The sequence below is a fragment of the Crinia signifera genome, chromosome 9 (genome assembly GCF_055691185.1).
Source record: "Crinia signifera chromosome 9, ASM5569118v1, whole genome shotgun sequence".
NCBI lineage: Eukaryota > Metazoa > Chordata > Amphibia > Anura > Myobatrachidae > Crinia > Crinia signifera.
The window spans coordinates 28,147,903-28,219,508 of record NC_139225.1 but is presented as its reverse complement, the minus strand read 5'-3'; the positions used below and the strand labels follow the sequence as shown (position 1 = coordinate 28,219,508).

The window sequence follows — 71,606 nt, the reverse complement described above, 5'->3', positions numbered from 1 at the left end:
TATGGCCAGCTTAACAGCGCCATCTAGTTTCCAAAACCGAGAACAGCAAGATAAAACACCGCTGTCACTGTTTAACTTGATCATGAATCTGCATGAGAACCATTGTCCTATAACTATACAGCACAGAAGCTTTAGGCTTACACCCCCCTGCAGCAATCACTTCTCCTGTGACGTCACTGGTCTGCCCCTTTCTGACAGCTGCGGCAGTTGTATGGGGTGGTGCATGGTGACCGCTGTAAATGTGGCGGCAGCAGCAGTAAACGCTGGCATGTGGCTGTGACAGCAGCAAGTTTGGGGGGTGGTCAACCGTAAACTGAACTGAGAGAATGACATGGTAAAGCTGCGTATGTAAGCGGCATCCTGAGCAATGCCATAGATAGAATCCCCGCCAGCTTACTGTGATGCAGGGCTTGTTGCATCCCTGTTATATGACCCAGTGTGGATCTGACATTTTATATTGTCTCCAGGAACCTGGCTCTGGGTGGAGGACTCTTATTACTACTGGCTGAGTCTCGATCGGAGGGGAAGAGCATGTTCGCCGGAGTGCCGACAATGGGGGAGAGCTCCCCGAAGCAGTACATGCAGCTGGGCGGCCGAGTGCTGCTGGTACTTATGTTCATGACCCTGCTTCACTTTGATGCGAGCTTCTTCTCTGTAAGTCCTGTGGGGTTATCCCCTACTTGTGTTACTCATGAGGTTCAAGGTTAACTGTGCCGTGGAGGCCGCTATAGCCGCAAGATTAATGCTACACCAGTTCCTGAAGGAACTTCATCGTGCAAAGAGCCAGGCCAGGAGCACCTCCAGCCTTCCGGGTGTTTGGAATCTGCAAGTCCCAGTTAAACCCTGGCAGCTGTCCACAGTCCAACTGGATAGGGGAAGCGGTTGAGTGGAGTAGATCAGGGGTGGCCAAACCATCCTCGAGATCTACCTGCGGTCCCTGTTTTCCGCATCGTCTAGCTGGTGCACAGCTGTAATCATTACTAACGGTGCCCATATATGGTCAAATTGCTGGGTGCGATGAGATGCGCGCTCCCGTCACACATCTCATCGCACAGCTCAAAAAGTATGTGCTGCACGTATTGTACTAGATCTCTTCTCATTGCATTGCAAACCTATGCAATGTAATGCGAACTAGTCCAAATTGTATACAATAATTGTACCCTGTATAGGTGCCCATACATGGTGTGATGAACTCCATGCTTTTAGTTCTAGATTGCATAGCATCTAGTACAAAAAGCATGGTACTTGTGTAGTTTCACGGCACCCGATATATCGGATGCGATATCGGCTGATATATCGTTACGATCCGAAGCGATTTTTGACCTGTTCATATCCCCACTATCCACTACGCATGGAGTTGATTTTATATAGTGTGGCGAGCGCAGCGAGGCGACGCAGATTACTGCGCTCGCCACACTATATAAAATCATTATGAACAGGTCAAAAATCGCATCGATATATCGGGCGCCGTGAAAATACACAAGTACCAAAAGCATACAATGGGGCAGATGTATTAAGCCTTAACAAGAGATAAATGCAAGGGTGATAAAGAGAGATAACCATCCAGCCAATCACATCCTAACTACCATGTTACATGCTGTGTTTGAAAAAAGTCAGTAAGGAGCTGATTGGCTGGATGTTTATCTCTCTTTATCACCCCTGCATTTATCTCTTGTTAAGGCTTAATACATCTTCCCCCATTGTGCTACATCACCGTACTTTTTGTACTAGATACGATGCAATCTAGTACTAAAAGCAAGGGCTGCACAGACTTTGTGCTGTTCGATGGGATGTGCGTGGGAGCGTGCATCTCATTGCACTGCCCTGTCGCACTGTGTAAGGGCACCTAAACTGTCACATTTTCAAACTTGCTGCATTCCTTCGTACTATAGAGCCACAGGTTGCCTGAAGGTGCCCATACACGGTACAACTATTGTATACAATTTGCACTAGATTGCATGTGTTGACCTATTGCATGTCGTCTCTGTTGTTGACCTATGCTAAAACTCGAGCAGTGCATGCTGGGATATGTAGTTTCCCAACAGCTAGAAATTCAAAGGTTGACCAGTCCTGTTGTAGACCTTTCAATCCACACCCCTGAATAGTAACTATCTTGCTCTAGAGAATTAATAAAGTATCGGCTGGTTGTCACAGAACAGCCAATCCGAGAACAGCGGAGGAGAGTGAGAGAATGGGGAGCGGCCAATCAGAGTTAGCCATTGCTATTTGTAACCGGTTCTGACCTGCCATCCTATTGGCTTGGGCTACGAGAGAAAAGGCGGAGCCCTGGGACACGTTGGCTGAGTGTGCATTTTGGGCTAACGGTGGAGCACTTTGGGGAACTTGATAACAACGTTTTAGCGCTCCGAACATGTGACCGCGCCTAACAGCATCTCTCTCACCCCTCAGATTATGCAGAACATCGTTGGCACGGCCCTCATCGTCCTGGTGGCCATCGGCTTCAAGACAAAGTTGGCGGCTCTGACTCTGGTGGTTTGGCTCTTCGCCATCAATGTCTACTTCAACGCTTTCTGGAGCATCCCAGCCTACAAGCCCATGCACGACTTCCTAAAATATGATTTCTTTCAGACCATGTCTGTCATCGGCGGACTTCTCCTGGTGGTGGCTCTGGGGCCTGGTGGGGTTTCCATGGACGAAAAGAAAAAGGAGTGGTAGTCCTGACCTAGTCTACCACCGCCTGGAATCTTGTAGAAAGTAATGGATGAAAGCAGTGTTCTGCTCCATCATCTCTTCCCAGCCCCCCGACCCCATTCTCCTCATCGTCGTCCTGTGGCCCGCCACTGCCTCGGCGGGAAACCGTTACAGTAGCTCCCGGGACGCACCAGCCCATGGGGACCTTTCCTTGTGGTTCATTCAAGTTACCTGGTGCTGAACACACCAGGAGATACTCTGTACCAGTGTAAAATGCAGTATGTGATTTGCAAGGAGTCCTTTGTGTCTCTGCTTTTCCTTCCTTCTCTTCAGCAACTGTTTGAGAGCTAGACGTCAGCTGCCTTCGGTCATATGTGGATACTTGTCCTCTGGTTCTGAATCGGTTCCTAGTGTGTTTGTTTTGCAGACGATGAGAACAGCTATATAACAATGTTTTACACCTCGGACCATGAGCCTCTGGTGAATTAACTATGTATTTACCAGGACTGGTTTCTCTTAATGCGAACCCCGTCTCATGTTTCTAGAGGGTCTGGCCTATTAGTATGCTCCTTTTCTCAATGAAAGGTGGATACATTCTACATAATACCCCCCACAGAAAAAGGTCAGACACATTTTACACCTGTTTAAACCCCCCCCCAAAACAAATTTAAATTTAATGTTTAGGACTTGAGGGTGTAGAAGGGATTCTGTTCTCTCCATCGATTTATATTCTACAGTAATTTATGGTCCTCCCCTACTCCTGCTCTTACACGTTTCCACTTCTGTTCAGTTTGTTAGCGCCCAGCGTCTGTTTTCTCTGCCTGTGTCGACGCCTGCCTCGTACGGCTGGATTACTGAGCCAATGTCTGAATATATTATTGTGCCCTCTGTTTGATATTTAATGTTCTGGAAGGGGAATTCAGCGCACAGGTGCAGGGTGATACTCTTCTTTGTCCTTGTAGGAAGACATATTTGTTAGCGAAGTGTTACAGGTCTACTGAACAGCTGCTATATACATTGGGGTATATATAGCCTATGCTAGTATATGCTAAAATAACTAGCACCCTGCATCTTCCAAAACCCATGCCTGGTGTTTCGCACTCTGCTGCGGTGCTTCTAGCACGGGTCTGGTCTGCATATCAGAGCTGAAATACAGACCACACTGTGTTTGAAGCACCACCGCAGAGCGTGACGCCCCTGGCAGGAAAGAGGAACGGCACAAGTTTTGTTAGATGTACGGTGCAATAATGACTTCAAGTTATATTTTCAGCTACATGGGGGAACCCGGTTGCCTTCAACTCTTACAGGTTTAACTTGTTCCTTGGGACTGACATAACTGGGGACACTGCTGAGCAATGTAGATTGCTCGGCGCACAGCGCTGTGTCACAGATGTGTGCTGAGTGATCTGTCAGGGTTCTCCGGTGAGAACCCTGGTCCTGATTGGCGATCTGACTAGATTTTTCCACATCGCTAATGCTGTGGCTCCTACACACATGTCTTGGCCCCAATACAGGTCTGGTATGTATTGGATAGATACTCCCCAGTCGCTGTCTAGTGATTATCTACACCAGTGGTTCCCAACCCTGGTCCTCAAGTACCCCCAACAGTGCACGTTTTCCAGGTCCCCCAGCAGCTGCACTCATTATTCAAACACATTTTAAAAGCTCCACAGGTGGAGCTAATTATTTTGCCTGTGATTCGGTGTGGAGACCTGGAAAACATGCACTGTTGGGGGTACTTGAGGGTTGGGAACCACTGATCTACACTGTCATCTTGTCAATGAGTTTAGAAGAGCTTTGCTTTATCAGTGAGATTATAGGAAGGGCAAAACCCTTAAATGGCTAATCAGATGGCCAGCAATGCCTTCAGTTCTAGAATGTCTGGGCTGGACTTGGCTCTAGAGCCAGTGTCACCTCTATTGCCTGAGGTCTTCTAATAAATGGTTCAGTGTAAAACAGCCTTAATACAACTTCTAAATTCTTCATCCCATCTGTCCTTTCAATGTAGGAAACTACTGGTACATTGCACTGTAGTTCATTAGGATAAAGAGAAGAAAGACACGTTTTAGTGTGATCTTGAAGTATTTTTGCTTGTCTGTGGCATATTACTCCTTTCTATGTTGCTCACCGCACCATACCTTATCTAAGCGTATACCTCTTCTGAAGCAGCAGTGCTGGTAACAATACAGAAAGTGCACAGTACTTAATTTTGTCCTAGCGAAACAGAGTGCAATGTTCAGTTCTATTCGTTTTACCATCATTTTAGATGTCGTTGCTTTATATATAATGGAAAATTTGGATGCATCTCATCGGCACAGTTTGCTACGCAAAATCATTAGTTCTATAATGTATTGGTTACTATAGGTTCAACTTTTAACACTGATCCTGCACTGGGATTTAGTACAGATATGGAAAGGGGGGAGTCTGGTGTCCCTTACAGTCCCGCCTTGGGTTACTAGGAATATTTGACACGCACATTTGGTACAGAGACGCTGCCTTTCCAAATGACTGATGCTGCTTCTGCCCTCTCTCCGTCAGCGTCTGAATCAGGAGCTGCAGAGAAGTTTGTAGAGTGGACTCTGATCCCTGGGAAGGGAGCCAGGTGCGGATTATTCAGGGGGAAACATTTAGAATACTTTTTTTTTTTTAATTAATTATTGATCCCAACTTTTGCCGGTGTCCTGTATCACAGTTGTCTTAAAACGTGCCACAAATGTTTGCTGAAATAAAACGGTTTACAATCGGTGGTCTTACTGTAGCTGGCCTGCGTGCGGTAGTTGTGTGCATCAGCGCTTCCGACTGAATCTGCTTATTAACCCAATCCGGAATGTATCCTCTTCCCTGTACTATAACAACACAAGGTCATCCCACCACCCAGGGGTAGGATGTATGAAGCCATGATAAGTAGGGAGAAAAGAGCCAGAGGAGAAGTGGCCCATGGCAACCAATCAGATGCTCTGTATAATTGTTTATTATGCAAATTATAGGTGTTACTTCAGTGCTGATTGGTTGCCATGGGCCACTTCTCCTCTGGCTCACTTATCCTACCTTGTCACTGCTTTATATAATCTACTCCACAGTTCTGTATAAAATGTTTTGAGATGGAGATCTAGTGATATCATCACCAGGTGGTGGTAGGTTTCCACTGCATCGTAGTTCCAGGTTTTTCATTGGTTTTCTCCTTTTCAAAACCTATGGATGTCATTAAAAATGGCATTTCTTCAGGCTCACAAAGATGAGGTCATGGAGGGAATAAAAATGGTATAAAATGGAATAAAAAGTTACTATCTCAGGAAGAAACTTGTAAATGTTGCATTTAAAAAAGATTAAAAAAAAAAGATTTATTTCTATAGCCTTTAATAAGATAAATTCAAAACTCTTATTTCAAAGGGACCCTGGGCCTATATAGTAAAATTAACTGCTGCTTAATGTGATTTTAGCAATACACAAGAAGGAGAGGTTATAGTAAATTGGAGAGGTGGGACATCAATTGTTGCATAAACTTTTTTTTTTTTTTTTTTTAAACACCTAATGCCCTCAGCAGTGTCATATATACGCATAATGCTCCCAGTAATGCCATACATACATATGCCACCAGCAGTGCTAGTTACACAATGCCTACAATACCCGCAGTAATGCCAGATACACAATGCCCACTAGCCAGTGGTGCAAGCCTAAAAAATACTTAATAGTACTGAGTGCATGTGCTGAAAAATGGGTGTGGTCACATGCCAGATGGGGTGTGGCCAATGAAAATGGGGGCTTGATACACATATGCTGCCAATAGTTCCAGATACACATATTCTCCCACGGTGGCAGAATTTCCCACCAGCAGTGCAACTCACCACTGTTGTTGCTGCTGCTACCGCCATCGTCTGCTGCTCCTGTCGGGGAGAGCATGCGCCTCTCCTGCCCTCACCCCAGTCCGTTGTGCCCCTGCTGTCTGTCTCCTCCGCTGCTGATGTGGCCGCTTCCCTTAGGAGGGGAGGGGAGAAGAGAACATTGTGCATCTCTCCTTCCTGTCACTATGTACCTGTGACTGGGCTGGCAGCCAATCAAAGCTTGCAGGCCGGCTCCTGATTGGCTGCTGCCCGTGAGCTCTGATTGGCTCACGGGCGAGGCGCCAATCAGGAGCCGACCCGTGACTCAAACAATAACATAAAACTAATAAATTATTATTAATAAGTAATGACAAATATTAAGTAACCCAGGGGTCAAAGGTTAGAAGTGGATCTCCATCTGTTCAGGTGATACAGGTATGCTGGTATTGGTGGAGTACAGCTTATGTGCAAAAGATGGCTTTAATTCCCAATTGACTAAGGTGCGATAACAATTATCCTTACATGGATTGGCCGGTATTTGTGTATTTTGGCGGCGCCCATCGCATCGCATACCATAAGACATACGATGGTATGCAATGCGATATCGCGTGATACTGTACAATGTCATACAATTTTAAAATTGTATGACATTGTACATGGCATACAATGCGATGCGATTAAACATTGTATAAGCACCCTAATGGGTGCTTACAATGTGAAATGCACCCCCACGCCACCCCCCCCCCCCCCCCCCACTATAAACGTGAACCCGAAGCGTGGTGAGTGCAGCGGTACGCATCCTCCGACCTATTCATACCCCCACTATCCACGTCGGTGTGTGTGTGGGGGGGGGGGGGGGCGCGGGGGTGCATTTCACATTGTAAGCACCCATTAGGGTGCTTATACAATGTTTAATCGCATTGCATTGTATGGCATTGTATGCCATGTACAATGTCATACAATTTTAAAATTGTATGACATTGTACAGTATCACGCGATATCGCATTGCATACCATCGTATGTCTTATGGTATGCGATGCGATGGGCGCCGCCAAAATACACAAATACCGGCCAATCCATGTAAGGATAATTAGGTGGGGGGGCTGCTCTCAGGAGTGTGTATTCGGGCCAGGCTGCTCCTAGGAGTGCGTATGTGAACCGGGGCTGCTCTCAGGAGTGTGTTTGGGGGGCTGCTCTTAGTAGTGTGTATGAGGGGCTGCTCTCAGGAGTGTGTATGGGGTGGGGGCTGCTATCAGGAGTGTGTATGAGGGGCTGCTCTCAGGAGTGTGTATGGGGTGGGGGCTGCTCTCAGGAGTGTGTTTGGGGGGCTGCTCTTAGTAGTGTGTATGAGGGGCTGCTCTCAGGAATGTGTATGGGGTGGGGGCTGCTATCAGGAGTGTGTATGGGGGGCTGCTCTTAGTAGTGTGTATGAGGGGCTGCTCTCAGGAGTGTGTATGGGGTGGGGGCTGCTATCAGGAGTGTGTATGGGGGGCTGCTCTTAGTAGTGTGTATGAGGGGCTGCTCTCAGGAGTGTGTATGGGGTGGGGGCTGCTCTCAGGAGTGTGTATGGGGGGCTGCTCTCAGGAATATGTATGTTGGGTGCTGCTCTTTTAGGAGTGTGTATGGGGGGGCTGCTCTCAGTAGTGTGTATGGGGGGCTGCTCTCAGTAGTGTGTATGGGGGGGGCTGCGCTAAGTAGTGTGTATGGGGGGACTGCTCTCAGGAGTGTGTATGGAGGGAGGCTGGTCTCAGTGGTGTGTATGGGGGGGACTGCTCTCAGTAGTGTGTATGGGGGGCTGCTCTCAGTAGTGTGTATGGGGGGGGGGCTGCTCAGTAGTGTGTATGGGGGGCTGCTCTCAGTAGTGTGTATGGGGGGGCTGCTCTCAGTAGTGTGTAGGGGGGGGGAGGCTGCTCTCAGTAGTGTGTATGGGGGGACTGCTCTCAGGAGTGTGTATGCGGCTGGCTGCTCTCAGTAGTGTGTATGGGGGGCTGCTCTCGGTGGTGTGTATGGGGGGGCTGCTCAACCTCACACCTGCCACAGCACAGAGCATCCATAAGGGGTGGAGGATAGAGGCGCAGACATGCTGCAGCTACTTATTGCACCGACCACACATTTGTTGCGGCGCACAGGTTATGCTCTGCTGCCGCGGCCTGGGCACTCCTTGAGGAAGCTGGAACAGTCTGGAAGGAAGAAGCAGACTGAAGCTCAGCCGCCATAGATGCTAAAAGGAGCAGCCTGACACTGTAAGCTCCTCTTCTCGTTCTCCTACAGTGACCTCGGCGGAGAACACTGTCCGTGACAGATCACTCAGCACACATGACTGGCACATTGCTGTGTGCTGAATGATCATGCTGAGCGTTCTGAGCAATCTAGACCTCCGAATGCTCAGCGCCGCGGGTCACTACATGTGTAGAGCCTATTAAATATGGGATGTGTGAAATAGAAATAGAATATTTTTTCCTCAATGACTTAGGGGGGCATTTATCATTCTATAGCGATCCCGGCGTGATGACAACGCCGGGCATCGCATTGCGGTATCATCTGATACCGCAGGAAGTTATCATTCTGGGGGCGCAGGGACAGGGCTCCGATAGGAGCCCTTCCCTGCGAAGCCCTAACCCGGAAGCCGGGGAGTCAGCGCATGCGCGGTTATGCGCTGACCCCCGCCGACCTTTCTGACCGCACTGCCCTGCTCGGGCAGTGCGAAGTGTAGCCGTAGGCTACAATGGGCTATCGCCACATTAGAATGGCGATAGCCCAGGGGTGCGATGCCGGGCTGCCCGATGTTGATACATCGGGCAGCTTCGCATCCCACATAGAAACCTATGGGGGATGCGGCCTGCGGCGCTGCAGGGGGGATTGCAGCAGGGATCGGAGATACCTGCTGCGGTCCCCTTTAATACATTTCAGGGATACATAGTATTTGCGGCTAAACCCCCGAAAACACCAGTTTTCGGGGGTTTAGCCGCAAATCTTACTTGATAAATGGGCGCCTAACTCACTATAAGCCACAAGATGGCAGCAGTGAGATACTGGACTTTGACCTACACTAAACGTGATTTTGAGCTGAAAGCAGATCAGTTTTTCCGTTTGAGCCGCTTTTAGCACAAAAGACGCCCAGTGTGTGTATGGACCGCCGGTGAGCTTTGATGCGCGCTCCCGTATCACCATTGGCCACCACTCATCTATTGGTATTACCAGCAGATGGGCGATGGGGTGGAGGGTTTTCCATAGCGTCCTGCTATGGAAAGCTGCCCACCCCAGGGAAAATCGCTTAGACGGGTGAAAATCACTCAGTGTGTATGCACTGAGCGATTTTCAGCCCAACAATTGGTCCTTATGTATTAGCAGGGCGCCCATTACGTAGTTGGAGCTGTGATAATACATAATGGGTCATATCCCCACTATACACGTCATTCACCCAGTGTCCACCTGGGCGTGGAGTTAATTTTATAAAGTGTGGCGAGCCACCGAGCCCGAAGCATGGCGAGCGCAGTGAGCCCCGCAAGGGGACGCGTATCCCTGTCCCCTTGCGGGGCTCGCTGCGCTTGTCATGCTTCGGGCTTGCTGCGCTTGCCACACTTTATAAATTTAACTCCACACCACGTGGATAGTGGGGATATGATTGTGTTAGTGGGTGTTGTGTGTGTGTACAGTGTATTATACTTACCCTCAACGATGTCTCCGTGCGGCAGCGTTCACCTCCTCCGGCACTCGGCTCCCTGCACTGGCGTCCTCCATGACAGTCCCCGGCGGCAGCAATATACGCAATTAGTGTAGTGCCGCTGGGGGAGCAGGAAAACATGTGATGCTCCCCCAGTGGCACTATGCTGAATGACGTCCATTGCTGGCGCCCCAGGATGCGTCTCCCCTCCGCCGGCTGTATCTCCCCCCTCCGCCCGGCCGCTGCTGAAGCCCTGCCGCCCGTACTTCATCCCGCAGAGGCCGCAAGTGAAGCCCCGCCGCCCGCAGTAAGTCCGCACATATTAGCAGGGCGCCCGGCTAGGCTACGCTGACAACGTAACCTAAGGTACTTTATCAGCGTAGCCGGGCGCCCTGCTAATACATAAGTACCCAACAATTTTCCCCATCATCACCCTGCATACACACTGGGCAAAATTGCGACCCTGCTGACATAATCCGAAGGCGCGACAGTGGGGGGTGGGGGTGTGTAAGGCGTGTCCGGACACTATGGGGGTGGGGGGACAGTAGCGGCTGGACAACGTCACAAATAGCCACTTTGACCGGGAAAATGGCCAGCCTGCATACTTCGAGGCTAGGCTCTGCAGACAGTGATATGGGAGCAAAAAAGCGGTGTCCACAAAATTTGGTGGGCATATTGTGGGGAGGGACCCAGAGTGTAGGGCAGCCTTGCCACCACGTCATTCTTCTGGAAATTTGCACATGTGCATTAGAGTCCAGCAAGCCGATGACACACCTGAAGTTATCTTAATGTCTGCGATGGTCAACAGAAATCATTGGGCAGTATTCAATGAGGCTGATTCGCCATGTTTTTATGGTGATTTTGTGCTGTTTGGCGAATTTTTGACTAAAACGGTGAATCACCCTATTCAATGACCAGATGGCGAATACATTTCAAGGTTTTTTTCGCCATGATTCACCGAGTAGCAATCACTATCTTTTTATGGTGAAGTGGAAGGTGAACTTTTAAAATAAAGTGTTTTGTTTTTTACAATTGGTGTCAAAAAATCTGGAATTTTATTCTGAGAAGGGGCATGCTATTTTTATTCATGTGCTGTAAGCACATGAATATATATTTAATAAAAAAAAAATATATATATATTTTTTTTTTACACAGACCAGCCAGCAGGGGGCCGGAGCCGAGCCGCTCATTAGATATTCATATATTCACTTCACCCGATCATTACATATGCATGATCGGGTGTAGTGAATATACCCGGTCCCCTGCTGGCACCCCCGGGGGGGCAGCCTGTGCTGCCTGGCTCCCGGGGAGCCCACCTCCCCCCCACAAACATTCTGGGGCAGGCAGGGAGACTTCCATCTCCCTGCCTGCCACCGTCCTCAGGCTCCCTGCGGCGTCCGCCGCAGGAGCTCAAATTCGCCAGTCAGGCAGCGAGCCCCTTCGCCAGTCAGGCAGCGAGCCCCTGACTCGTTGAATACTGGAGCCGGCGAGGCTCCGGAACGCAGCGAGCAGTAGCGAATGTGCAGCGAATCCTAAACAGGATTCGCTGCACGTCGCCGGTATTCACATTGAATACCGCCCATTGTGTGCCAACCATCGATGTTCTCAATTCAGTGGAAATAGTTTTTGCCTTTGATGTCAGGATTCTTATGGTTGGCCCCGTTGCGTGCGTGTTGGTGGCCAGATAGCTGATACGTTCGCACTGCTGTGGTTACCAGAATTGTCAGCGCAGTTGCAGACAATCAATAGCTAAAGGTATGTTTTAATGGCGGCAAGACGCCATTATTTGATGGCCAACCCTAGTGCGTGTTGATATTCAGATTTGGGACAATGAAACGTTGGAAAAAATCCTTGTAATGCAGATTGGAGGCCATGCATAACTGAGTATTGCGGGAGACTGTCAGTCTGTGCGGTGACCATCTGGGAAAGAGCAGTAATGGAACTACAGTATCTGAAAGCTTTCCATTAGAACATTCCGTATATCCTCTCACAATGACGCGCCTCATCTAACCAGCTATGTCATACTATTTCCGTACAAATATAATCTGCACGTATCACACAGCTGTCCTGTCCTGCTCTCAGATTATTTCCTCTGTAACGGTAAGAGTGTGACGGAGCCAGGAAGAAAATAATGTTATTTTATTTGGGACAAAGAGCTGTCAGTCAGATGAGATGTTCTGCGGTGGACAGTTATCACGCAACGGAGGACTTATCGTCAGACTGCGCATGTGGTTCGTTTGCACGGAGCATGCATTTCTGTTGGCGCTGTGAGGATACCACACAGCTGTGTCATGGCCGTTTTCGATGTGCCGTCCGCTGCGGGCTTGTATGTACAAAAAAATATGGCACCTGCATCGCTATTGCCGATTCCATCACATACTGTAGTATACTACCATCAATGGTCATTGGCACTATCACCATTGATGGCAATAGCGTCGATGGCCAACCCTACTTTGGACCCGATGGTCTTTGTTTTTGCATATAGGCTGCAAATGTGAGAGGGGGCAACATAACTGTTGACAACTTGACAATTTACCCTACCACACAAGCTTGTTGCCTAGGGGTCATACTCGACTCTGAACTGTCCTTTGTTCCCCACATTCAATCTGTCACCAAATCATGTTACATGCATCTAAAACATATCCAAAATACGACCCTATCTCACACAAGACACTACCAAATCTCTTAGCCATGCACTCATTATGGGGATTTTCTGATTCACTCGGAAAGGCACAATCACTCTCTAATGGACAAAACCACGTGCACTGCAGGTGGGGCTGGTGTAACATCTGCAGAGAGAGTTCAGATTTGGGTAGGGGGTGTACTTCAAACTGATATCTATATTGTAGTGTAAAAATAAAGCAGCCATTATTTACCCTGCACAGAAACAATAAAACACCCACATCTAACTCTTTCTGCTTATGTTACATCTGCCCCCCTGCAGTGCATATGGTTTTGTCCATTAGAGAGTGATTGTGCCTTTCCGAGTGAATCAGAATAACCCCCTATATCCCGCATTGATTATTGCAATAGTCTCCTAACTGTTATTTCCAAGAACAGACTCTCGCCACTGAAATCCATTTTAAATGCTGCTGCTAGGCTGATCTTCCTTGCAAGACGCTCATCGCTGATCCGCTCTGCCAGTCCCTACATTGGTTACCTGTATCTTACCGTATTCAATATAAAACACTTCTACTCGCGTATAAAGCTATTAACCATACTGCACCAGCTTATATCTCTTTACTTATCACAAAATATCTCCCACCTCGACCACTCCGCTCTGCACAAGATCTGTGTCTTTCTTCTGCACGGATCACTAGCTCCCATTCACTATTACAGGACTTTCATCGGGCTGCTCCCATCCTATGGAATTCCCTTCCACGCACAATAAGACTCTCCACTGACCTCCAAACGTTCAAGCGTTCCCTGAAAACTCACCTCTTCAGGCAAGTCTATCATATTTATATACCACATGCATAACCCTCTGAGGCACTTATGTATTATATCTGGACTTGCACCTTGGTGGGACTGCTATGCTATTACTGGTGCCTGTCCTTGTGTTTCCCTCCTATATCCCTATAGATCAGGCGTGGGGAACCTCAGGCCTGGGGGCCGTATGCGGCCCCCGTAGCCGGTCTGAGTGGCCCCTCAGCATTGCCGGGAGTCACAGTGGCGTAGCTACGTTTTGGGTGCCCCCCGCCCCGCCAAGCACCCCTACCCCCCCGCCCCGCCACCCATGCAAACCCCCCCCCCCCCCCAATCCCCCACAGCCTTACCTATCACGCTGGTCCCGGCGGCTCCGTTCTTCTGCTGAGGACCACCACAAAATGGCCGCCCCCTTACAGCAGACAGTTTCAGAGAACTGTGTGCTATATGGGGGCGGCCATTTTGTGGTGGTCCTCAGCAGAAGAACGGAGCCGCCGGGACCAGCGAGATAGGTAAGTCTGCGGGGGATTGGGGGGGTGTAACTATAGCACCGCAGCCCCCGGCGCCCCCACATGCACAGCGCAGGGGGGGTGGCTGCGGTGCTATAGTTACGCCGCTGGGGAGTCAAGACCAGGGGAATTCTCAATAGTTCTTGCGAGATTCCACTTAATCAACAGCAGCCGGAGACTGTCAGTCCTATTCAGCGGCAGCCACCAGAGTGTGGGACGGCTGCAGCAGGACAATTTGTAAGAATTTTTATTTACATATGGCATCTAAAGGATTTTTTCCCCATACAAATGGCCCTTGGCACAAAAAAGGTTCCCCACCCCTGCTATAGCTTGTAAGCTTGCAGCAGGGCCCTCCTACCTCCAAGTCTGTCTGTTGTTACCCAGTTTGTTCAATCACTGTCTACTATTGTAAAGCGCAACGGAATCTGCTGCACTATATAAGAAACTGTAAATAAATAATAAATAAATATGGGTGTCTAGGGGTGTAGCAGATGGTAGCAGAGGGTCTGTTCTCAAAGGGTCTGGGGGTGGTCAGGTGGGGTGCTACACTCAGGGGCTTGGGGGTGTGCAGGTTGATGGATAAACTCTGGAGGGCACAGCAGGTGGGGGCTATACTCAGGGAATCTAGGGGTCCTATAGTAGTGGCAGGGGGGGCAAACTGTCATTTGGGTGTGCACAGAGGGCGTACACTCAGGGGTCTGGGGGTCTGCAAGTGGGAGGCTGCTCTCAGGAGTGTGGATGAGGGGGGGGGGGCTGTATTCAGGGGTATGGGGGTACTGCAGATGAGGGTCCTACAAGTGGGGGGCAACTCTCAGGAGTATGTATGTGGGGGGCGGCTGCAGGTGGGGGCTGCTCTCAGGGGTCTAGGGGGGTCCTACAGGTGGAGGATTGTACTAAGGAGTCTGGGGGTCCTCCAGGTGGGGGGGCTGCTCTCAGGAGTGTGTATTCGGGCCGGGCTGCTCCTCACAGGAGTGCGTATGTGGACCGGGGCTGCAGGTGGGGGGCTACTCTCAGGAGTGTGCAGGAGGGGGGGGGGGGGCCTGCTCTCAGGAGTGTGCAGGTGGGGGGCTGCTCTCAGGAGTGTGTTTGGGGGGCTGCTCTTAGTAGTGTGTATGAGGGGCTGCTCTCAGGAGTGTGTATGGGGTGGGGGCTGCTCTTAGTAGTGTGTATGAGGGGCTGCTCTCAGGAGTGTGTATGGGGTGGGGGCTGCTCTTAGTAGTGTGTATGGGGGGATGCTCTTAGTAGTGTGTATGAGGGGCTGCTCTCAGGAGTGTGTATGGGGTGGGGGCTGCTCTTAGTAGTGTGTATGAGGGGCTGCTCTCAGGAGTGTGTATGGGGTGGGGGCTGCTCTTAGTAGTGTGTATGAGGGGCTGCTCTCAGGAGTGTGTATGGGGTGGGGGCTGCTCTTAGTGTGTATGAGGGGCTGCTCTCAGGAGTGTGTATGGGGTGGGGGCTGCTCTTAGTAGTGTGTATGAGGGGCTGCTCTCAGGAGTGTGTATGGGGTGGGGGCTGCTCTTAGTAGTGTGTATGAGGGGCTGCTCTCAGGAGTGTGTATGGGGTGGGGGCTGCTCTTAGTAGTGTGTATGAGGGGCTGCTCTCAGGAGTGTGTATGGGGTGGGGGCTGCTCTCAGGAATATGTATGTTGGGGGCTGCTCTTTTAGGAGTGTGTATGGGGGGGGGCTGCTCTCAGTAGTGTGTATGGGGGGGGGGGCTGCTCTAAGTAGTGTGTATGGGGGGAGGCTGCTCTCAGTAGTGTGTATGGGGGGACTGCTCTCAGTAGTGTGTATGGGGGGGGCTGCTCTCAGTAGTGTGTATGGGGGGGGACTGCTCTCAGGAGTGTGTATGGGGGGAGGCTGCTCTCAGTAGTGTGTATGGAGGGAGGCTGATCTCAGTAGTGTGTATGGGGGGACTGCTCTCAGTAGTGTGTATGGGGGGCTGCTCTCAGTAGTGTGTATGGGGGGGGGCTGCTCTCAGTAGTGTGTATGGGGGGCTGCTCTCAGTAGTGTGTAGGGGGGAGGCTGCTCTCAGTAGTGTGTATGGGGGGGCTGCTCTCAGTAGTGTGTATGGGGGGGGCTGCTCTCAGTAGTGTGTATGGGGGGACTGCTCTCAGTAGTGTGTATGGGGGGACTGCTCTCAGTAGTGTGTATGGGGGGGGGGCTGCTCTCAGTAGTGTGTAGGGGGGGGGAGGCTGCTCTCAGTAGTGGGTTTGGGGGGCAGCTCTCGGTGGTGTGTATGGGGGGGGGGGCTGCTCTAGGGAGTGTGTATGGGGGGGGGCTGCTCTGTATGCGGCGGTGGGGCTGGCTGGGGGTGCAGCGGGCTTGCAGTGGGGGTGTCAGAGTTACTGTACCCCTACTGTCCCCTGGCCGCCCCCATATGCATCCTCCGGGATTCCTCCCCGGGCGGAGTCTGCTGAGTGCGGGGAGGGGGAGACCGATGAGCAGAGAATCAGAGATGATCATTCGCTGAGTATCTGCCGGAGAGATCGCTGCATCCAGTGTCCTGTCCCCGCTGCACCCAGGTCAGTGCTGGCTGCGGCTGTTACATGGGGGGCCGTTGGGCTCTGCAATCAGGGCAGGGTGAGTGTTGGGGGTCTGCACTCAGGGCAGGGTGAGTGTTGGGGGGTCTGCACTCAGGGCAGGGTGAGTGTTGGGGGTCTGCACTCAGGGCAGGGTGAGTGTTGGGGGGTCTGCACTCAGGGCAGGGTGAGTGTTGGGGGTCTGCACTCAGGGCAGGGTGAGTGTTGGGGGTCTGCACTCAGGGCAGGATGAGTGTTGGGCTCTGCAATCAGGTCAGGGTGAGTGTTGGGGGTCTGCACTCAGGGCAGGGTGAGTGCTGGGGTCTGCACTCAGGGCAGGGTGAGTGCTGGGGTCTGCACTCAGGGCAGGGTGAGTGCTGGGGTCTGCACTCAGGGCAGGGTGAGTGTTGGGGGTCTGCACTCAGGGCAGGGTGAGTGTTGGGTTCTGCAATCAGGGCAGGGTAAGTGTTGGGTTCTGCAATCAGGGCAGGATGAGTGTTGGGGGTCTGCACTCAGGGCAGGGTGAGTGTTGGGGTCTGCACTCAGGGCAGGGTGAGTGTTGGGGGTCTGCACTCAGGGCAGGGTGAGTTTTGAGTTCTGCAATCAGGGCAGGGTGAGTGCTGGGGTCTGCACTCAGGGCAGGGTGAGTGCTGGGGTCTGCATTCAGGGCAGGGTGAGTGTGGAGGGACATTCTCAGGTGTATAACTGGGTTTGCAGGTTGGGGGTCTGCACCGAGCAGTGTGTGTAGAGGCTGCATTCTGGAATCTGAGGGTCCTTTAAGTGGAAGACTGCACTCAAGAGTGAGCCTAGGGGGTCGGGGCTGCATTCAGGGCACTTAACGTGCACTGGGTTGTGCAGCAGGTGGGGTCTGCACTCAGGTGTCTGGGCGATGCAGCAGGTGGGTCTGCACGCAGGTGTCTGGGGGGTGAAGCAGGTGGGGTCTGCACTCAGGTGTATGGAGGGGGGGGGGGGTGCAGCAGGTGGGTCTGCACCCAAGTGTCAGGGAGATGCAGCAGGTGGGGTCTGCACTCAGGTGTCTGGGTGATGCAGCAGGCGGGGTCTGCGCTCAGGTGTCTGGGTGACGCAGCAGGTGGGGTCTGCACTCAGGTGTCTTGGTGATACAGCAGGTGGGGTCTGCACTCAGGCGTCTGGGCGATGCAGCAGGTGGGGTCTGCACTCAGGTGTATGGGGGGGGGTGCAGCAGGTGGGGTCTGCACTCAGGTGTATCGGGAGGGGTGCAGCAGGTGGGGTCTGCACTAAGGTGTCTGGGCGATGCAGCAGGTGGGGTCTGCACTCAGGTGTATGGGGGGTGCAGCAGGTGGGGTCTGCACTCAGGCGTCTGGGCGATGCAGCAGGTGGGGTCTGCACTCATGTGTATGGGGGGTGCAGCAGGTGGGGTCTGCACTCAGGTGTATGGGGGGTGCAGCAGGTGGGGTCTGCACTCAGGTGTATGGGGGGTGCAGCAGGTGGGGTCTGCACTCAGGTGTATGGGCGATGCAGCAGGTGGGGTCTGCACTCAGGTGTATGGGGGGTGCAGCAGGTGGGGTCTGCACTCAGGTGTCTGGGCTATGCAGCAGGTGGGGTCTGCACTAAGGTGTATGGGCGGTGCAGCAGGTGGGGTCTGCACTCATGTGTTTGGGGGGTGCAGCAGGTGGGGTCTGCACTCAGGTGTATGGGGGGTGCAGCAGGTGGGGTCTGCACTCAGGTGTATGGGGGGTGCAGCAGGTGGGGTCTGCACTCAGGTGTCTGGGCTATGCAGCAGGTGGGGTCTGCACTCAGGTGTATGGGCGATGCAGCAGGTGGGGTCTGCACTCAGGTGTCTGGGCTATGCAGCAGGTGGGGTCTGCACTCAGGTGTATGGGGGGGTGCAGCAGGTGGGGTCTGCACTCAGGTGTATGGGGGGGGGGGTGCAGCAGGTGGGGTCTGCACTCAGGTGCCTGGGCAAGACAACAGGTGGGGGGCTTCAATCATAGCTTTTATGGGGCAATTCTGGGATGCATTGGGGTATTGCCTATTTATAGTATCTATGAGCCTGATTCAGAGGTGCAAACCCCGTAGCGACCATTCCATACGCTGTGTTTTCACGACAATAGGCCAGATGCACTAAGCTTCAAAAGTGATAAAATGGAGAGTGCTAAACAGCCAGCCAATCAGCTCCTACCTGCCATGTCACAGACTGCGTTTGAAACATGTCAGGTAGGAGCTGATTGGCTGTCTGTTTATCACTCTCCATTTTATCACTTTGAAACTAAGTGCATCTGGCCCAATATTCGAATGCCGGATCCACAGTACTGAGCCGCCCACTGGGGAGGCCAATCCCAGGTCATTTTTTCAATACTGGGAATAGGGATTGCAATACTCTCAGTCCCTCGATTGGCCACTGGACGCCATGCCATGCTGGGAACTGCTGTGAATCGGTTCTTAAGCGGGAGGACAAGTGCATGGCTGCGCAGCGTGATCTCTAACCTCATGCATGCACATTTATATACCAAAATCCCAGGGTTTGAGGCTGTAATCCCGGGAGTGAAAACCTGGCATTTTTTCCCACTAAATCCCAGGATTTTCATTTCTACCGTCCACCATCAGCTTCTCTGAACCGCTGATGCAGCAGAAAGATACAAAGATGCACCGTCAGGTGCACATCGGTCGCGCCATCGATGATCTGAGAGACTCTATGACAGAATACTCTTCCTTCCTGTGTTTGATCATGGCAGAAGAAGTCTCATACGTTGGCTGTGCAGTTTGTACAGCGCTACTGTATAGGATGCTGCTTTGATTGAATGCAGCTGATATGAAGATTCACCCTATAAGACAATAACATTAAGTTAAGCGAGCACTAAGAATGTTCCTCTCCGTTGGTGTACATGTGAGCTGTGCAGAGTGTAGTATTTTTAGCAGGCAGCAGAACCCTTTCCTCCACAGGAAGGGTAACAGACATTTTTGCTGAAGGATCTCGCCTCACTGACACACAGGAAGCTTGCAGACTCTCAGCCAGATTGCCATCCTTATTAGTAGATTACAAACCTGAGAACTGGGGTTAGGGGGTAATGGGGGCTAATGGAGTAACCCCCCAGCACCACAGTCATTGTGAGTGGGATACGTGTGAGTGGAGTGACCGGTGTGATCCGTCACCCTGATGCGTTACCAGTAACTATGGGCTTTCCGTAACTTTACCTGCTGGCACTACTTGGCTATAGCAGCCATTTGCCAATCGTGCACCACCTTGGTACCCCCAGCAGCAGTAGGGTATCACTGCCACCAGCAGGCTCTGTCATTGGCACCTAGAACCGGTCACACTTCTGGTGAAGAACTGCCGCAGAACCTCTTTGTTGGCAACACTGGCTAATTCCTTCATTTGCGCTTCAGGACAGCAGGAAGGGGGAGGATTACCTCACAGAGAATGTCTAGGTCAACTGCAAAAGGTCAACATGCACTAGTCCATTAACAAAAGATCGACATGCACTAAGTCAACAAAAGCTTAAGATCGTCAAAGGCAAAACGTTGACACCTAAAAAAGTTCAACATGAGTTGTTCAGGGTTTTTTTTTGTTGTCAATGTCGACACCTAAGCACGTGGAATCCTAATTAGTACCCTATAGCTGCACTCTGCACACTGTACTGTCCACATTTAGGGGAAAGCATGAAAAAGTACAGAACACTGAAAAGAATAGTGAAAAACTCATGTCGACATGGGCAGCAAGGTCAACATGGGTCAAGGTCAACATGGGTCTAGGTTGACAGGACATCTGGTCGACACAAGCATTAGGTCTACAGTCAAAAGGTAGACATGGGGTTTTTCACAGTTTTTTGACCCAATGTCAACACAGTCGACATGGACACAGTTTGAAGTGCACCACATACCCTTGCATCACTCGGTTCGCTTGCAATGCTTCGGGCACGGTGCCTCGCTCCGCTCGGCACACTATTATATTCTCCCGCTACGCCCTAGTGGATGGTAGGGCATAAAATACCGCCTGTCGGCAGATGTCGGCTCAAAAAACAGTGAAAAACCCCATGTCAAACTTTTGACTGTCAACCTTTCAAGTCTCTGAGAGGCGTTTATCCAAAACACTGATTCCCTCTTTCTTTAATAGTCATGTCACTGTGTATGTCTCCCCATGTCCTCCCTTAGGGTCTTATTCTAGTTCACTCTTTCTGACAAAATCCTTCTTAGATGGACAAAACCATGTGCACTGCGGTGGGGCAGATGTAACGTGTAGAGAGAATTAGATTTGGGTGAGTTATTTTGTTTCTGCTCAGGGTAAATACTGGCTGCTTTATTTTTAAACTGCAATATAGATCTCACTTTGAAGTAAAACCCCACCCAAATCTAATTCTCTCTGCACAAGTAACATATGCCCCACCTGCAGTGCACATGGTGTTGTCCATCTAAGAAGGATTTTGTCAGAAAGAATGAACTAGAATAAGGCCCTTAGTGCTGTCTTCTCACTACCCAGTATAATATATGTATGATTATTTTTCCATCACGCCCGTACAGAGTGGCTGGCCAGACTCACTCTGCCAGGAATAAACAGCATTTTTGGCCATACGAGTTACACGTTGTTTTAAGTCAAAACACTTTCAGGAGCTAGGAAAATGTTTTAGCACGAGCCGCTGCCAGTGCTACGCGGGATACAGGGAACGGAGCCTTTTCCGCACTTCTGTCCCATAAATCTCCATTACCTTCTCCTTCACTTGTGGATTGGTACATTTCTCAGCGACGGCAACAAAAGTGATCCCACCCGACTGCGAAAAGGTATATTTTATACAATTCATTGCTTTTATTAAAATAATGGGTACTCTTTACCTAGAAGGGCCCCCATCGCGGCCATCGCGGGCATCGCATGCACTAAAAAATCGCATGCGATGCGACCGACGCGATGCCCGCGATTTCCCATAGGGAACAATGTTAAATGTCCCAATTGACCCGATTTTCCTGTTCAATGTCTCAATTGACCCGATTTTTCCATAGGATACAATGTTAAATGGGCCACAGAGGCCAAATAGGCACCCTGAAGTGTGAAATGGCCACACCGATTGTTAACGCCACCCCACGATCAATGTCAACCCGAAGCGTGGTGAGCGCAGCGAGCCCGCAAGGGGCGGCGGTACGCGTCCTACGACCTTTTCATACCCCCACTATCCACGTCGGCGTGGAGTTGAGAATAGAAAGTGTGGCGAGCGCAGCGAGCCCCGCGAGGGGACGCGGACACCTTCACAGGTATACGCGTCCCCTCGCGGGCTTCACAGCTGTCCGCGTCCCCTCGCGGGGCTCGCTGCGCTCGCCACGCTTTCTATTCTCAACTCCACGCCGACGTGGATAGTGGGGGTATGAAAAGGTCGTACGACGCGTACCGCCGCCCCTCGCGGGCTCGCTGCGCTCGCCACGCTTCGGGTTCTCGTTGATCGTGGGGTGGCGTTAACAATTGTGGGGGCCATTTCACACTTTAGGGTGCCTATTTGGCCTCTGTGGCCCATTTAACATTGTTTCCTATGGAAAATCGGGTCAATTGAGACATTGAACAGGAAAATCGGGTCCATTGGGACATTTAACATTGTTCCCTATGGGAAATCGGGGCATCGCGTCGGTCGCATCGCATGCGATTTTTTGGTCGTATCCGATGCGACCGACGCGATTTTTTTTTACTAACGATGCCCACGATCAAAATCGTGGGCGCCCTTCTAGGTAAAGAGTACCAAATAATGCTTTTTGTTCTTAATGAAGATGGGTCACTAGGTCGACTGTATGAAAGGTCAACATACATTAGATTGACCACTGAAGGTCGACAGGGCTTATGAAATGGGTTGACAGGGTAGGAAGGTTGACACAAGCATTAGGTAGACAGTGGGAATGTCGACAGTGAAAAGGTCGATATTAGTTTTTCACATTTGTTTTTGAGCCGACATGTGCCGACGGGTGGTATTTCATACCCTACCATCCACTACGGCGTGGCGGGAGAATAACATAGTGTGCAGCAAGCCATGCAAGGGGACACGGTAAACTCAGGCGGTGCCTATGTCGAAATTTGGGACAAAAACTGTGAAAACTCATGTAGACCCTTTTGAATGTCCACCTTCCCATTGTCAACCTTAGAACCCTGTCAACCTTATTTATTATTAATTAACAGTTTCTTATATAGCACACACATATTCCGCAGCGCTGTACAGAGAATATTTGAACAGTCACACCAGTCCCTGCCCCAGTGGAGCTTACAATCTATGGGCCTTATTCAGATCTGATCTCAGTACAAATTTGTTTGGAAAATGGGCAAAACCAGGTGCTGCAGGTGGGGCAGATGTAACATGTGCAGAGAAAGTTAAATTTGGGTGGGGTGTGCTGAAACTGAAATCTAAATTGCAGTGTAAAAATGATGCAGCCAGTATTTACCCTGCACAGAAACAAAATAACTCACACAAATCTAACTCTCTATACATGTTACATCTGCCCCACCTGCAGTGCACATGATTTTGCCCATTTTCCAAACACATTTGTACTGCGATCAGATCTGAATAAGGCCCTATATTCCTTACCACATGTACACGCGCACACAGGCATTGACCCATACTTAGGGATGGCCGGTGCAGACGCCATCGAAGGTTGTAATCGATGGCAATTCTGCACCCAGCCATTGATAGTGGCAAACTATTTGATGGATAACCATTGATAGTTTTAGCTATCGATGGTCATCCATTATATTTGACTGAATGGCCGTGGGCCAATCAGAACACAGGGACGGGACTTACGGGGGGGGGGGCGGAGGCTATGCTCCGTGTCCCGGCACCTTGAAAAAAAAAAAAATAGGAAACATCGCTCCTCCTTTGCCATCGATGTAGGTAAACCATCTGGTACTCCCACATCGATGGCAAAAGTATTCGACATCGGCCACAAACCATCAATGATTTTAAATTATCGATGATCGATGGCCATCCCTACCCATACTTATCTGTGAACCATCAGGATACAGTTACACAAACATTATAAGTGTATCAGGACACATGGGTGTATCGGGACACATGGGTATCGGGTATCTCATTCTGAGTCACAGTTTTTTTGTTTTGTTTTTTGAACATGTAAATTATTTCTTGTGAGAGGTCGGTTTTAGGCACTTTATCCCCAGAGTCAGGTTTATAGTTAACAAGCAAATGTTCCCAGAGGTTATAATTCCAGCACGGCACGGTAACCATTAACCCTCCTGGTTCTGCTTAACTTCATTTTACCTTTTTTTTTTTTAACGACTTTTTTTTTTATTTCTTACATTATGAAGTTTGTTTGCGTTTTATAAGCTCGTGTGGCATGATCCAGGCAGCGTGAAACTTCCATAGCTCAGTGAAAGCTCCCAGTGTGGTGCAGCTGGATCCAGCGGCCGGCATGAGGCAGAGGAATAACTGGTAAAACCACGGAAGAATTATGATGAGATGTTAATGTAAGATGGATGGCAGGAGATTTTGGGGCCGAATCAGGCCTCTGTATATTAAATAGATATCAGTGGCCTGTTGTACTCAAGGGAGGTAGGGGGGTGGACACCGGCCCAACCATCAAATTATTTCTCTCCCCTTTGGGTGAGTCCCACATAGGGCACTGAATCTGGGGCAAAATGGCCGCCATGCAGGCAATGTTCCCTCTAATTTTACGAAGGCTGCGTGCGGCAAAAGATTTTGGCTGTGCAACTTTGGAAGGAGATTTTTATTTTTGTGCGTCACTTCTATATATAACTGGAAAACAACGTGATATTAAACTATCAAAACATTTAAACATTCAAAACACAGCACACAATGTAGTTATTGGGTGAAACATACATTAATTTAGTCCACAACTGCAAAAAGGGGACCACTGCTGCTTTGTGCGCTCTGTTGTAATGTCTGTGCGCATGCTTGGCGAGTTGTGTGCGCGCGCACACGCGCACAGCTTAGAGGGAACACTGCATGCAGGTGCAGTAGGGAAATTAGTCTCCGGAACATGGTGGGCGCCATGTTTCCAAAGACCTGCCAATACGCCAGAGATCAGATTCTACGCAACCTTGGAGAGGAGGGGGACCACCCAGAATCTGCACACATGCCCTCTCTACTATACGGACATTCCACCTCCACTATGGGCATAGCTGGACCGCAGGTAAAGTACCAGCCAATCAACTTGTAACTGCCGCTTTCATACTGTTTTTGAAAAATGACAGTTATGTGAGCTAGATGGCTGTTAGATTACCTCTCCTCACTCTATCACTCTCCAAGGCTTAGTAAATCTGCTGCAATGAGTGTAAAGCATGTTATTTTAGCACTGGAATCCCGCTGCTTTGTAAAGAAGTCACAGTGTATTCCGTGTAGCTTTGTCAAAGCCGGTGATCCCGGGCCTGACTGAGCGGTGCGAGGACGAGATTTTATGCCAGTTTGCATTTTATTATCACTTCTACAATAAATAATGTATCGGTACAGATGAGAATAACATACACACCGATACATACGGTGACCATGTTTAATCTATGCTGCTTCCGTCTGTACTGGGGGACAGTGACCTTGTGCGTCCTTCATAGTCATATCCTACTGTAACGATCACTGCTTTACCCCTGCAGCCTTTCATGATCCGAGTCACGCTGCGTTAGCCGTGGACCCAATTACATTCAGAAGTTGCTCATGTTAATGTCGTAAATTGTGTATTTGTTTCCAAATTCAAACCAGTGTATAGGGGTGTACACCCGCTTCGATGTTGACAGGTTTTCGATTCGATTTCACTTATAGGGCGGGATGTTGTAACATCCGCGCCCATTATCGCTGGCTACCGCATTTTTAATAACGGCATATGCTATAACATATGCCGTTATTCATGCAAGGGACAGCTCTTGCGGTAAGAGCTGTCCCTTGCGATGCGGTGCCGGCGCTGGACTTCCGGGTCTGTGACCCGGGAGTCCATCTGCGCATGCGCAGACCCCGGCGCCGGCCGTGACGGATCCCTCAAACAGCGCTGCGGTAAGAAGCCCATAGGCTTCTGCAGGGATTCGCCAGCTTTAGCTGGCGATTCCCTCCGCAGCGCTGACACTGCGGAGGCGCCATATAGCATATAGAGATGCGGTAGAAACCCCGAAAACGGGGTTTTTACCGCATTTCTGCTATATAGCATCCCGCCCCTAGAAGCAAAATCTAATCGAAATCAAATGGTTTTTAAGACGCTTTCAAACTGCATTCGACTCGGAGCGCGCTCCCGTTTTCTCTATATCGTAAAGGAAAATAGACTGTACAGGCAAGGAAATAGCGAATTCCATCCAGTAAATCGAATGTGTTCACTGTACCTTGAATGCGGGAGGATTGCCCACCTTGCCGGGAATTCTGGGAGGGTAGGCAACCCTGCATTAGATACAAACATTTCAGTGAGTCCAAACCGTTATATTACAAGTCTTGTGACATCACTGCTAACCACGTAGGTTATATTGTAACAGAGTATATGCTAATGTATTTATACCAGCCCCCTTTTATATGGATATTGCAAGTTGTGAGTCCTGACTCCACTTATCCCCTGCATGTTATTCTGTGAATGCTTATCTGTCCCCCCCCCCGAAGGGTTACGCCCCCTCCTCTGTATTTCATGGGATCTGCGGTAGTCATTGTCTGGTATGTGTGAGAGCATGCAGGAGGAAGTGTGAATGGGGGTCTCCTCGCTGGGAACGGTGACCCTTCTATTTTTGTAAGGCGAGATTTCTTTTTTCCTGCACTCATTCAGACACTGTTGTTTTCGATGTTGGTTTGCCAGTATAGGGAGCGTGTTTCCTGCACCCCTAGAAGCAGGAGCTGTCCTGAGACAGGACATATTTATTTAGTAACAGTTTCTTATATAGCGCACACATATTCCGCAGCGCTTTACAGAGAATATTTGATCTCTGGAAAAAAAAACAGTTTTTTTGGAGTTTTGGCCGTATTTTCGGCTTTAGTACATAATGCTCTAAGGGAAAGATTTACTAAGACTTGGAGTGGGATAAAGTGGAGTTTGATAAAGTACCAGCCAATATGATTCTAACTGTCATGTTACAGGCTGTGTTTTTGTAAAATGGCTGTTATGAGCTGCTTGGTTAGTGCTTTATCTCTCTCCACATTATTACTCTCCATTGTTTAGTATATTTCTCCTAACTGAACTTTTAGTGACCATGCAGTTTGCACAGACCCCTCTCCACTACTACCATGTGGTCCTTTACAACCCTGTTTTTGTACCTCTGCTTTTCTACCGTCATACCTCTTCTCCAGAGAACGAGAAGATGCTGTGGCCTCCTCTACCACCACCACTATGCAGATGGTTTACAAATTTCCCTCCCCCAACTTCTCCCTTTCTCTTTCATACCTTTGGTCCAACAACCCCTCAACCACCCAGATGTCGGGCCACTGCCCAAACTCAACACACATCATCTTCCCCCTGCCAGCATCACACAGGATCCTGAGCCGATTGCTTTGATGTCCTCTATGACCCTTCTTTGCTCCATCTATCCAGTTCCTTGTGCTGTCTTGTCGCCATAACCAATACCCTTCTTCAGTCTTTCGCTATTTCCCACCTTGGCTATTTCAGCTTTCTGCGGTCTGGCCATCTCCTTGGCCTTCATTTCCCATTTACATCCTCTTCCTAAATAATACAGTGAGAACGATCTTCATCTCTTGCATCTCTCAAAACTGACCTCTCTGCTATGTTACCTCCACTGGTTAATCCTCCCAGGCTAAAGCAAGGATTTCCATCACCTGGGGAAAGGCAGTAATTTGGATCAACTCCGTCTCCTCCTCCTACATTCACGTACGGGTATAACATCCAACACTTGGAGCATGCGCCCCAGTAATTGTGGTCCTGCTCCTCTGTCTGGGTGGTCTCTCTCCAGACCAGCAGTCTGGGTGGTCCACCAGTTCCTATTGCTCATTCTCTCCAGAGCAGCAGTCTGGGTGGTCCACCAGTTCCTATTGCTCATTCTCTCCAGAGCAGCAGTCTGGATGGTCCACCAGTTCCTATTGCTCATTCCCTCTAGAGCAGCAGTCTGGGTGGTCCACCAGTTCCTATTGCTCATTCTCTCCAGACCAGCAGTCTGGGTGGTCCACCAGTTCCTATTGCTCATTCTCTCCAGAGCAGCAGTCTGGGTGGTCCACCAGTTCCTATTGCTCATTCTCTCCAGACCAGCAGTCTGGGTGGCCTACCAGTTCCTATTACTCATTCTCTCCAGACCAGCAGTCTTTGTGGTCCACCAGTTCCTATTGCTCATTCCCTCTAGAGCAGCAGTCTGGGTGGTCCACCAGTTCCTATTGCTCATTCCCTCTAGAGCAGCAGTTCCCTTGATTAGACTTTTCATTTATGAGTAACCCCCTCCACTCAATTTAAAATATCCACAGTCCTGACAAGTGGAGTGGACATGAGCGGTATGCATGTCCTTATATTAATGAATAGCGTAGGAGTAGTGTGCGGTCAGGAATCGGGTCCCTATGTGTGAATCTGGCCTCTCTGTCTCTGGGGTTCCCGCTAACACCTGTAGGATTAATAACACTGCTTCCACTACCCGTGTCAGCGCGGGACAGATGATCGCTGATATATGAGGGTAGCGCAAGTAGCTCTTAGTGGATTGCTGGTCGGACAAAAGCATGAGGTGACGCTGATGACACTGCAGATGGAACTGGAAGTGACACAACGTGGTTCATCTCCAAGGCAATGGGAGACTTCTACCATCTTGCCAGATCTGTTCTAGAGTGTAAGCTCTTATGGGCCTGCTGACCTCTCTTGTACCTGTCCTGTTTCTACGTACCGTTTATATGTTGTACGATCCGTCATTTTGCCTGTCCGATGCTGATGGTAACCAATTGTTAGGGAACTACAAATCTCAGCATTCCCTATCAGAACTTTGGCTGCCAGGAAGTCCTAGGATCTGGAAATGTTCTGGTCATTTTAGAAGAACTACAAGTACGCACAGCTGTAGTATACATTGGAATGAGGAGTCAGGATGCAGGCCACCTCCTGTGATCAATGCTCCATACTGCACTGCTTGTCCTGGAGGGGAAAGTCAGGAACTGTCCCCTCAACGACTGCCAGACAGGAAGAACTGGCTAATTAGTGAATGACGGATCCATTGCCAAGGTACACCGCTGACAGTTATGATGGACTTATTTGTGTCTGAGACAATGAATGGGAGTAGCAGGGGCCTCTGCGCTGCCGGCATTTCCTGCATCACATTTGTTGATCAAATCCCTCCCTGCACCCCCCCCCCCCCCCCCCGCAGCGTGCGAATCATGTGATACATGCGCATATAGGACTCTGGGTTTTAAACCTAGAATCAAAAAGGACCATTCTCAATGCAAAACTGTGCTTCGAGATTTTCTTGCTGCAGACAGAGTTAATAAAGGCCGGTGTGCACGCAGTAAGCGGTGGGATGCTGCTTGATTTATCCCACCCCAATGCTTAGTAAATAGTCCCCAAATCACCAGCCAACCAGCCCCCAACTGCCACATTACAGGTTATATTTGAAAAATAACATTTAGGAGCTGGTTGTTTAGAGGATCCACTGTATCTATCACCAACGCTTAGTACATCTGCCCCTGAGCGAAGGCACACATGTGCTGTTAGATGCAGACGGTATCAGAGAGGTAGCGGAAAGGTATGGGCGTTCCTGGGAGGTTGCTAGCAGTGCACATGCAAATGGAGCAGTCAGTGGGCGTGTCATGGGCGTGTTGCCGGCGGTGTCTCAGTGCAAGAGGCTGCAATGTTGACCTTTTTCATGTATTGACCCAGTGATTGTCGCCCTAGGGACCACATCCCGTCACCAGCATCCAGACACTTCCCCCTCATAAGCAAAGATGCTCTGACAAAGGGGGGAGGTAAAAACAAAAAATCTAAACAATGACAGTGCTCAGCGCTGTGCTGGTATTCGGCTAGTTTGGCCTTGTGTCAGGATCGGGGAGCAGTTCGAAAGGACAGAGGGAAGCCGGCCAGGAGCCGCTCCTGTGCCATTGTCATCGCATTTATCTGCCGTGTTGTGCATTTCTCTCTTGCAGCCCAGATTGATTTGCTTCTAGTGAATAAAAGCACTGAGCCATCCAGAAACAGCCGGGCTGATAAATGTGGGCGCCTTTTCACCACCCTGTTTTGTCCAAAAAGCCTTTAAAGAATAAATCTCGGTGTATTACTTTTCTGCTGATAATATTTTTGTCCCGGGAATTGTCTACGTAGGTTTCGCATCATTAGCGGCAGGGCGTGTACACACTCAATATTGTGAACCATATCAACTAGTGTGTTTGGGGCTTTACTTGTACAAAGACGGGAGTTAATGGTCCTCTACTTCTATTTGATGTATTTATAGTCATTCTGGGCATTAAGCACCATGTGGGACTTTTGACTGTTGACAGGGCCGCCAATAGGGGGGTGCTGTGGGTACAGCGGTCCTGGGCCCTGGCCTCTGGAAGGACCTGGGCAGCTAATTTTTCCCACCGCAAACCCCCCTCTTCCCAACTGCCTCTGCTGTGCTGCCTGCTTCTTCAATGCAGGATACCGGCAGGCCAATTAAAATTCTGCACCAGCCAATCAGAGCTTGTGTGCCATTAGCCAATCGGAGCATCTGCTGGTACACGAGCTCTGATTGGCTTACCAGCCGATGCTGCATTTTAATTGGCTGCCGGCGTCCTGCATTGAAGAAGCCTGTGCTTTGGGACCTGCAGCAGGAGTCGGGCGGTAAGTGAAGGAAGGGGGGGGAGATAGGGTGGGGGGAGGGCCCTGGACTGGAAATCAATCCCGGGCCCCAAAATTCCTAGTGGCAGCCCTGACTGTCGACCTTCTCCATGTCAACCTAATGAAGCTGCTGACCTAACCCCATGTCGACCTAGTTGCTGTCTATCCAATGATTCTTACCCGCCCTCTACATAGCCCCAACCAGGGACCAGCGTTAAAACATTGACACAGCGAGGAGAGAGTCCTGCCCCATTGCAACCCATAATTAAGCAGTTGCCCCTGCAGCAGAGGCTGAAGTTACTAGCAGTAAAGGCTCAGCCAGAAGGATGGCTCTGAGATGCAGAGGAAATGACAAGTGCTGTTGTCTGGAAAGCATGAGAGCTTACTATAGAAAGCCATTAGGCCATTAGGCCTGGCTGAGGTAAATGACTGAAAGGCTGAGCCCACAAGAGATGTGTGAGGGAAATTTTCTAAGATGGGTGTTCTATTTCACATGGGATGCAACAATATGGGCAACCAATCAGAATTGACTTATTTATTTAGCACCTCCTAGAAGATAATAAATATAATCTGATTGGTTGCCAATAGCAACATCCCATCTGAAATAGAACTCCCATCTTAGTAAATTTCCCCCATTTTGTGTTTCACACCATTTCACCTCTCCTTCATAGTGTGGCTGCTTGCAGGGTTAATCCCTGGAGAGGGATCTCCATTCAGAGTCGCTGTCTACAGATGTGTGGTGCTGAAAAGCCTGTCTGATAGGGACAGATACTGCTGGGAACAGGTCAGTAATCTGCACCTTACCACACCCTCCTCACAGACACCGCACATGGGGCCTGGCTGCAGTGTTTGCAGGTGGACAAAACCATGCTGCACCTCAGGTGAGGCAGATGTAACATGTGCAGAGAGAGAGAGAGAGTTAGATATGGGGGAGTTATTTTGTTTCTGTGCAGGGTAAATTTTGGGGCAGCCCAACAGGGGGGATCCTGATGGTCAGTATCCTGATGTCGGAATCCTGACTGTCGGGCAGTCATCCGGGACCCAAATTTTGGCTGCTTTATTCTTTCACTGCAATTTAGATTTTAGTTACATCTGCCCCACCTGCAGTGCAGCATGGTTTGGTCCATCTGCCCATAGTGCCACTTTTGTACTCACTTGTTGGCACCAAGGCCCTTATTCTGGTTGGTGCGGTAATATCCGCGTGCGTTCGTGCCGCCGATGTTTTGTGTCTGCGCATGTGCAGAGGCGTCTCTGCGCATGTGCGAGCGGGGCGTACGGCCAAATCCCGCATGAAATGTGAACACTGTGGAGAGGGGCGTGAAGGGCTATTTGGGCTCATTACCATATGCATACGCCCCGCGTTTCATGGGCGTTCCCATGCAAACGCTGGGCGTACGTATGGTAATGCGGCCGTGACGCACGTGTAGGGGCGGACATATGACATCGCCGGATGTCAGCTGCCCGCCCAGATCCCGGCTTTTGCACGGAAAAATGTTCGTGTGGTCTGAGGTTGCGGGAGCTGGTGGACCACTCGGTCCTGCATTCGATGGTCTGCGACCATCGAATGATGGGGGAGGTTCCCTGAGATGGAGGAGGCGTATTCCGTGAAAAATACACGTGCGGTCCGTTCGGCCAGCTTCTTACCGCGTACGGACGGAGTTGGCGATCCGTATGGAAGGCGGGGTTTCGCACGCACATCCTGGCCGCATATTCGGATCCGGCCGCACCGATCAGAATAAGGGCCCAAATGTGGCTGTGAAGAGCATGGAACATATGACAAATACCCAGCACAATAACTAAAGCAGGATGTTTTCCCCATCAAATAAACTTCTATCCTAAGGGAGAAAGATAATCCGTGCAGGCTATAGGAAGAACAGCCCTCGCCACAGTGAGGAAAAGACATAATAAAAGCAAAAAAGAGACATCATTTGTATTGGAAAATACACTCGTTACCGAAGAAATCCTGCAACCTTTTTCCTTCGCTAACTGCTTGCAATGTGATTGACAGCAAGCTGACATCTGGGGGTGGTAACTGTCTGTTTCATGGGAGTGTTAGGAAAAATGTAGGGGGTGCCCAAAAACCAACAGGAGTGTCATGGAAACTGCAGGTGCACCCAAGCATTGTAGGGGAGGGTGTGTGTTAGCTCCAGGCCGAATGTTCCTGTATTCGGTGCAGCCGACGAGTAATACCAGGGCTATGTGGCGATGGGTGGTAGCCAGTGGAAAAATCATTCGATGTTAAGGATATTGGTAATTTTTGCTCAGCAGCAATCAGGTCTGAATTAGGCCCATAGCTCTTCACCTATTTCAGTGCTTCTAACTTTGGATGTATTGTAAATGCATAATACTTAATATGAAGATGTTGTTGCCAGTAGTGATAACAAGATGTAGCTAGATGTTACAACTACTGTTAGGAAAACTTTTCTGTAGAAAATAGGCCCAAATAGTTGTTACTGTGCTTATGAATCATATACTGCAGTATAAATGTAGTATGTTGTATCGGTCTGAAATTGTATCATCTGCTTTACATTGATTGGTTTTGAAAGACCAAAAAGTAACGAACTTTGGAGACCAATCACCGTAGTTAGAACAAATTTTCTTCAAGACCTCTCCATAAAAATAAATCTAATATGGTCTCATTGATTGTGTTGATTACTGTGTTTGGGGTGGGGGAACCCTAACCTCTCTGCTTTAGGGAAATTCATTTGTACTACATAAGATCAAGGGTGGGATGCATTACATCGCCACCCCGGCGGCTGCGATGCTAGCGCATATGTACTAACAATGTGGCATATGTACTGTACTGTGGTGTGCGGGGGGTCTCCGTCACCTCCCTGCCACCTCCTCTTCCCCCTGCAGCCAGAAGGATGTCCAGCTGCGTTACTAGGGGGAGGAAGGGTTTACCTTCCGGGTCCAGAAGGGCCTGGATTAAGGTAAGCCAGAAGGAGGGGGAGAGGGGGGTCGGCGGGTTTGCGGCAGAGGCGGTGGGCGGCAAAAAGAAGCACATAGGTAGTGTTCACTCTAGGATTTTTTTAGGGCATGGTGCTGACCACGGGGCAGGGCACTTTTTTCAATCGGAAGGGCACATTTTATATTAGAAATTTATATTAGAAACAAAAACAAACAAAAAAACATATAAAAAATTGCACACAGCACTAGGATAATGCCCATTAAACATGGTCAGACTCTGCTATGCATATTACATATTCTGTTAGAATGACAATTGCACATTATGGCATACACTGTAATGCCTCTTACACACTATACCACACACCATAATGCCCATTACACATGATGGCACACCCCAAAAGTTCTCAGCGGCATGTCAGCGCATGGGGGGCAGCCTAAGGGTGCACAGTGCCACACACAAAAAGGGCAGGGTGCATTTTGAGGTTTTAAAAATGGGCAGGGTGCGGCACCCTGCAAAAGAAGCTTAGAGGGAACACTACATAGGCTTCTATAGGGTATCGCTACCCAAAGGTGGCGATACCCTACTATGCGGTAATGTGGCGGCGGGGTTTTAGTACATAGGAAAATGCGGTAAAACGGGGGCTTTACCGCATTTTCCCCTTAGTACATCCCGCCCCAAATCCCATCCGGGAAAATTTAGAGATCTGCGTATGTTACTATGGGCCTGATTCTTATCTGTTCGCTCGGCTGCGTATACTCACAGCCTAGTAAGCAGGTAAATGTTACGTCACAGAATGCCCTGCCACGCGAATCCCCGCATTAACATGCGAGTGGAGGTCTGCACTTACACCTCCACTCGCATGCGGCTGCACAGGAGAAGAATAATTTGATGGTCACTCACCATCAAATACTTTTTTTCCCCTTTGTTGATAAAAATCAATCTAAACGGGTTGGGATCATTTGGTCTATTGCATTATGGTCGAAAGTCATTAGGTCGAATCCATTAGGTCGACATGCTAAAAGGTCGACAGGATTCTAGGTCGACATGGGAAAAGGTCAACATGATTCTAGGTCGAAAGGTCATTAGTTCGACAGGTCATTAGTTCGACAAGGTCATTAGTTCGACATTGTCTATGTCGACTTTCACAAGGTCGACATTGGGTTTTTCACTGTTTTTTTACCTGAATGTCAACACAGTCGACATGGACACAGTTTAAAGTGCACTGCATCCCCTCGCATCGCTCGCTGCGCTCGCTATGCGTCGGGCACGGTGCCTCGCTACGCTCGGCACACTATTTTATTCTCCCACCACGCCCTAGTGGATGGTAGGGCATGAAATACCGCCTGTCGGCACATGTTGGCTCAAAAAACAGTGAAAAACTCCATGTCGACCTTGTGAATGTCGACATAGACAATGTCGAACTAATGACCTTGTCGAACTAATGACCTGTCGAACTAATGACCTTTCGAACTAGAATCATGTCGACCTTTTCCCATGTCGACCTAGAGTCATGTCGACCTTTTAGCATGTCGACCTAATGGATTCGACCTAATGACTGTCGACCATAATGCAGTAGACCAAATGACCACATCCCATCTAAACTGACTTTTATCCTGGCCGGAGATGGACAAATTCAGGGCGAGCGCTGATGTCAGCTACCGATGGGCAGCTCAGTAGAAATTCACAGCTGTGAATGCATTTGTGTACATGTGCGAATCAGAGAACCTAAGTTATCGATTTCCCAACTTCTACTCCGACTCTCCCATGTGACATCTCACATTCCCATAATTACTTGTGCACCACAAATCCATCACAAAAGCCTTCCGGCGTGCATCACAATATTAACTCCTGGTTTACCAAGTTATACATCATGTCAGTCCACGTTCCATCCCGCTGTGCTGTATTGGTTCCTTTATGTTTCCGCGTAAACAGTCGTATGCTTGAGCAGTTCCATCTGAAAGCCACTAAAGCCCTTATTCTAGTTGACTCTGACGGATGCGTATTTTCGGACGGCCACCAAGTGTTCTTAGCCCCGCCTACCGTACGGATCGCTCGCACCGTCCGGATGCGGTAAGACGCAGAGCGAACGGACCACGAGTGGATGTTTTATGTGAACAACTACCTCATCTGTGGGAACCTCCCCCATACTCCGATGGTCACCGACCATCGAAAGATGGACCGAGTGGTCAGACAGCCCCGAGTGCTCCAGACCACTCTGACATTTCTCGAAAGCAGGGATATGGGCGGGCAGCTGGGATCCGGTTATGTCAGCTGTCCGCCCCCCACAAGTGCGTCACGGCCGGATTACCATACATACGCCCAGCGTTTTCATGGGAACGCCCATGAAACGCAGGGCGTACACATATGTTAATGAGCCCAAACAGCCCTTGTTTGGCCCGCTCGGATTGTTCCGACCGATCGTTTTCTGTACAGAATTCACGCCATATTGCGACGTGCGCAGCACTCGCACATGCGCAGAAACGCCTCTGCACATGGCCAAACACAGTACATCGGCCGGCCGACCGAACACGCAGCCATCCGACTCAATCAGAATAAGGGCCTAAGTGGGATATTTAGTCCCGACGGGGGAAATATCCGCACTCATCTTTTCAATGCTACCATTATCGACAGCATTGAGGCAATCAGATACGACTTTTTTAAAGTCGTATCTGATTTATCGGAAATGGCCGTGGATTGTTGAAATCACGAATATTCTTCAACAATTCAAGGCCGTTTTCTCCGATTCACTCGAAACATTGAATTCCGACTCTAAAATGTATGACTCATAAAAGCAGAACTATATTTTTCGGACTTTGTAGGATTATTAAATTTGAATTTAAATACTCTACCTTCATTAAGACTATTTTGAATGAATTCCCGCGGCGGCTGCAAGGGGGGATCGCTAAGCACATTTATACATGGATGTTACCATGTATGTTATAATTGTGCTGGATGTTTGTCCCGGGGATCTGCCTTACAGTATGCAATGTGCACCATGCAGTGCCCGGGAATCCGCATAAGCCATAACACACTCCAGGTTTTGCGCTGGGCAGAGGAGAAGAAATCCTTCGATAGTAAGTAACCATCAAATGATTGCTCCTCTGTGCGGCCCCATGCATACGGATGTGTATGCGCACAGATCCATTTGCAGCTCTACACATGGGTGGGTGGGGAGAATTATGCGTTCGCCGGTGCTGTGGGATAGCATTAAACTTCAGCTGGGCTTCGAACACCCGCAGCCCAGCAATCTGGTCTGAATAGGGCCCTTTGTACATAGTGCTGGCAGTTTCTCCAGCCAGTTTTTTTCTGTGTCCGTTCAATTTGTTTTTTAAGACATTGGCAGGAAATCCCAAACTATCATCCAAGTGAGACGCGTTTTCTAACACTACACGGAGGGGAAAAGTATTTTAAATGCATTTGGGACAGGATATTAAAATAAGCGGATGGGTATGTATTGTCCAGTCCGAGAGCCCCTGCGCCTGAGTATAGAGGAACACAATACAAGTTGTTCTAACCCGATTTTTCCTGTTAGGCTGTTGGGCCAGTTCCAGGTGCCGGTGGAGCATTGCATCGATGTGCATAAAATCACGTAGGTAAAGGTTTGTCATACCCCTTTCACATCACACAAATAACCCGGGTCCAAACTGAGTTGTTGCCGGGTTGACGTGCAGTGTGAAAGGTCCTTGTGAAATTACCCGGGCCCAGCATCCTGGCATTCTGACCCGGTTTAAAAGAAGAGTGCAGAGTGAACGAGTAACCCGTCTCGAGCGACCCGGGTCCCGTTCACCCTATAGGGAGGAGGCAGCGTCAGCTCCAAGTGCCCAAAGAATGCTGCCACTCTGCCCCGCCCCCTTTCTGACATCAGCCTTCTGAGTATCAGTGAATACTGTCACGTATATGCATGCAGACTTCTCTATAGCTGGCAATTGCGTCACCACGCCCTTCTGGCTTATGGGAGAACAACCCTTCAGTTACAGGTTCCGTCCTTCACATATCTGGCAATAATTATATGCCAAAACTTGCAGCAGTTTAAGTCATATGTTACACGTGCAATTTAGGGCTCATTTGCTTCAGGTCTGTATCGTGTCCTCTGCACCTGCAGGGGCTTGCTGTAAATGCGGGCAACTCACTCGCCAGGCCACAACGTTGCATGGAAACCTTTCATGCAGCCTCGTATTTATCACAAAGCAGTGTATGGATTGTTGTCCCTGATTTCCAGCAATGGCCAGTCTCCCAGCACGAAGTCCTTCCCTACATATTGTAAGTAACATAACAGCCAGAGGCGTAACTAATATTGTGGCGCCCCCCCGCCAAAAAATTACCTTACCCCTCCGCATGCCACCGCCGCCGCCGGCCCCGCATTCAGTCCGGCACCGCAGATAGCCTCCGGGCTCCGTCTCCTGCAGAAATGAAAAATGACACGACAAAATGGCTGCCCCCGTACAGCAGACAGTTTTTTTAGGGATGTTAGAGGAGGCGGCGGCCTCCTCTAGCATCCTTAAAAACTGTCTGCTATTAGGGGGCAGCCATTTTGTCGTGTCATTTTTCATTACTGCAGGAGACGGAGCCCGGAGGCTATCTGCGGTGCCGGACTGAATGCGGCGGCATGCGGAGGGGTAAGGGGGGGTCTGACCAGAGTGCCCGGGCACCGGGGGCGCCCCGCTGGCGCCTGCTCCCCCAAGCAGCTGCGGTGGCTGCCTTACGGTAGCTACGCCTCTGATAACAGCAGAGTGCTGGGTGCGTTTCAGCAATGGGAAATGTCTGCCCGCAGTATTGCCTCCATGTAAGCTGTGCAGTAATATAAAGCTTTGCCCTGGGAAGGCCTGCATAACCAAACCATGAATAAATGGCATACTTACCGACTTTCTGGCTTCCCTTTCCGGGAGAGAGCAGCCAGCTCGGGGGGTCAGAGCCACACGGGTGGCTACTTGTTGGGGGCATGGCCAGAGCAATAGCACCGTTTTAGTCATGCCCCCCCCCCCCCCGACGTGCAATGCCGTTTTTTATGGCATTGCACTGCAGTGGGCGGGGCTAAAATGGCGCTATTTGCGTCATTTGACCCGCGGACCCCCCTGCCGAGGGGGGGTCGCGGGAGCCAGGCGGTTTTGCAGGAGGGTTGCCCCTCTTTCTGGGGGACCAGGAGGGGGACCCGATATATGTACGTAGCTGTACCACACACTGGCAGTATTGCACAGCCAGGGAAATGTACTTTAGCAGATGCTGTATATTATACCATCACTGTCCTGCAAAGTAATGGTTCAAAGTGCAATAAAAGTAATGTAACGTCAGGAAAACTGGCACTGAGCAGCAATGGGGGGGGGGTATGGGACTGCGGGGGTGGTGGAATAATGGGCCGATTAGGTCTTTTGCTGTTAGCTGGCACCTCCAAGGGTTCGGAATGACTGAGACACTGGAAAGTACAACCGGACTCAGGAGGAGATGTATAAATGCTTGGCGGAGGATACAGTGGAGAGAAAAAGAACATCAGCCAATGTGCTCCTAACTGTCGTGTTACATATTGGAGTCGGGGTTATGGGAAGCAGCAGCAGGGGAGCAGGAGCACAGACTTTATGGTATGTGGCTGGAGGGGGTAACACATGAGCACACAGTGTAGGGTGTGGAGAAAACACATTAATTAATTAGTTAATCAACCACTTCCTCTCCCTAGTCGTCCTCTGCCTCCGCCTGTCACCCCTTGCCATCCTCCATTACTCACTTCCTTCCTGTGACTCTCTGCTATCCTATATCACCCCTTCCATTCTCTGATGCCCTCTGCCTTTACCATCTTCTTTTGCTATCCTTGTTACCCTCTGTTTCGCCCTCTATATTTCCATGCAGCCACAACCTCAAACCTATCTCACACTGCCACCCCCATCATCCCCTGCCCTCTGTCTTTCTGCCATCCCCTAGTCACCCTCTGCCTCTCCCTAGTCACTCTCGGTCTCAACCTTTTTCCCACTGCCACCCTTTGCTTCTCTCTGTCATTTACTGCCTGGCATGTTTCCTACTACTTCATTCTCTGCCTCCCCTGTCACTCACTGCCTCATTATACTGTTTCCTGTTTACATCCTGCTATCTAACCACCACCCCCTCGCTTGCACCTCTTGTAATCTGTCTGTCTCCCCTTCCTACTAGATTGTAAGCTCCTCCGAGTAGGGCCCTCTTCCCTCCTGTTGTCAAAGCCCACTTCTCTTCACATTTCACTCACAGCTCTCCTTTACTCCAACACTCAGTGACCATCTTCGTCTGCATACTCCTCTCCATCATTGGCCTCAAGCCTCTAGTTGTATGTTGATTGAGTCCTCACTACTTATATCCAAGCTGTAATGTGTATTGATCTGTGGCGCTCTTTATTTGTACTGTATTTTTGTTATTTATTCAATGTTATGCCAAGTTTTGTTTCCCTGTATTGTTCCTTTGTACGGCGCTGCGAAACACTTGTGGCGCCTTATAAATAAAATTATAATAATAATAATAATAATTATATATATAAAAACACATTCAGGGCAGGGACTCGGAACAGCGCTCCTCTCTGCAACTGTTTTAGACATTAAGGGGCCCATTTATCAAGCAATATTTGCCCCCATAGGTTTCTATGGGGGATGCGAAGCTGCCCGATGTATCAACATCGGGCAGCCCGGCATCGCAGCCCTGGGCTATTGCCATTCTAATGTGGCGATAGCCCGTTGTAGCCTATGGCTACATATCGCACTGACGCTCGGGCAGTGCGGTCAGCGGGGTCATGGGGGGGTCAGCACATAACCGCACATGCGCAGACCCCCCGGCTTCCGGGTCAGGGCTTCGCAGATGATACATGGGGGCGAAATGATCGCATTTTACAATGCGATCCTGGGCGGTAATATTCCGCCCAGATCGCATTATAAATGTGATCATGATAAATGTGCCCCTAAGTGATCGAATTAGCGGCCACTTCACTTCTGTTTTGTGCCTCTGCAATGCTGCCAAGCATGTGTGATCTGCTGACCACGTGTTGGTCATTCTGAGGTAACTTGCTGGGGTCCAGTAACCATTAGTCCCTATCTGCTCCTACCTTCAATCTCTGTCTTCACAGCTCCCTCTGTCCATTATCCAGCAAGTTTGCTTTCATTTTCTGTTAAGGAGTAATTTTGGTCTGTCGAGTGGCCTCTAGTGGTTCCTGGTGGTACTTCACCTCAGAGGTGAGGTGTATTTAGCCTTTCATATCTAGATAACTAGAAGATTTGATCACTAGCATGGAACTAGGCCAGCCCAACAGGAGCCATGAATCATTGTCAGCGCTGTCCAAGACAAGAGATCAGGATCCTGGTTTAAGCAGGTTAAACTGGGGCTTGGGCAGAGCACAGTAGGATCCTTTGGAAAATCACAATCCTGCTCTACAGGATTCCTCCGGTCCCACTCACCCTGCTTTCTCCAGTCCCACTCACCCTGCTCCCTCCAGTCCCACTCACCCTGCTCCCTCCAGTCTCACTCACCCTTCTCTCTCCGGTCCCACTCACCCTGCTTTCTCCGGTCCCACTCATCCTACTCCCTCCAGTCCCACTCACCCTGCTCCCTCCATTCCCACTCACCCTGCTCCCTCCATTCCCACTCACCCTGCTCCCTCCAGTCCCACTCACCCTGCTCCCTCCAGTCCCACTCACCCTGCTCCCTCCGGTCCCACTCACCCTGCTCTCTCCAGTCCCACTCACCCTGCCCCCTCCCGTCCCACTCACCCTTATCCCTCCCGTCCCACTCACCCTGCTCTCTCCAGTCCCATTCACCCTGCTCTCTCCAGTCCCATTCACCCTGCTCTCTCCAGTCCCACTCACCCTGCTCTCTCCAGTCCCACTCACCCTGCTCCCTCCAGTCCCACTCACCCTGCTCCCTCCAGTCTCACTTACCCTTCTCTCTCCGGTCCCACTCACCCTGCTTTCTCCAGTCCCACTCACCCTGCTCCCTTCAGTCCCACTCATCCTACTCCCTCCAGTCCCAATCACCCTGCTCCCTCCATTCCCACTCACCCTGCTTCCTCCATTCCCAATCACCCTGCTTCCTCCATTCCCACTCACCCTGCTCCCTCCAGTCCCACTCACCCTGCTCCCTCCAGTCCCACTCACCCTGCTCCCTCCAGTCCCACTCACCCTGCCCCCTCCCGTCCCACTCACCCTTATCCCTCCCGTCCCACTCACCCTGCTCTCTCCAGTCCCATTCACCCTGCTCTCTCCAGTCCCACTCACCCTGCTCTCTCCAGTCCCACTCACCCTGCTCCCTCCAGTCCCACTCAACCTGCTCCCTCCAGTCCCACTCAACCTGCTCCCTCCAGTCCCACTCAACCTGCTCCCTCCAGTCCCACTCACCCTGCCCCCTCCCGTCCCACTCACCCTTATCCCTCCCGTCCCACTCACCCTGCTCTCTCCAGTCCCATTCACCCTGCTCTCTCCAGTCCCACTCACCCTGCTCTCTCCAGTCCCACTCACCCTGCTCCCTCCAGTCCCACTCACCCTGCTCTCTCCAGTCCCATTCACCCTGCTCTCTCCAGTCCCACTCACCCTGCTCTCTCCAGTCCCACTCACCCTGCTCCCTCCAGTCCCACTCACCCTGCTCCCTCCGGTCCTACTCACCCTGCTCCCTCCGGTCCCACTCACCCTGCTTTCTCCAGTCCCTCTCACCCTGCTTTCTCCAGTCTCATTCCCCCTGCTCTCGCTCTCTCCCGCCGACCCTGATGGTCGGTGACCATCGGATAATTTCTCATGCTAGAGGCCACATGCGAGGGGATGTTATAGCGAACACATCCCCTCGCATAGTACCAAGGGAATTTGGCGGGGGTAGTGGAGTGGGGGGGGGGGAGCATTTGGCCAGGCGGCGTTTCAGCACTTGGTAAGCAGCATATTTAGCTGCTTACTATGCCAACCTGAATTAGGCCCTATGTGTATAAGCAGCACATTGTGGGCATTATGTGTAAGGGGCATTACTATTGTGGCCATTTTGTGTAAAGGATACTACTGCTGTGGGCATTATGAGCAAAAGATTCACTGCTACTGAGGGAATTATGTATAAGGGAACACTATTTTGTTGCATAACAGTTATAAGAGATAGTACTGTGTCATGTAACTTGTATAAGGGACACTACTGAGAGAAGTAACATGATTAAGCAGCACTGCTGAGTGACAAAACATGTATAAGAAGCACTACTGTGTGTTGTAACGTGAATAAGAGGCACCATGTGATGTAACATGAATCAGGCACTAGATGTGGTGTAATGTGAATAAGGTTGTGCTTCAGTGTGGCATAATTTGAATTATTATTGTCATGACCATTTCCCTTCTTTGTGAGACCACTGTCCCCTTATAATGTAGGGGTGTTCCGTAAAACCAAGCACGGACCCTGGCTCCGTCTAATTGTGTGTGGGAGTGGGCTTGCTGGCAAAAACATAGATAGTTGTAGCTGATGTATGGGATGGTATGTTTTATTAAAATACTCGTATTGTAGTACTGAAACATTTTCTTTTCTTGTCCTTAGACCGAAGCTCCTCAATGGCACAGAGAAGATAGAGCGTGTCTGCCCGTCAGGGATGAATCCATGTACAACTTTCAAGAAACTTTGCAAACTGTTCTTTCTCGTTTTCTCGACATTCACAGTTCTTTATGTGCTCTACATTGTGGTGTTAGTGAAAATTGCCTTACCCGATGGAACCTTTACCTTCCCATTTCTCAGGTCCGCAGACACAGAAGAGTCCATTTGCGTCCACAACATTACCCAGGACACCATTGTCAGAGTCAAGAACAGCAAAACCTACCTCATAGCGGCTTACCTGGACTTGCGGTCTAGCAGGACCATCCGTATCCTGGGGATAACCAATCGATATGAACCAGACATATTGCTGTGTGACTTCTGTTTATCAGGCACTAATAACACTGTTGTTGTGGAGTTTCAGGTTCACACTGACCACTTTGATTTTCCTTACGGTACTACAGACCTTCTCTGCAACCTGGAAGATGAGGCGGTCCCAGAGTTTGTGTCCGTGCGGCAGGTGGATGGATCCGGGCCGGCCTACTTAAAAATCCACAACACTGAGCAGCCAGTCAACGTTCCCGCGAGGTTCCAACATGAGTTTCTCGTTTGCGTTTCCGCGATGTTTGGATCATACAGCAATGTCTTGCAGTTTATCCAATCTATGGAGATGTACAAATTGCTGGGGGCCGAGAAGGTGGTCATCTATCACACGGACTCCAGTCCGGTTATGGAGAAGGTTCTGGCCTATTACACCCAGGTGAAATTTCTAGACCTGATTCCGTGGCCCATTACCTCGTACTTAAATGTTTCGATGGGTTGGCATTACCCAGACCATCCTGGAGACCTTCACTACTTTGGCCAGACCGCCGCGTTGAATGATTGCTTATACCGCCACATGTTCAAGAGCAGATATATAGCCCTCAATGACATAGACGAATTGATTTTACCCGTCAGACACAAGGACTGGCCTGAAATGTTGGACTATATCTTAAGTATGGACCCGACCACGGACATCTTTATCTTTGAAAACCACGTCTTCCCAACAACTCTTGAGGACAAGAACAATCCTCTAACCCCCGTAGGATGGGCCTCAGTCCCAGGACTTAATATACTGCAGCACATCTACCGCGAGCCCAACCAGCCATTTGAAATTAATCCCACGAAGATGATTGTGAATCCCAGACGTGTTGTGAAGGCCTCAGTCCATGTACCATTGGATTTTACAGGGGAGCAATACCAGGTCCCCAGTGATATTGCTAAACTTTGTCACTATAGAGAACCCAAACAGAAAGACCTACAGAGGGACTTTCTAATAGCAGACACCATCTTGTCTAAATATGAAACCGCTCTGGTGAAAAGAGTTAACAGGGTTTTATATAGAGCAAAACATGTCAGTCCCAGCAAAAGGAGGAAAAAATAGGAACCAATAGGATTTCCTTTTTGTTTGCACTTAAATGATTTCTAATTATGCTGCCTTACTGTTGGGACTGTGCGCCAGACACTTCGCAGTAACTGGATAATCGCTGGATATTGATTACTTAATGCCCTCTGCGTTTGCTAAGTGGCTCCAGACCCTACACAGACAATATTCATGATATAAAGTCTTCTGTTGCTAATGGTGTTTCTCAGTAAATATACAGCTACACAGATTGTCTTTATCTTGGACTGGTGTATTTTATGCGCTTGTTATTATTAGGTTTGTTCATTTGTGATTTACAACAATGAATCCACACAACAGTTATACACAGTATAAGTCAAATAAAGGGTGTTCCAGTGTGGGCAGTACTGGTGGGAGTAGGGGAGATCTGAGAGTGTACCAGTATGAGTGGTACAGGTGGGAGTAGGGGAGATGTGAGAGTGTACCAGTGTGAGTAGTACAGGTGGGAGTAGGGGAGATCTAAGAGTGTACCAGTGTGAGTAGTACAGGTTGGAGTAGGGGAGATCTGAGAGTGTACCAGTGTGAGTGGTACAGGTGGGAGTAGGGGAGATGTGAGAGTGTACCAGTGTGAGTAGTACACGTGGGAGTAGGGGAGGTGTGAGGGTGTACCAGTGTGAGTAGTACAGGTGGGAGTAGGGGAGGTGTGAGGGTGTACCAGTGTGAGTAGTACAGGTGGGAGTAGGGGAGGTGTGAGGGTGTACCAGTGTGAGTAGTACAGGTGGGAGTAGGGGAGGTGTGAGGGTGTACCAGTGTGAGTAGTACAGGTGGGAGTAGGGGAGGTGTGAGGGTGTACCAGTGTGAGTAGTACAGGTGGCAGTAGGGGAGGTGTGAGGGTGTACCAGTGTGAGTGGTACAGGTGGGAGTAGGGGAGATGTGAGAGTGTACCAGTGTGAGTAGTACAGGTGAGAGTAGGGGAGGTGTGAGGGTGCACCATTGTGAGTGATACAGGTGGGAGAAAGGGAGGTGGGAGTGGTACAGGTGAGAGTAGGGTAGTTGTGAGGGTGTACCATTGTGAGTGGTACAGGTGGGAGAAAGGGAGTTGTGAGGGTGTACCAGTGTGAGTGGTACAGGTGGGAGAAAGGGAGGTGTGAGGGTGTACCAGTGTGAGTGGTACAGGTGGGAGAAAGGGAGGTGTGAGGGTGTACCAGTGTGAGTGGTGCAGGTGGGAGAAAGGGAGGTGTGAGGGTGTACCAGTGTGAGTTGTACAGGTGAGCGTAGGGGAGGTGTGACGGTGTACCATTGTGTGTGATACAGGTGGGAGAAAGGGAGGTGTGAGGGTGTACCATTGTGAGTGGTACAGATGGGAGAAAGGGAGGTGTGAGGGTGTACCAGTGTGAGTGGTACAGGTGGGCGTAGGGGAGGTGTGACGGTGTACCATTGTGTGTGATACAGGTGGGAGTAGGGGACGTGTGACGGTGTACCAGTGTGAGTGGTACAGGTGGGAGAAAGGGAGTTGTGAGGGTGTACCAGTGTGAGTGGTGCAGGTGGGAGAAAGGGAGGTGTGAGGGTGTACCAGTGTGAGTGGTACAGGTGGGAGAAAGGGAGGTGTGAGGGTGTACCATTGTGAGTGGTACAGGTGGGAGAAAGGAAGTTGTGAGGGTGTACCAGTGCGAGTAGTACAGGTGGGAGTAGGGGAGGTGTGAGGGTGTACCAGTGTGAGTGGTACAGGTGAGAGTAGGGGAGGTGTGAGGGTGTACCAGTGCGAGTGGTACAGGTGGGAGTAGGGGAGGTGTGAGGGTGTACCAGTGTGAGTGGTACAGGTGAGAGTAGGGGAGGTGTGAGGGTGTACCAGTGTGAGTAGTACAGGTGGGAGTAGGGGAGGTGTGAGGGTGTACCAGTGTGAGTGGTACAGGTGAGAGTAGGGGAGGTGTGAGGGTGTACCAGTGTGAGTGGTACAGGTGGGAGTAGGGGAGGTGTGAGGGTGTACCAGTGTGAGTGGTACAGGTAGGATTAGGGGAGGTGTGATGGTGTACCAATGTGTGTGGTGCAGGTCGGAGTAGAGGAGGTGTGAGGGTGTACCAGTGCGAGTGGTACAGGTAGGAGTAGGGGAGGTGTGAGGGTGTACCAGTGCGAGTGGTACAGGTAGGAGTAGGGGAGGTGTGAGGATGTACCAGTGTGTGTGGTGCAGGTCGGAGTAGAGGAGGTGTGAGGGTGTACCAGTGGGAGCGGTACAGGTGGGAGTAGGGGAGGTGTGAGGGTGTACCAGTGGGAGCGGTACAGGTGGGAGTAGGGGAGGTGTGAGGGTGTACCAGTGTGAGTGGTACAGGTGAGAGTAGGGGAGGTGTGAGGGTGTACCAGTGTGAGTGGTACAGGTGAGAGTAGGGGAGGTGTGAGGGTTTACCAGTGCGAGTGGTACAGGTGGGAGTAGGGGAGGTGTGAGGGTGTACCAGTGTGAGTAGTACAGGTGGCAGTAGGGGAGGTGTGAGGGTGTACCAGTGTGAGTAGGGGAGGTGTGAGGGTGTACCAGTGTGTGTGGTGCAGGTGGGAGTAGAGGAGGTGTGAGGGTGTACCAGTGTGAGTGGTACAGGTGAGAGTAGGGGAGGTGTGAGGGTTTACCAGTGCGAGTGGTACAGGTGGGAGTAGGGGAGGTGTGAGGGTGTACCAGTGCGAGTGGTACAGGTGGGAGTAGGGGAGGTGTGAGGGTGTACCAGTGTGAGTGGTACAGGTGAGAGTAGGGGAGGTGTGAGGGTGTACCAGTGTGAGTAGTACAGGTGGGAGTAGGGGAGGTGTGAGGGTGTACCAGTGTGAGTGGTACAGGTGAGAGTAGGGGAGGTGTGAGGGTGTACCAGTGTGAGTGGTACAGGTGGGAGTAGGGGAGGTGTGAGGGTGTACCAGTGTGAGTGGTACAGGTAGGATTAGGGGAGGTGTGATGGTGTACCAATGTGTGTGGTGCAGGTCGGAGTAGAGGAGGTGTGAGGGTGTACCAGTGCGAGTGGTACAGGTGGGAGTAGGGGAGGTGTGAGGGTGTACCAGTGCGAGTGGTACAGGTGGGAGTAGGGGAGGTGTGAGGATGTACCAGTGTGTGTGGTGCAGGTCGGAGTAGAGGAGGTGTGAGGGTGTACCAGTGGGAGCGGTACAGGTGGGAGTAGGGGAGGTGTGAGGGTGTACCAGTGGGAGCGGTACAGGTGGGAGTAGGGGAGGTGTGAGGGTGTACCAGTGTGTGTGGTGCAGGTCGGAGTAGAGGAGGTGTGAGGGTGTACCAGTGTGAGTGGTACAGGTGAGAGTAGGGGAGGTGTGAGGGTGTACCAGTGTGAGTAGTACAGGTGGCAGTAGGGGAGGTGTGAGGGTGTACCAGTGTGAGTAGGGGAGGTGTGAGGGTGTACCAGTGGGAGCGGTACAGGTGGGAGTAGGGGAGGTGTGAGGGTGTACCAGTGGGAGCGGTACAGGTGGGAGTAGGGGAGGTGTGAGGGTGTACCAGTGGGAGCGGTACAGGTGGGAGTAGGGGAGGTGTGAGGGTGTACCAGTGTGAGTGGTACAGGTGAGAGTAGGGGAGGTGTGAGGGTGTACCAGTGTGAGTGGTACAGGTGAGAGTAGGGGAGGTGTGAGGGTTTACCAGTGCGAGTGGTACAGGTGGGAGTAGGGGGATGTGAGGGTGTACCGGTGTGAGTAGTACAGGTAGGAGTAGGGGAGGTGTGAGGGTGTACCAGTGTGAGTGGTACAGGTGGGAGTAGGGGAGGTGTGAGGGTGTACCATTGTGAGTGGTACAGGTGGGTGTAGGGGAGGTGTGAGGATGTACCAGTGTGAGTGGTACAGGTGGGAGTAGGGGAGGTGTGAGGGTGTACCAGTGTGAGTGGTACAGGTAGGATTAGGGGAGGTGTGATGGTGTACCAGTGTGAGTAGTACAGGTAGGAGTAGGGGAGGTGTGAGGATGTACCAGTGTGAGTAGTACAGGTGGGAGTAGGGGCGGTGTGAGGGTGTACCAATGTGTGTGGTGCAGGTCGGAGTAGGGGAGGTGTGAGGGTGTACCAGTGTGAGTGGTACAGGTGAGAGTAGGGGAGGTGTGAGGGTTTACCAGTGTGAGTGGTACAGGTGAGAGTAGGGGAGGTGTGAGGGTTTACCAGTGTGAGTGGTACAGGTGGAAGTAGGGGAGGTGTGAGGGTGTACCATTGTGAGTGGTACAGGTGGGAGTAGGGGAGGTGTGAGTGTGTACCAGTGTGAGTGGTACAGGTAGGATTAGGGGAGGTGTGATGGTGTACCAATGTGTGTGGTGCAGGTCGGAGTAGAGGAGGTGTGAGGGTGTACCAGTGTGAGTGGTACAGGTGAGAGTAGGGGAGGTGTGAGGGTTTACCAGTGTGAGTGGTACAGGTGGGAGTAGGGGAGGTGTGAGGGTGTACCATTGTGAGTGGTACAGGTGGGAGTAGGGGAGGTGTGAGGGTGTACCAGTGTGAGTGGTACAGGTAGGATTAGGGGAGGTGTGATGGTGTACCAGTGTGTGTGGTGCAGGTCGGAGTAGAGTAGCTGTGAGGGTGTACCAGTGTGAGTGGTACAGGTGGGAGTAGGGGAGGTGTGAGGGTGTACCAGTGTGAGCGGTACAGGTGGGAGTAGGGGAGGTGTGAGGGTGTACCAGTGTGAGTAGTACAGGTGGGAGTAGGGGAGGTGTGAGGGTGTACCAGTGTGAGTAGTACAGGTGGGAGTAGGGGAGGTGTGAGGGTGTATCAGTGTGAGTGGTACAGGTGGGAGTAGGGGAGGTGTGAGGGTGTACCAGTGTGGGTAGTACAGGTGGGAGTAGGGGAGGTGTGAGGGTGTACCAGTACGAGTGGTACAGGTGGGAGTAGGGGAGGTGTGAGGGTGTACCAGTGTGAGTAGTACAGGTGGGAGTAGGGGAGGTGTGTGGGTGTACCAGTGTGAGTAGTACAGGTGGGAGTAGGGGAGGTGTGAGGGTGTACCAGTGTGAGTAGTACAGGTGTGAGTAGGGTAGGTGTGAGGGTGGCAGTAGGGGAGGTGTGAGGGTGTACCGGTGTGAGTAGTACAGGTGGGAGTAGGGGAGGTGGGAGGGTGTACAGGTGTGAGTAGTGGAGGTGTGAGGGTGTACCAGTGTGAGTAGTACAGGTGGGAGTAGGGGAGGTGTGAGGGTGTACCAGTGTGGGTAGTACAGGTGGGAGTAGGGAAGATGTGAGGGTATACTGTGTGAGCTGTACAAGTGGAAGTAGGGGAGATGTGAGGGTGTACCAGTGTGAGTAGTACATGTGGGAGTAGTGGAGGTGTGAGGGTGTACCATTGTGAGTGGTACAGGTGGCAGTAGGGGAGGTGTGAGGGTGTACCAGTGTGAGTGGTACTGGTGAGAGTAGGGGAGGTGTGAGGGTGTACCAGTGTGAGTGGTACAGGTGAGAGTAGTGGAGGTGTGAGGGTGTACCAGTGTGAGTGGTACAGGTGGGAGTAGGGGAGGTGTGAGGGTGTACCAGTGTGAGCTGTACAAGTGGAAGTAGGGGAGATGGGAGGGTGTACCAGTGTGAGTGGTACATGTGGGAGTAGTGGAGGTGTGAGGGTGTACCATTGTGAGTAGTACAGGTGGGAGTAGGGGAGGTGTGAGGGTGTACCAGTGTGAGCTGTACAAGTGGAAGTAGGGGAGATGGGAGGGTGTACCAGTGTGAGTAGTACAGGTGGGAGTAGGGGAGGTGTGAGGGTGTACCAGTGTGAGCTGTACAAGTGGAAGTAGGGGAGATGGGAGGGTGTACCAGTGTGAGTGGTACATGTGGGAGTAGGGGAGGTGTGGGGGTGTACCAGTGTGGGGAGTACAGGTGGGAGTAGAGGAGGTGTGAGGGTGTACCAGTGTGAGCTGTACAAGTGGAAGTAGGGGAGATGGGAGGGTGTACCAGTGTGAGTGGTACATGTGGGAGTAGTGGAGGTGTGAGGGTGTACCAGTGTGAGCTGTACAAGTGGAAGTAGGGGAGATGGGAGGGTGTACCAGTGTGAGTGGTACATGTGGGAGTAGTGGAGGTGTGAGGGTGTACCAGTGTGAGCTGTACAAGTGGAAGTAGGGGAGGTGTGAGGTTGTACCAGTGTGAGTAGTACAGGTGGGAGTAGGGGAGGTGTGAGGGTGTACCAGTGTGAGTAGTACATGTAGGAGTAGGGGAGGTGTGAGGTTGTACCAGTGTGAGTAGTACAGGTGGGAGTAGGGGAGGTGTGAGGGTGTACCAGTGTGAGTAGTACATGTAGGAGTAGGGGAGGTGTGAGGTTGTACCAGTGTGAGTAGTACAGGTGGGAGTAGGGGAGGTGTGAGGGTGTACCAATGTGAGTAGTACAGGTGGGAGTAGGGAAGATGTGAGGGTATACTGTGTGAGCTGTACAAGTGTAAGTAGGGGAGATGGGAGGGTGTACCAGTGTGAGTGGTACATGTGGGAGTAGTGGAGGTGTGAGGGTGTACCAGTGTGAGCTGTACAAGTGGAAGTAGGGAAGGTGTGAGGTTGTACCAGTGTGAGTAGTACAGGTGGGAGTAGGGGAGGTGTAAGGGTGTACCAGTGTGAGTAGTACATGTGGGAGTAGGGGAGGTGTGAGGTTGTACCAGTGTGAGTGGTACAGGTGGGAGTAGGGGAGGTGTGAGGGTGTACCAGTGTGAGTAGTACAGGTGGGAGTAGTACAGGTGGGAGTAGGGGAGGTGTGACGGTGTACCAGTATGAGTAGTACAAGTGAGAGTAGGGGAGGTGTGAGGGTGTCCCAGTGTCAGTAGTACAGGTGGGAGTAGGGGAGGTGTAAGGGTGTACCAGTGTGAGTAGTACCGGTGGGAGTAGGGGAGGTGTGAGTAGTGCAGGTGGGAGTAGGGGGGTGGTGTAAGTAGTACAGGTGGGAGTAGGGGAGGTGTGAGGGTGTACCAGTGTGAGTAGTACAGGTGGGAGTAGGGGAGGTGTGAGGGTGTACCAGTATGAGTAGTACAAGTGGGAGTAGGGGAGGTGTGAGGGTGTACCAGTGTGAGTAGTACAAGTGGGAGTAGGTGAGGTGTGAGGGTGTACCAGTGTGAGTAGTACAGGTGGGAGTAGGGGAGGTGTGAGGGTGTACCATTGTGAGTAGTACAGGTGGGAGTAGGGGAGGTGTGAGGGTGTACCAGTGTGAGCTGTACAAGTGGAAGTAGGGGAGATGGGAGGGTGTACCAGTGTGAGTAGTACAGGTGGGAGTAGGGGAGGTGTGAGGGTGTACCAGTGTGAGCTGTACAAGTGGAAGTAGGGGAGATGGGAGGGTGTACCAGTGTGAGTGGTACATGTGGGAGTAGGGGAGGTGTGGGGGTGTACCAGTGTGGGGAGTACAGGTGGGAGTAGAGGAGGTGTGAGGGTGTACCAGTGTGAGCTGTACAAGTGGAAGTAGGGGAGATGGGAGGGTGTACCAGTGTGAGTGGTACATGTGGGAGTAGTGGAGGTGTGAGGGTGTACCAGTGTGAGCTGTACAAGTGGAAGTAGGGGAGATGGGAGGGTGTACCAGTGTGAGTGGTACATGTGGGAGTAGTGGAGGTGTGAGGGTGTACCAGTGTGAGCTGTACATGTGGAAGTAGGGGAGGTGTGAGGTTGTACCAGTGTGAGTAGTACAGGTGGGAGTAGGGGAGGTGTGAGGGTGTACCAGTGTGAGTAGTACATGTAGGAGTAGGGGAGGTGTGAGGTTGTACCAGTGTGAGTAGTACAGGTGGGAGTAGGGGAGGTGTGAGGGTGTACCAGTGTGAGTAGTACATGTAGGAGTAGGGGAGGTGTGAGGTTGTACCAGTGTGAGTAGTACAGGTGGGAGTAGGGGAGGTGTGAGGGTGTACCAGTGTGAGTAGTACAGGTGGGAGTAGGGAAGATGTGAGGGTATACTGTGTGAGCTGTACAAGTGTAAGTAGGGGAGATGGGAGGGTGTACCAGTGTGAGTGGTACATGTGGGAGTAGTGGAGGTCTGAGGGTGTACCAGTGTGAGCTGTACAAGTGGAAGTAGGGAAGGTGTGAGGTTGTACCAGTGTGAGTAGTACAGGTGGGAGTAGGGGAGGTGTAAGGGTGTACCAGTGTGAGTAGTACATGTGGGAGTAGGGGAGGTGTGAGGTTGTACCAGTGTGAGTAGTACAGGTGGGAGTAGGGGAGGTGTGAGGGTGTACCAGTGTGAGTGGTACAGGTGGGAGTAGGGGAGGTGTGAGGGTGTACCAGTGTGAGTAGTACAGGTGGGAGTAGTACAGGTGGGAGTAGGGGAGGTGTGACGGTGTACCAGTATGAGTAGTACAAGTGAGAGTAGGGGAGGTGTGAGGGTGTCCCAGTGTGAGTAGTACAGGTGGGAGTAGGGGAGGTGTAAGGGTGTACCAGTGTGAGTAGTACCGGTGGGAGTAGGGGAGGTGTGAGTAGTGCAGGTGGGAGTAGGGGGGTGGTGTAAGTAGTACAGGTGGGAGTAGGGGAGGTGTGAGGGTGTACCAGTGTGAGTAGTACAGGTGGGAGTAGGGGAGGTGTGAGGGTGTACCAGTATGAGTAGTACAAGTGGGAGTAGGGGAGGTGTGAGGGTGTACCAGTGTGAGTAGTACAAGTGGGAGTAGGTGAGGTGTGAGGGTGTACCAGTGTGAGTAGTACAGGTGGGAGTAGGGGAGGTGTGAGGGTGTACCAGTGTGAGTGGTACAGGTAGCAGTAGGGGAGGTGTGAGGGTGTACCAGTGTGAGTGGTACAGGTGGGAGTAGGGGAGGTGTGAGTGTGTACCAGTGTGAGTGGTACAGGTAGGATTAGGGGAGGTGTGATGGTGTACCAATGTGTGTGGTGCAGGTCGGAGTAGAGGAGGTGTGAGGGTGTACCAGTGTGAGTGGTACAGGTGAGAGTAGGGGAGGTGTGAGGGTTTACCAGTGTGAGTGGTACAGGTGGGAGTAGGGGAGGTGTGAGGGTGTACCATTGTGAGTGGTACAGGTGGGAGTAGGGGAGGTGTGAGGGTGTACCAGTGTGAGTGGTACAGGTAGGATTAGGGGAGGTGTGATGGTGTACCAGTGTGTGTGGTGCAGGTCGGAGTAGAGTAGCTGTGAGGGTGTACCAGTGTGAGTGGTACAGGTGGGAGTAGAGGAGGTGTGAGGGTGTACCAGTGTGAGCGGTACAGGTGGGAGTAGGGGAGGTGTGAGGGTGTACCAGTGTGAGTAGTACAGGTGGGAGTAGGGGAGGTGTGAGGGTGTACCAGTGTGAGTAGTACAGGTGGGAGTAGGGGAGGTGTGAGGGTGTATCAGTGTGAGTGGTACAGGTGGGAGTAGGGGAGGTGTGAGGGTGTACCAGTGTGGGTAGTACAGGTGGGAGTAGGGGAGGTGTGAGGGTGTACCAGTACGAGTGGTACAGGTGGGAGTAGGGGAGGTGTGAGGATGTACCAGTGTGGGTAGTACAGGTGGGAGTAGGGAAGATGTGAGGGTATACTGTGTGAGCTGTACAAGTGGAAGTAGGGGAGATGTGAGGGTGTACCAGTGTGAGTAGTACATGTGGGAGTAGTGGAGGTGTGAGGGTGTACCAGTGTGAGTGGTACATGTGGGAGTAGGGGAGGTGTGAGGGTGTACCATTGTGAGTAGTACAGGTGGGAGTAGGGGAGGTGTGAGGGTGTACCAGTGTGAGTGGTACAGGTGGGAGTAGGGGAGGTGTGAGGGTGTACCAGTGTGAGTAGTACAGGTGGGAGTAGGGGAGGTGTGAGGGTGTACCAGTGTGAGTAGTACAGGCGGGAGTAGGGGAGGTGTGATGGTGTACCAGTGTGAGTAGTACAGGTGTGAGTAGGGTAGGTGTGAGGGTGGCAGTAGGGGAGGTGTGAGGGTGTACCGGTGTGAGTAGTACAGGTGGGCGTAGGGGAGGTGGGAGGGTGTACAGGTGGGAGTAGTGGAGGTGTGAGGGTGTACCAGTGTGAGTAGTACAGGTGGGAGTAGGGGAGGTGTGAGGGTGTACCAGTGTGAGTAGTACAGGTAGGAGTAGGGGAGGTGTGAGGATGTACCAGTGTGGGTAGTACAGGTGGGAGTAGGGAAGATGTGAGGGTATACTGTGTGAGCTGTACAAGTGGAAGTAGGGGAGATGTGAGGGTGTACCAGTGTGAGTAGTACATGTGGGAGTAGTGGAGGTGTGAGGGTGTACCATTGTGAGTGGTACAGGTGGCAGTAGGGGAGGTGTGAGGGTGTACCAGTGTGAGTGGTACAGGTGAGAGTAGGGGAGGTGTGAGGGTGTACCAGTGTGAGTGGTACAGGTGAGAGTAGGGGAGGTGTGAGGGTGTACCAGTGTGAGTGGTACAGGTGGGAGTAGGGGAGGTGTGAGGGTGTACCAGTGTGAGCTGTACAAGTGGAAGTAGGGGAGATGGGAGGGTGTACCAGTGTGAGTGGTACATGTGGGAGTAGTGGAGGTGTGAGGGTGTACCATTGTGAGTAGTACAGGTGGGAGTAGGGGAGGTGTGAGGGTGTACCAGTGTGAGCTGTACAAGTGGAAGTAGGGGAGATGGGAGGGTGTACCAGTGTGAATAGTACAGGTGGGAGTAGGGGAGGTGTGAGGGTGTACCAGTGTGAGCTGTACAAGTGGAAGTAGGGGAGATGGGAGGGTGTACCAGTGTGAGTGGTACATGTGGGAGTAGGGGAGGTGTGGGGGTGTACCAGTGTGGGGAGTACAGGTGGGAGTAGAGGAGGTGTGAGGGTGTACCAGTGTGAGCTGTACAAGTGGAAGTAGGGGAGATGGGAGGGTGTACCAGTGTGAGTGGTACATGTGGGAGTAGTGGAGGTGTGAGGGTGTACCAGTGTGAGCTGTACAAGTGGAAGTAGGGGAGATGGGAGGGTGTACCAGTGTGAGTGGTACATGTGGGAGTAGTGGAGGTGTGAGGGTGTACCAGTGTGAGCTGTACAAGTGGAAGTAGGGGAGGTGTGAGGTTGTACCAGTGTGAGTAGTACAGGTGGGAGTAGGGGAGGTGTGAGGGTGTACCAGTGTGAGTAGTACATGTAGGAGTAGGGGAGGTGTGAGGTTGTACCAGTGTGAGTAGTACAGGTGGGAGTAGGGGAGGTGTGAGGGTGTACCAGTGTGAGTAGTACATGTAGGAGTAGGGGAGGTGTGAGGTTGTACCAGTGTGAGTAGTACAAGTGTAAGTAGGGGAGATGGGAGGGTGTACCAGTGTGAGTGGTACATGTGGGAGTAGTGGAGGTGTGAGGGTGTACCAGTGTGAGCTGTACAAGTGGAAGTAGGGAAGGTGTGAGGTTGTACCAGTGTGAGTAGTACAGGTGGGAGTAGGGGAGGTGTAAGGGTGTACCAGTGTGAGTAGTACATGTGGGAGTAGGGGAGGTGTGAGGTTGTACCAGTGTGAGTAGTACAGGTGGGAGTAGGGGAGGTGTGAGGGTGTACCAGTGTGAGTGGTACAGGTGGGAGTAGGGGAGGTGTGAGGGTGTACCAGTGTGAGTAGTACAGGTGGGAGTAGGGGAGGTGTGACGGTGTACCAGTATGAGTAGTACAAGTGAGAGTAGGGGAGGTGTGAGGGTGTCCCAGTGTGAGTAGTACAGGTGGGAGTAGGGGAGGTGTAAGGGTGTACCAGTGTGAGTAGTACCGGTGGGAGTAGGGGAGGTGTGAGTAGTGCAGGTGGGAGTAGGGGGGTGGTGTAAGTAGTACAGGTGGGAGTAGGGGAGGTGTGAGGGTGTACCAGTGTGAGTAGTACAGGTGGGAGTAGGGGAGGTGTGAGGGTGTACCAGTATGAGTAGTACAAGTGGGAGTAGGGGAGGTGTGAGGGTGTACCAGTGTGAGTAGTACAAGTGGGAGTAGGTGAGGTGTGAGGGTGTACCAGTGTGAGTAGTACAGGTGGGAGTAGGGGAGGTGTGAGGGTGTACCAGTGTGAGTGGTACAGGTAGCAGTAGGGGAGGTGTGAGGGTGTACCAGTGTGAGTGGTACATGTGGGAGTAGGGTAGGTGTGAGGGTGTACCAGTGTGAGTGGTACATGTGGGAGTAGTGGAGGTGTGAGGGTGTACCATTGTGAGTGGTACAGGTGGCAGTAGGGGAGGTTTGAGGGTGTACCAGTGCGGACAATAAGACAAAATGCAATATGTCAAACATGACATAGGGAGGTGACATGACAGATAGATTACTATGTGGTCAAGGATGTGTGAGGGCTACGCTAGTGAGGAATTGACTAGGATGGCCGCATGGAGAAAAAACAGTCTGTGTGTATAGTCGTCCTTGTAGGCCTTAAGCTGCACTGTCTGCCAGACGGTAGCCTCTGGAACAGGTCATGTGCAGGGTGTTACTTGTTCCTCGATGATCCTGCATGCTCGTTTCAGGACACTGGCATGATAGATGTCCTCAACTGCAGAGAGATTTTTGCCTATGATTTTCTCTGCTGTATTCACGATGCATTGTAGTCTGTGTCTGTCCTGAGCTGAGGCCGAACCGAACCAGACTAAGATTGAGGAACAGAGAACGGATTGGATGATGGCCGTGTAGAAGAGTGTCAGAAGCTCCTGCGGCAGTTTAAGCTTCCTTAGTTGGCGAACAAAGTAAAGTCTCTGCTGGGCATTCCCTACTGTACACTCGATGTTAGGTCCACATCTTAGGTCCTTGGGGATCTGAAGGATTCGATCATAGTTACCATGCTGTCCTCAATAACGAGTGGGAGGTGAGAGTGTGGGGTCTTTCTGAAATCAATGATCATCTCCACCGTTTTTGTTTTGTTTAGCAGTAGGTTGTGCATGCTGCACCAGGAGGTCAACCATTTGACCTCTGTCCTGTAGGCAGACTCGTTACCCTCTGTAATAAGACCTATCAGCGTGGTGTCATCTGTGAATTTGAGGACCTTCACAGAGGTGTCTGCCGAGGTATAGTCGTTGGTGTAGATAGAGAAGAGAAAGGGAGAAAGAACGCACCCCTGCGGTACGCCCGTGCTGGTTGTCCTGGCCTTCGAGATGAATTTCCCCACCTTGACTCTCTGTACCCTGTTCGTCACCCATGAGCATAGCCATTCTGGGACATCTAAGCTGTGCACTTTTTAATGCAGACAATCAGAGATGATAGTGTTGAAGGTGGAGCCTAAGTCCACGAATAGGACCCTTGCCTAGCCTCCCGGAGAGTCCAAGTGCTGCTTGAGAAAGTGTAGGCCAAGATTCACAACATTCTCCACCGATCTATTAGCTCTGTAGGCAAACTGCATAGGGCCGAGGAGGGGGCCCGCTATGGCTTTCAGGTGGGCCAGTACCAAGCGCTCTAGCGTCTTCATCACCACCGATGTTAGTGCAACCGGTCTGTAATTATTGAGGTCACCAGAGGGGGAAGGTTTATTTGGCACAGGGATATTAAGAGAGCTCTTAAAGCAGGCTGGGACTATCCCAGTAGTGAGTGATCTATTGAAGATTGTGGTGAAAATTGGTGCTAGCTGAACGGCGCATATTTTTAGGACGGATGGAGCTACGCCATCTGCCCTGGCGCTTTCCTCAATTTCAGGCCCTTGAATAGCATAGTGACCTCCAGTTCTTTCACCCGTAGGGGAAGCGGGGAGCACTGGGGAAGAGGTGGGGTTGCTGCCAGAGCAGCCCCTGCTGTTGCAGGATGGGAAAAGGTGTCGCTGGGGGCGCAGGGCTTTTCAAACCTGCAGTAGACGCTATTCAGGTCCTCTACTAGCTATTGACTGGTGACTGCGCAGAACCATAATGAACCATTGCTTTGTTTACAACTGCTTTATCACAATGTTACTGAATCGTTTATTTCATGTTGCTGTTTGTGACGCCACCTTTCGCTCATATCCTCAGCGCACATCTGCCCATCGCCTGTTATGCAGCATCGGTTACTAACACCCACCGGCCTTACCACTATCTCTTGCATGCTCTGAGATACTGATTCTTCTCTAGCTCCTGCATAATGATCTCCATGTGTAATGCTGCCCTCTACTGGCTGCTCCAGGTACTTATTCTGTCCATTTACAGTACACGAAGGGTATATTTACTAAGGGTGTGGATTATTAGATTTACTAAAATGGGACGGGATACGGCATACTTGCCTACCTGACCCTCTCCTTCAGGGAGAAAATGCTCTGTTACTGGCCTTCCCTGGTAATGTATGATTGCCAGCACCTGTGGGGAGCTGGGTAATTGATAAGAAAGGTGTTTCACCACAGGTGATGGCAATCCTACATTACCAGGGAAGTCCAGGAACAGAGCATTTTCTCCCTGAAGGAGAGGGTCAGGGGTCAGGTAGGCAACTATGGGATACGGTCATTAGGTCAACCCTATTAAAGTTGACATGCATTGGGTCGACAGGACTTAGGTAGACACCTAAAATAGGTTGACATGGCTAAGGTTTGTTGACAGGGTTGGAAGGTCGACACATGCATTAGGTCGACAATGGCAAGGTCGACAGTCAAAATGTCGAAATTAATTTTCCATGTTTTTTTTTTTTGTGCTAACATGTGCCGACAGGCGGCATTTCATGCACTACCATCCACTAGGACGTGGAGGAAGAATAAAATAGTGTGCCGAGAGCGGGGAGCCATACAAGCAAGCGCGGTACACTTTGATGGCGTTTATGTTGACTATGTCGACATTTGGGTAAAAAAAAACTTGAAAAACTCATGTCGACCTTTTCATTGCCGACCTAATGCTTGTGTCAACCTTCCAACCCTGTCGACCTTAGCCACGTCAACTTATTTCAGGTGTTGACCTAAGGCCTGTCGACCTTCAGTGTTCGACCCAATGCATGTCGACCTTAATGGGGTCAACCCAATGACCCAAACACAATGGGAGTTCTACTGAAGATGGGACGTTGCCCATAGCAACCAATCAGGTTCTACTACATATTTATTTAGCACCTTCTAGAAGATAATAGCTAGAATCTGGTTGTCATCGGCAGCATTTACACTTCTGTAACCACGCCCTTCTGTAACCACGCCCCTTTACCTGGAACATCTCTCCTTCCCACCATGCACCCATTGGGCTGATTCTGAGTCAGACTGAAAGTGGCCTTGTCTTCTGGATGCCACGCAAGCTGCAATTACTACCTTATGCTAGTGCAAGTTTCCATAAGGCGGGAAGCTGCTCTGCCTATTACAGAGAACTGTCTGGCACAGGTACATGGCACAGGTACATGGCACAGAGTGTCATGCAGTGGCGTAACAATAGTCCCGCAGACCCCATGGTCGCAGGGAGGGGCTGAGTAGGTGTGGGCGCCGGGGTTCTGCGGGGGTTTTGATGTGCCTCCCTAGCCCTGCCTTACCCCGCTGATGCTGCTTGCTGTTGCCGCATCCAGTGGCTGTGTGGCCGGGACCTGCAGATATGCTTGTCTGCGGCCCCGGCTCTCCTCCAGGCTGGCACCTGATAATGGCAAAAATAACTCTCACAAAATGTCCGCCCATATACAGCAGACACTTATTGAGGATGCTAGAGGAGGCTCCTCTAACATCCTCAAAAAGTGTCTGCTGTAAGGGGGCGGACATTTTGTGAGAGCTATTTTTGCCATTATCAGGAGCCGGGACTGCAGACAAGTAGATCGTCTGGTAAGAGGGGGTCTAAGTATCTTCTGGTGGGGGGAGTTTAATTGTAACTATGTCCAGTGGTGGTTCCAGAGGAGGGCTGCAGCACAGTCTAAAATTCAAATAGGGGAGCAATGCCAACTGCCAGTGAGTCAATTTGGAATGGCAGTTGGTGGCAGTGGCTGTGTCTCCCCTATTTGAATTTTGAACTGTGCTGTAGCCCCTCTCCTGGAGACTCCATTGGGCGTAGCTACGGTTAAATCCCCCCTTCCCTGGGGGTGCACCGTCTAAGTGCACCCCTCGCATGGCTCGCTGTGTTCGGCACACTATTATATTCTCCCTCCAAGCCGTAGTGGATGGTAGGGTATGAAATACCGCCTGTCGGCACAGGTTGGCTCATAATTTTGTAAATAAAACTTGCATCCACCGTTTGACTGTCGACCTTTTGACGTCGGCCAAAAGTGGTTGACCTTATGACTGTCGACCTAGTCAATCTATCATGAGTCCAGTACCCAGCAAAAGATCCTTAGTCAATGCGTCAGATTCAGGAGTCCTTGAGACTTTACTAAATCCACATAATGTAACCCAGCATGTGTGAAATAATAGAGGCTAGGCCGGATCATCAGTAGAAATAGTGTCAGTCTGTAAAAAAGGAAGAGATGATGGACGTTATAAGCTACGGACGCGTTTCACTGTCACGCGTTTCACAAAGCTGTACATTGGTGACAGCGAAACGCGTCAGTGGGGACAGATCCGGACCAGTCTCCATCCATCTATACATTGCTGCAATACATCATATGGATTTGGTAAAGTGTCAAAGACCCATTTGAGGGTGCGCTGTATCAGAATCCCAGCAGCTGTCATCATTTGCGACCTTCTTGCCCTGTTCCTAGGCAGGATGGAAATCCCCAGAGTACTCCAAAAGAAAAGGAAAAACCCACAATGCATTTGGGCAGTGGCTGTGCATGCATTGTACTAGAATGCCGGTTGTCACTGATGTACTCAAAAAGAAGCATTAATTATGCAAAGTCCATGTTAAGTAATATTTATTTATTTAGTTTCTTACATAGCGCAGCAGATTCCGTTGCGCTTTACAATAGGAGACAGTGATACAACAAACTGGGTATTTACAGACGGACAAAAGTATGAGGGCCCTGCTCGCAAACTTACAATCATATACAATTATACATGAATATTTGTTATCACAATATAGCCCAGATATTCCAATAAAACGGAAAATATATTTACAGTAGTAATCAGTCTATACATTATAACCTGTTTAAATACTATGTGACCATGGTTTAATTAGCCACTGAAATGTCATTACGTTAGACAGAAGGTAATATCATTAAAATCCAGTAGGTGGTAGTGTTGCGGTCACATTATAACTATGCAATGTACCACTTCTTCCTGCCTATCAGCACCCCCTGACTCAGGGGTGTAACTAGGACTTGGTGGGCCCCATAGCAAAATTTTGAAGGGGCCCTCCTTCTACAGGGAGTGGAGGTACATAGTGCGGGTATAGGGTGACACACGCACAGGTTGATGGGGGGTACAAGGCATCACAAACACACAGGGATAGGAGGGTACATGGTGTCACACACACACACACACACACACACACACACACACACACACACACACACACACACACACACACACACACACACACACACACACACACACACACACACACACACACACACACACACACACACACACACACACACACACACACACAGGGGTAGGGGGTGTATACTGTCACATACAGTAAGGAGGGGGTTATAGGGTGTCACACACACAGGGGTACATTGTCAGGAGGGAAGCATAGGGTGTCACGCAAAAGGGAAGGGGTTACACACTGTTAGATACAGCTGGGAGGTGATTTCTGAGTGTCTCACATACACAAACGCAGACACACACACACACACACACACACACACACACACACACACACACACACACACACACACACACACACACACACACACACACACACACACACACACACACACACACACACACACACAATGAGGTAGCAGTTGTATAACTACAATAATTTGTCAGCCGACCCTGCTTACCCTGATTATATGTGGGGAAAGTTCACACACATGAAGCCACTCCATCCTAAACACAGATTAAATTTAAGGTGCTAAAGTATGTCCAGATTATAAATAGAAAAAAAAAAAAAAAAAATATATATATATATATATATATATATATATATATATATATATATATATATATATATATAGTTGCATTAAGTGAATGTGAAGGTGTAGAGACATACTGTAAAGGAAGAATTAGAGGGAGGAGAGAGAAAATGAATTACCTTATAACAGCAGCCTAGCTCCTGAGCAGTCACCTCCTGCCTGCATACCACCTACTGCCTGCATACCACCACCCTCTGCATACCACCTCCTGCCTACATACCACCTCCTGCCTGCATACCACCACCCTCTGCATACCACCTCCTGCCTGCATACCACCTACTGCCTGCATACCACCACCCTCTGCATACCACCTCCTGCCTGCATACCACCTACTGCCTGCATACCACCACCCTCTGCATACCACCTCCTGCCTGCATACCACCTACTGCCTGCATACCACCACCCTCTGCATACCACCTCCTGCCTGCATACCACCTACTGCCTGCATAACACCACCCTCTGCATATCACCTCCTGCCTGCATACCACCTCCTGCCTGCATACCACCGCCTGCCTGCATACCACCTTCTGCCTGCATATCACATCCTGCCTGCATACCACCTCCTGCCTGCATATCACCACCCTCTGCATACCACCTCCTTCCTGCATACTACCTACCTACATACCACTTCCTGCCTGCATACCACCATCCTCTGCATACCACCTCCTGCCTGCATACCATCTCCTGCCTGCATACCACCTCCTGCCTGAATACCACCTCCCCTGCCTGCATAACACCTTTTGCCTGCATACCACCTCCCCTGCCTGCATGCCACCTCCCCTGCCTGTATACCACCTCCTGCCTGCATAACACCACCCTCTGCATACCACCACCCTCTGCATACCATCCCCTGCCTTCATACCACCTCATGCCTGCATACCATCTCCTGCCTGCATACCACCTCCTGCCTGCATACCACCACCCTCTGCATACCACCTCCTTCCTGCATACCACCTACCTGCATACCACTTCCTGCCTGCATACCACCATCCTCTGCATACCACCTCCTGCCTGCATACCATCTCCTGCCTGCATACCACCTCCTGCCTGCATACCACCTCCTGCCTGAATACCACCTCCCCTGCCTGCATACCACCTCCTGCCTGCATGCCACCTCCCCTGCCTGCATACCACCTCCTGCCTGCATACCACCACCCTCTGCATACCACCACCCTCTGCATACCACCTCCTGCCTGCATACCACCACCCTCTGCATACCATCCCCTGCCTGCATACCACCTCATGCCTGCATACCATCTCCTGCCTGCATACCACCTCCTGCCTGCATACCACCTCCTGCCTGCATACCTCCACCCTCTGCATACCATCTCCTGCCTGCATACCTCCACCCTCTGCATACCACCCTCTGTCTGCATACCACCTCCTGCCTGCATACCACCCTCTGCCATCACACCACCTCCTGCCTGCACACCACCTCCTGCCTGCACACCACCTTCTGCCTGCATACCACCACCCTCTGCATATCATCCCCAGCCTCCATACCACCTCCTGCCTGCATACCACCACCCTCTTCATATCATCCCCAGCCTACATACCACCTCCTGCCTGCATACCACCACCCTCTGCATATCATCCCCTGCCTACATACCACCTCCTGCCTGCATACCATCTCCTGCCTTAATACCACCTCCTGCCTACATACCACCTCCTGCCTGCATACCATCTCCTGCCTTAATACCACCTCCTGCCTGCACACCACCTCCTGCCTGCATACCACCACCCTCTGCATATCATCCCCTGCCTATATACCCCCTCCTGCCTGCATACCACCTCCTGCCTGCATACCACCTCCTGCCTGCATACCACCACCCTCTGCATATCATCCCCTTTCTACATACCACCTCCTGCCTGCATATCACCTCCTGCCTGCATACCACCCCCTGCCTGCATACCATCTCCTGCCTTAATACCACCTCCTGCCTACATACCACCTCCTGCCTGCATACCATCTCCTGCCTTAATACCACCTCCTGCCTGCACACCACCTCCTGCCTGCATACCACCTCCTGCCTGCATACCACCACCCTCTGCATATCATCCCCTGCCTATATACCACCTCCTGCCTTAATACCACCTCCTGCCTACATACCACCTCCTGCCTGCACACCACCTCCTGTCTGCATACCATCTCCTGCCTTAATACCACCTCCTGCCTGCATACCACCACCCTCTGCATATCATCCCCTGCCTACATACCACCTCCTGCCTGCATACCATCTCCTGCCTGCAAACCACATCCTGCCTTAATACCACCTCCTGCCTGAATACCACCTCCTGCCTGAATACCACCTCCTGCATGAATACCACCTCCTGCCTTAATACCACCTCCTGCCTGCACACCACCTCCTGCCTAAATACCACCTCCTGCCTGCACACCACCTCCTGCCTTAATACCACCTCCTTCCCGCAAACCACCTCATTCCTTCATTGCGACTGTTAAAAACGATCCAACCTGAATCATGCCCTTTGGGCGAGTCCTTCCATTGTTTTTTTAAAGCAGCACTCAAGACAAGACAAAACCAACCTATTTTTTGCCCTGTAACTGATTATCACTTTAAAAAATAAAGGCTTTTAAAATATTATATTTGGCCATAAACCTGGTAGATCAAGCAAGGAGAACAGACTTGAAGAACCATTTCCTTATTGTGTATGGCTATAACTCTATTTGCCTCAGAATTTTGTTAACGTTTCTTATCAATGAAGCATTATATTTCCAAATAGTTTGATCTTCAATTAAAGATGACTTAGTTAAGTTCTGACGCGGCTTTCTGCAATGGTAAAGCCGGGCTTTGTCCATGGAGACTTTTATAGAATCCCCAATAGCTCTTAAAACAGAGTGTACAGCCGTCTGAACTACCATCCTCGGATCCACAATCATTTTACGGGCATTGAAATAGTCTGGCCTGTCCGGCTCACGGAGAACGTGCTGCAGTATATCGACTCCCGGCAATCTCTTCCAAGATGAGATGTTGGAGAACTTTCCATCTACAGAGACGGTTTCAGGGAACACGTGATTCTCAAACAGAAAAACCCCAACTCCTGGGTTCTGTTGCTGGAGACTTTCCATCAGGCCGTCCCATGTCTGGTGTTTCATTGGCAGAATTATTTCATCGAAATCATTAAGCAGCACAAACTTACTCCTGTACATGTTCCGATAGAGGCAGTCATTGAGTGCTGCCACTTGGCCATAATACCCAATATCCTTAGCATGGGCAGAAAAGAGCCACGATAGAGCCGGCCTCATGTATCGGTCAATTGGCCAAGGTATCACCTCTACAACACCTTCTGCAATGTAGTACTGAATGACTCTTTCCACCTGGGTGCTGCAGTTATTGAGGTAGATCATGACCCGTTGTGCCCCCAGTATCCGGTACATCTCCATGGTCTGTATGAACTGTAAGACATTCCTGTAATTCCTAAACATGGTGGAAATGCAGACCGTAAAGTTGGCGGAAAACGGTTTTATGTCCTTATTTTGTATTTGGAACAGGGGTAGCTGCATCATGTTCCCTGTAGGAGACGTATGGACAGATAGGTACTCGGCTTGGCAGCCTGATGGTTCCATACAGACCAGGTCCGTCGTTCGGTAGGGAAAGCCGCCATGATCAGTGTGTATGTCTATCTGAGCCTGGGAAACCTCCACCGATTTGGATACGGTACAACAAAACCAGCAATACAGCTTCTTCACCTCTGTGTGGTGGATAATGCTGAGGATACGGACTGCGCGTTTATTGTGTATTCGGTGTTCGAAATATGGAGCTAGGATAAATGTCCGGTTGTCGTGCAGTGGGGTAATAGTATTGGTGGTTAGTCTACTCTCACAGCAGGTACACGGAGGTCTCCAGTGATCCAATGGGTAAGTCAAAGAATGGGTAAATAAAAATCCCAGTAGAGTGGTGGTAGTTAGTAGGAAAAATATATATATTAGGTTCTTCCTTGTCCTGCTGATCATTGTACCAGGAAATGGAGTATCTAGAGGAGAAAAATAAGAAGGCAAAGTGATAAATGCTTAGATCATGCTGAGATTATTCTCCCACACTCCCAGGATCACCACACGTCTGAGCAGACTTCAGAGTTACTAACAACTACTTAAAAGTGGCAAGTCCGAGCAGCCCCTACTTTATCGTCACTTTACATCACAAAATGGCAGCTGAATGATCTCGCTATGGCCCCGCCCCTTCTTCCATCTGTGTCATCACATAATATGCTCTGTACTGATGATTACCAGTCCAGTAGCAGTATGTTCCCTGGCCGTATAGTTAAGTTAAACGTGGTGCCCATTTTCCCTGAGCCTGAGCTCTGCCTTCCTTCTATCATCAGCAGGAACAGAGATCAGCCATTGTGGTAATGGCTAATATTATTATTATTCTATAGCCTGAGCAAGTTGCTGTACTACAAGGGATGTGGCCATTAGGTCAACAGTCAACATGTTTTTCATTTTTTCAAAATCTTTATTGAAAGGAAAAAATCTTTACAATACAGAAATGTAATGCAGGGTTGCCGACTTTTTCTGTCTCCTCTCCGGGAGAAGCCCGGAGAGGAGACTTCCACCTGCAGTTCTGGGGGCGGGGCTTGAGCTTTACATCATTAAGCCCCGCCCCCAGGATGTTAAGAAACCCCAATTCACGGATCTCTGGGGGTGCCCGGGAGGAAGACCCGATTTTCCGGATCCTCCCGGCCATTCCGGGAGGGTCGGCAACCCTGATGTAATGTTCAAATAAGGCATTAAACTCAGTTTAAGACATTAACATAAAACAAAGCAGGATGCTAAACCAACACTTATGACGTATTGCAGGTACAGTAATATAAAAACAATGTGAAAGCTGCTCAGTCAAACTAGTAATACACTCAGGTGCTGCAAGGGAGGGGGATCTAACCCCCAGCACAGCAAGAGGGCATTAGTAATACGATTTGAAAAACCAACACAATAGAAGGTAATTCAGACATCTTATACCCCTTTTAGACCAAAACGCCGGGTCGCACCCGGCTTTTTGGACCCTGGTTGAAGCCAGGTGCGACCCGGCGTTTAGGGGCATTTACACCGGATGGGCTTAAACGCCCGCAACCCCCTCCCGCCCCTTCCCGGCGCTTGAAGATGACAGCGCGATGTCATCTTCAAGCGCCGATCGACGCCGCCGTACCCAGAACGCTGCTGGGGGCAGCCCAGCACTAAGGTAAGCTTCTAGGCTGCCCCCAGTCCCCGCACGCACCCCCCCGCCATTGGACAGGAGGTGAATGGATGCCGCACACAGGCATCCGTTCACATCCCTCCCCCGCCGCCGCTGCTGTCTGCAGAGTATAGCAGACAGCAGCGCCGGCTGTCAGTGTCAGACTGACAATCCGTCCAACCTGCGGACGCTGCGGTCCGCAGGTTGGACGTTCCCCATCCGACCCGGCGTTCCCATTTACACCGCCCTCTACCCAGGTCCTAGCCGTGTTCTATCCAGGTCAGGACCTGGGTAGAAGTCCTGTGTAAAGGGACACGGTGTTAGGGATTTACACCGCCGAAGATCCGGGTCTGACCCGCCGCTGACCCGGATTTTTCGGCGGTGTAAAAGGGGTATTAGTTACATATATTTAGCAAAAGATATGATAAGCTTCTGGGCCTTGTCAAGGCTTCTCTGATACCGGAAGTCCTACACAGGGCCGGATTAACAATGGGCCTGATGGAGCTGCAGCTCCAAGCCCACTCTCCAAAAAGGCCCATTTTGTAGATGAGGGCCAGGGCTTTCTAATGAGCCCAGCATCTCTAGCCCCCGGGAACTGGAGATACCGCCAGGCAAAGCTGCAACGTTTTCCCCATAGGATAACATGGGACCCACTAATTCCAACCCCCACCCAGTTTCGACGGCTGTCAGTTCTCCCCCTGGCATCATAGAAGCTTGATGTTCATTCGAACCCAAATAGCTGGGCCTTCAATCTGATGGTTCATATGGGTTAATTGGTTCCAGAGATATTTTTTATTTCTGAAATGTAATTTCATGGCTGTTCATGTTCTTTGAGGGCAGATTTCACTGGAACCAAATGGCCCACTTTCATAGGACCAAATTCATTAGAAGTCCACTTAAAAGTTCTTCAATATGATACTTGTAAATGGGTTAGTTGGTCCCGAAGATATAGCTGGTTAAAGGAGGGGGGGGGTTTCTCTCCCCCTCACACCAGAAAATGCAGGGACTAGGATGGTGTAAAAGGGGCCAGCCAGAGAATGTTCCTGCATGATCCTGGGACCATATTCCCAGGTAAATTCCCTGGTGTGAAAGGGTTATTATTTCAAATAGCCTGGACCTGCAGTGCTCTAAATACAACTGGGCAGCCTGCCGATCTCTGGCAGGCTGGCAATGGCTGTCACTTCTGCCTGGCGGTTGCTTTCCCCCAGTTACTGTGAGCATAGTTGCCGATTCTGTGGGTGCTCAAGGGCCCAAGCACCCACAGAAACTATTGAGCACCCACGGGCCCGAGTCCCACTGCTGGGCCGCCATATCAACTTGCTAATTTGCGGCTGCTGCACCCACATTACTGGACCCGCCACCTGGGAAACACCTGCACTGGGGGCATTTATGTACCTGCACTATGGGGGCATTTATGTACCTTCACTACGGGGGCATTTATGTACCTGCACTATGGGGGCATTTATGTATGTGGAACTCTGATGGTGTAATGGTTAGCATTACTGCCTCACAGCGCTGAGGTCATGGGTTCAATACCCACCATGGCTCTAACTGTGCGGAGTTTGTATATTCTCCCCGTGTTTGCGTGGGTTTCCTCCGGGTACTCCGGTTTCCTCCCACAATCCAAAAATATACTGGTAGGCTAATTGGCTCCCAACAAAAATTAACCCTAGAATGTCTGCGTGTGTGTTTACATGTGGTAGGGAATATAGATTGTAAGCTCCACTGGGGCAGGGACTGATGTGAATGAACAACTATACTCTGTAAAGCGCTGCGGAATCTGTATGCGCTATATAAGAAACTGTTAATAAATAAATAAATAAAACTCTGTTGCCGTAATTTGAATATTGGAGACAACTGTGCTCCGTAATATAAATTGGTATTATTTTGTGGCCACACCCCTTCCCCATAAAGCCACTCCTCTATATTTTTGGCTTGAGCACCCACCAGCAAAAACATAAATCAGCACCTATAGCTGCGAGCATGTATTCCCCCTTGGCAATGAGCATGTAATTGCACATGGCAATGATCATGGAACCCCTGGCAATGAGCATGTAGGTAAGCAGCGCTTATGTAGCATAATTTTTAATAGGCATTATGGTGTTTGGCATAACACATAATGGACCTTATGGTGTGTGGCTTAACATGTAATGGGCATTATGGTGTAAATTTTTATATTAAATTAGACACACCCATGAGCAGACCACCCAACCAGAATACTGGTCATGCCCCTACATTTTTAGGTGCTGGCCACAACCCCTGTTATTGTGCATAATGGGCCCTTGATCATTTTCAGCTCCAGACCCATTTAGACCTTAATCTGGCACTGCCTACACTGCATGATAACGGCACCCATTCTGAGCCATATAATTGTCCACTGTAAGGCTACATGATAACAGCACTTACCAATATATGTTGAGAGCCAGCCTATAAGGAGTTACCCCTAAATCCTCCTTGTGGCACGGGCTAGACATAGCATGGGCTAGACAAAATCAGACAGAGGGCCAGATGTACTAAGCTTCAAAAGTGATAAAATGGAGAGTGATAAACAGCCAGCCAATCAGCTACTGTCTGACATTTTCAAACGGTGTGTGACATGGCAGGTAGGAGCTGATTGGCTGGCTGTTTATCACTCTCCATTTTATCACTTTTGAAGCTTAGTGCATCTGGCCCAATATCATTACAATATTAAAATGGAGGATATTCAACATGTTTTTCATGTAGACACATGGAAAATATGTTGACATGAATTTTGTCAATTTTTTTAAAAAAAAGGACTTGTTTGTACTTTACCATCCCGGTGTACAATATAATAGTGTGCCAAGCACAGAGAGACCCCATGCCAGAAGCATAACAAATGCAGCGAGTCATGAGAGGGTATGTGGTAAACTTATACAGTGTCCATACTGACATATGTCGACACACACAAAAATTATGTAAAACTCATGTCAACCTTTTTCAGCATGAGGAGGGGGGGATCGTGGCATGGGGTGGTCCTCGGGATGGGGCGTAGAATGCCCAATGTTTTTTATGACGTCCCCATAAAAATGATGGGCGTTCCCCTGGGAAAAAATCATTCGATGGTCGGCGATAAATAACCAGCCAATCAGCTCCTACCTGCCATGTTACAGTACTGGTTTGAAAAATGAGAGGTAGGAGCTGATTGGCTGGTTGTTTATCACTCTCCACTTCATCACTTTCAGAAGCTTGATACATCTTGCCCAATATGAATAAATACATATGCAGTGGCGCACACAGGGGGGTTTCTGAGTACCCAGAACCCCCCCCCCCCCCCCCCCCCCAGGAGTCTAAGGACTCTAGGCTGAAAGCTGAGGGTTCCCTCTTTCCATGGGTACAAGAATTTTAAAAATTGGCCATGGGAACCGGAGATATCTGACTTCAAAGCAGTGGTCCCCATCCAAGCCTGTTAATTGCTTTTGCCAGTCAGATATTTCAGGTTCTATCTGACTTAGAGTTTTTCTAAGGAAATATTCCAAAATCTGGGACTCTTCCCCTTTGACGGACACTTGTAGCTTGTCTCTACTGTTCCCAGAACCAGAGATATCAGCCTTCCAGCAGCTGGTTACTGCTCCAGCTCCACACACCTGGTATGTAGTTTTATATTGTCGTTGGCAGATTGCTCTGCCTCCTGAACTCTGATCCCCTAGTCCCCAATACCATTTGGTAGGTGGGATTTTCTAGTTTTTATATCCATTAAAATCTAAGAAATCTATTTCTGAGAACTGGAGATATCTGCAGTCAAGCAAGCTGTCCTCCCACCAGAAAATTATGAATAATAAGCCCACTCAACTATACACCCCTCCTCTGCATATTAAACATCCTCTACCACCCCGGAAGTTAAGTATCAGGGACCCTTCATTCAGCCCAATGCCCCCTTCTCCCACCCCATCTCCCCCCATCTGATATTATATTTCAAAGGAGTCAACTAATTTGATCATCAATTTCCTGCTCACATTCCAGTCCCCCTCCCCCCCCAAGAACAATTCGACCAACTCTCAGAATAACTAGAATTTTGATAGCCGTCCTCTTGCGCATACCTTGACTAGAACCTGTTTGGCTTGATAACGGTCTTAGCTCCTTCAGCAGGAAATTCAGCATTAAAAAAAAAACAGATTTGTTTGTTTCTACGGTTTACAGAGACCCAAGAACCTTCCCTTGGACTGCATCTCACAGAAATTGGTGCCATTAATCAATTCCTATGTGAGAATGTTCCGAAGACAATTTTCTCCCAAATGTCAAAGCCTTTATAACCAATGGCCTGACTCAACTTGACACACTGAAGTGTGAAAATCGGTATTAGATGATTTTTACACTTTTGTGCATGCGTGCGAAGCGTCAACATGGCATTTTAGGAGGGGGGGGGGGTCAGACGAAGCTGGTGTGTCCACTTTTGGGGTGGTTTGGGTTGGCTGTTTGACGTCACGTACAACCAGGGCCGGCGCCACCACTAGGCAGCTTTAGGCATTTGCCTAGGGCACCGGCCACTGGAGGGCAGAAGTTTGGAGCAGCCAGGTCCCCCCCCCCCCAGGATGGAGGTGAGCGGAGGTGAACTCCCCCCCCCCCCCGGCTACTGTATATGCAGCTGGGGGGTCGGTCAGAGGTGTCCCAGTAGCGCTATCCGGCGTGGTGGGTTATATGCAGCAAGGGGTCTGAGGGGTACCTGCAGCGCTCCCAGCAACTTACAGAGCCCCGTCGGGTGCTGTCGTACAGGACCAGGAGAGAGGGAGCCGCCC

At 50.5% G+C, this 71,606-nt stretch overlaps 3 protein-coding genes across 3 annotated transcripts in view; 2 read left to right on the top strand and 1 right to left on the bottom strand.

Annotated features, from left to right (window-relative positions):
* LOC146035283 (surfeit locus protein 4) overlaps positions 1-5,395 on the top strand; it is an 18,083-nt gene extending 12,688 nt beyond the window's left edge. Inside the window, exons 5-6 of the mRNA XM_083158643.1 lie at positions 468-654; positions 2,410-5,395. Coding sequence (XP_083014769.1) covers positions 468-654; positions 2,410-2,676 — 454 coding nt within the window. The 3' untranslated portion in view covers positions 2,677-5,395. The remainder of the gene's footprint in view (positions 1-467; positions 655-2,409) is intronic.
* Positions 5,396-16,419: 11,024 nt separating this feature from the next.
* On the top strand, positions 16,420-44,274 carry LOC146036541 (beta-1,4-galactosyltransferase galt-1-like). Its single transcript, XM_083160518.1, has 2 exons — positions 16,420-16,590; positions 42,659-44,274. Exon 2 carries the CDS (start codon positions 42,711-42,713, stop codon positions 44,070-44,072), a length of 1,362 nt encoding a protein of 453 aa, XP_083016644.1. The 5' UTR covers positions 16,420-16,590; positions 42,659-42,710; the 3' UTR covers positions 44,073-44,274.
* Positions 44,275-64,337: 20,063 nt separating this feature from the next.
* On the bottom strand, positions 64,338-65,636 carry LOC146036827 (beta-1,4-galactosyltransferase galt-1-like). The gene has a single exon (XM_083160696.1). The coding sequence runs from the start codon at positions 65,634-65,636 to the stop codon at positions 64,338-64,340; it is 1,299 nt and encodes a 432-aa protein (XP_083016822.1).
* Positions 65,637-71,606: the final 5,970 nt, after the last annotated feature.

What these genes read in the sequence shown, in the direction of transcription:
- LOC146036541 (XM_083160518.1), top strand. Translation starts at nt 42,711, where the DNA reads ATGAATCCATGTACAACTTTCAAGAAACTTTGCAAACTGTTCTTTCTC.
- LOC146036827 (XM_083160696.1), bottom strand. Translation starts at nt 65,636, where the DNA reads ATGATCAGCAGGACAAGGAAGAACCTAATATATATATTTTTCCTACTA.